Source organism: Pleurodeles waltl, chromosome 1_2 (assembly GCF_031143425.1).
Source record: "Pleurodeles waltl isolate 20211129_DDA chromosome 1_2, aPleWal1.hap1.20221129, whole genome shotgun sequence".
Classification (NCBI taxonomy): domain Eukaryota; kingdom Metazoa; phylum Chordata; class Amphibia; order Caudata; family Salamandridae; genus Pleurodeles; species Pleurodeles waltl.
The window spans coordinates 186,063,491-186,135,579 of NC_090437.1; positions in this window are offsets into that span (position 1 = coordinate 186,063,491).

Consider the following 72,089-nt stretch of genomic DNA (forward strand, 5'->3'; position numbering starts at 1 on the left):
CAGATAAAGATGAGACAAGACAGCGCAAGTAAAAGCATTGCCTATCCAAGGTATATGACCCATTAGCAGGTGCATGTGGAGATCTGAGCTCTGCCTCCTCATAATGTTGAGTTGTAGCTGAGACACCGAGCTGGCACCTTTTTTTGGGATCCCTCAATCACCACTTGGTATTCACCACTTGATTTAAGGAAGATGCGACTACCCGAACTCCATGCATTTCTTGTAAACCTTGCACTTTGTGTATTTCCGCACAATAACTGTTCTTAGGCTTTGTTCTCGTACCATCGTCGCACGGAGATCATTACAACAAGTTTCTGCCGTCAGTGCCAAAGGTTGCTAGTGCTCTGAGCGTCATGCCTGGCACCAGCAGTTGAATCCAAACGGTAACGGAGAACTGGCAGCCAAAATTGGCAATGCTGTCGGGAGAACAAAGACACCGAAAGCAAAATCTAAGACAAAGGGAAAGATGAGCACAAGGGAAAAAATTACCCCTAAATGCAATAAAAAAGATTAGCGACGATTTTTACACAGCTGAGCCCTGACATCACTGTTATAACTGTTTAGGGGCCAGTACTGTTGCCAACGAGATTTGGTGTAAGATCTCATCTCCCCCTATGCGACCCATCCTTGATAAGGTGACCAGGTGTCCCGGATTTACCAGGACAGACCTGTTTTTTCACCTGCTAACCCGGAAGACTTTGGGAAATTTAGCTCCTGCCCCGGTTTTAAGAGAGGGTCGACTTAAAACAGTGGGAGGTGAAATTATATGTTTTCCAAATCAGAGATAGTTAGCTGCTGTTATAAGAAAGCACTTAAGTTAGTAGGCATGGTACTCGCTACAAAAGCTAACATCTTATTATGTTCTTAGTGCCTCTGCTGCAATTCTATGGTGATAAGTGCTTCATTCTGCGCTCAGTTGAAGTAAAAGTGTAGTCCTTTTTCTATTTTTATGTAATGCCCCAGTTTTTTACCTTAAAATTCTGGTCACCCTAATCCTCGAGTATGCGTGAAAGAGCGTCAAGCTCATTGACCACCGGATTTCTCGGTGCATGACGTTGTGCCTGCTGTGGTGGTTAGCCCCACGGAAGTTGAACTCTGTGCCTTTAGCCTGCATGCACGCACAAATAATACGAATGAGCTGGGGAATACAACATTTTCTAGCTTTGCGTTAAGAATTTTAGATTCTATTAAGGACACGGAGGCAAGGATTATGTTTCTCAATCTTTACTACTCAAAAAACAGCAGCCAATAAAAAAACAGTAAACACTTAATGAGGCTTTGAACCCCGCCTCTCATAACCACCAATAGCAGTCCAACATAGTCTATTAACTGGAGAGGCACCATCTGACTTCCTCTTTCTTTGTATACAAGCTATGCCGTTCAGTGCCCATGTCCAGAAACACTCTCCTGACTGGAAAGAAACATCTACCAAAGATTCATTCTTGACAAAACAAAAAACGGATGATCCACCAAAACTTCACCCTTGTTTGGAATCAGATTCTGAAAGAAAAAACAATTATGTGACTCAAGTATATTACAACCGATAATTTCAAGGGTGGGTAAAATGCTTACATCACAATGTAAATGTGCAAATAACATTTTATTTTATTTACTGGGTGGAATAATCCTTGCCTCCGTGTCCCTAATAGAATCTAAAATTCTTAACGCAAAGCTAGAAAAGTTTGTATTCTATGTCAGGACCGGAGGCTCTCATTATGCTGCTTCAAAGCTGATCCACCACCAAATTAGAAACATGCACTACTGGTTTGTAATAAAACAGTTTAAACATGGAGTCACTAGACCAGTCGGCAGCTCTAAGAATACCTTCTAACCTAGAACCCAACAGAAAAGCTTTTGACGCCATGGCACCTCTGGTGGAATGGGCACCATATAAAGACATATCAATGCCTGCTTCTGACATCACCCACCAAACCCAGTGGGCCATAGTAGTCGCTGACACTGGTCTGAAAGGTTTTTGAATGGATATAAAAACAGGACCCAGAGGGTCCGCTCTGCAACTCACAGTGCGTTCTTCATAGACCTTTAAACATGAAACCACACAGAGATTCATATTATGAGGAAAAGCTGGATAATCTACAGAAGTACCAGAGGTATAAAGACATCCCCCTCTGTTATGTTAACATACACATAGACAGATAAACTGAAGATAATATTATCAAAAACAAAAATATAATTTATTTATGCTACGCAAAATGATGTAACACTTTTAATACAAGAGGAAAATTCACAATGAATACAAAATAGACAAAACAAACCCCTAATCAATCAATAACACAATCATGATGGACATGAAGCAGAACACACAATACTAGAAAACAGAATAGATAACACACATAGACTCAGACACATCAAAAAGGTCAGAAGACAGGACAAAAAAGACCAAGAAACAAATAGACAGCTTCACAATAAAACATTATTTACAAAAACCTAAATGTTTACAAATAATGTCAAGATAAATACGTGAGAAAAATAACATACAGTTTATAACTATCTAAACACAATTGTTTTGGTAACTCAAAAGTAAGAAACCAAACTGCTCATAAACTAAAATGTCCATATATTTCACAATATTGTTCCTCTTTAATCCAGTCTGGACTACAGGAACAAATTCGCCAAATTAATTGCATCCAATCTGGTATGTAGAAAAAATTTTGCCGACGCGCGTTTCGGTGGATATACACCGCCAATATATTTGATTAAATAAAATCCACCTTCATCAGGGCGTTTGAAATTCCAAATCTCATAGAATCTCCTTCATAGCAAGTAAATCAGTAACGCAAATGTAAGCCAAATCTTCACTTCATGACTCAATCACTCCACAATGGCCAGGATGGCTTCTTATTCTTCTGTCATGACGTAGATGTTAAAGCTCCGAAGATAAAGATATAAGGATTCTCATAGAATGCTGCCGGGCTTGCCAAAATGTCCAGAAGTAGACATGCATTTTGTACGTTTAGAAATAAGAAACGAAATCCAGAAGGAGAAAACAGTCTTCCTGCTAGATCTAAAGCTTTCACAACGGAAATTCTGCGACATGATATTAAACGTAGCAACATGGTCAATTTTGCCGATAATTGTTTCATAGATAACAAATTACTATCAGGCCAATTGTTCAAAAAGGATATTACAACATTCACATCCACCAATTGTGAATAACGTGGTTTGGGTGGATTCGCCACCCTAATACCTTTAAGCAATTTAATTACCAAGGGATGTTGACCAACAGGTTTATTATTTATCTATGAGTGTCTGGCCGAAATAGCTGATCTAAAGTTATTTACCGACCTATAACACAATCCTGTGTCAGCACATTGAGACAGGAAGTTTATAATGTCTTTGACCTCGGATGCCACGGGATCCACTTCCCTTCTAAGGCACCAACCCACCCACCTTTTCCATGCCAAAGAGTACTTTTGTGGGTGGACGGAGCCCAAGCTTGTCGTATAGAAGAGGAAGCTGAAGACAAAAGGCCTTGCACTTGAGAATGTCTCCCGATATCTTCAAGGCCACAAGAGACAGTTGCCCTGATAGTAGAAGAGGATGAGGTGATCCCACTGGATCCAGAAGGAGCTGAGGAAAGATCGGGAGCTGCAGAGGGAGAGCAATCGAGAGTTCCAGAAGAGATGGGATCCACAGCTGACTCCTCCAAAACGGGGTGATGAGAATTGCCAACGCTGCTTAATGACGCAAGAGTGTTGCTACCCGTGGGATCATGGCAAACGGGGGAAACGCATAATTCATCTGAGTTGACCAATCCTGAAGAAAAGCGTCTGTTGCCAGAGCTAATGGATCTGGTGTCCAGCTGAAAAACTTTGGAATCTGAAAATTGAGACGAGATGCAAATAGGTCCACCTGACAAGGGCCCATCAAAGACATGACCTTCTGAAACAATTAAGAAAGAAGTTTCTAATCGCTGGAATCCTTTAAAAACAGGGAGTTCCAATCTGCCACTAGATTGTCTTTGCCTTGGAGCAATTCCGCTATCACAGATCTGATCTTCAGATCCAGGCAAAGATGCCAGAAGTCACTGGCAATATTCACTAAAAGGCGAGACCTGGTTCCCCCCAAGCGGTTGATGTATCTCACTGCGGACACATTGTCCATTTTCAGGAGAATGCAACAATTGCTCCTGAGTGTGGAGAGAGATCTGATGGCAAACGAACCCGCTAAGAGTTCCAAACAATTGATGTGGAGTCGAAGTTCCTCTGAGGACCAAAGGCCTCCTGTCGAAAAAGGACCACATCTCGGTCTCCAGCCCCAAAGACTTGCATCTGACGCTATCCTCACCTCGGGTGATTCTCCAAAAATGGCTCTGCCGCTCCAAGCCTCCATGTGAGAGAGCCACCACTGGAGTTCCTCTCGGGCTTCTAGTGAGAGGGGAACCAGATGATCGTACGAGAATCCCTGTTGCAGGAAGTGGATTTTTAGTCTCTGCAAGGCCCTGTAATGGAGAGGCCCTGAGAAGACTGCTTGAATCGATAGAGCCAAAAGGCCCACAATCCATGCCAGGGACCTCAAAGATACCATCTGTTTTGATAATGACATTCTGAATTCCCTCTTGATCAGCTTCATTTTTTGAGAAGGAAGTAACAATTGTGCTTTAACTGAATCCACCTGAAAACCTAAGAATTCCATTTGCTGAGACGGAATCATGGAAGATTTCCTGAGATTGATTACAAATCCCAGATCCTGGAGAAGAGAACCCATCCCATGCAAGTGAGTCAGTAACAGGGATTGATCCTGTGCCATGATTATCATGTCGTCTAGATAGATTATCAGGCAAATGCCTTTCCCGCAAAGGTGTACCACCACTGGTTTCAATAGTTTGGTAAACACCCAAGGAGCTGAAGACAGACCAAAGGGGAGTGTCAGATACTAGTACCAACTGTGTCTCCATCGAAATTGAAGAAACCTTCGGTTAGAAGGAGCTATGGGAACCGATAAGTCAGCATCTTTGAGATCCAGACGAACCATCCAGTCTCCGTCTTGAAGAAGATCTTGCAACAGATGGATGCCCTCCATCTTGAAATGGTGGTAAACTACAAACGGGTTGAAATTTCTGAGGTTGAGGACTAACCTCTGCCCGCCCCCTTTCTTTTGCACCAAAAAGACAATGCTGCAAAAAACCCTTGGATGATGGGAAGTTAGGGCAATAGCTTTCTTTGCCAACAAATCCTGAACTTCGCAATCTTTTATGGCTTTGTCTAGTTGGGAAAAAAGGATAGGAGGAGGAAGGGGTTGTTGCCGAAGGATGGCCGAAAGTTCTATGGAGTACCCTTGTACAGTATTCAGAACTCATATGTCTGAAGAAATGGAGGCCCATTTTTGAACAAAATATTTTTGTCTGCCTCCTAAATGGATAGAGGGAAAAGGAAGGTTTATTACCTGCGGGAGCGTTATCAATGGCTCTGTAACCTCTGCCAGCCCCTCGATTGTTGCGGTTGCGTGATCCTCTGTATCTGGAGGGATGGAAGCCTGCTTGAGAAGGGTCTTGGATATAACCCCTGCCTCGTGAAAAATGTCTTCTTGCAGGACCTTGCTGGAAGCCTCAGCTGGACGAGCGTCCTCAAAATCGACCGGCCCTTCCAAAAAGGGGGTTGAACATTCTTTTAAGTGAGGACTGAGATTTGTCTAAAGACGTGAAGGTGTTGACGAATTTTGCAATGTCTTTCACAAATTGGTCTCCAAAAAGTTGCCCCTCAGATAGAGGACCTGATTCAGCAGAGGCCAGATCTGCCAATTGTGGGTTAATGTGCAGTAAGACGGACTTCCTTCGCTCTGATGCTAAAGCACAATTTGCGATCCCCAAAAAACAAAAGTCCACACAGTCAGAACCACTGGATGGATACCTGCCCCAGTCTCCTGAGCCTGGAGAGCCAGTTCCAGAATTTTTTCAAGGGGTCCTGAAACATCTAGCAGCTTGTCCTGACAATCCTTGAGGGTCCTGTCTATTCCTTTTTTCAGATCCTTATTATATTTCTTGAGGAAAGTCACCATAGTATTATCGATCTCAGGGGTGACTGCAGTTTTATGGGGAATATCTGGGCGAGGGCATTCCGATCTCAGTCGGGACCTGACCTATTTTTCAAACCCTTTCCGAATATGCAACAGAATATAATCTGCTACTGCAGGAGCTGGAGCCCAATCTGAAGATCTGGGATGAATAATATCAGAAGGTTCAAAAGTAAAAGGAGAAGGAGTAAAAGAAGAAGAAAGTTTACGCTTCTTGTTGCGTTTTTTAGTTTGGGAGGACTCATGCGAAGAAGAGGAATCAGAATCAGAATCCGCAGGAGGTAAAGATATAGAGGTAGGAGGGTCTGAGACGTTAGCCTAAGTATGCTCAGAATCAGAAGGTAGGGAAATATTGGCCAACATGTTCTTGTGAGGCCACAGTTGTTCAGTAGAAGGGACTTTCGGAGATGAGGTATCTCCAAAAGGAAGAGAAGAGGAAGAAGGACCAGCCAAGTCATCAATTCTTTTAGAGAAGGGTTGTAAGGCTGAGGTAATCACTTTATCCAAGGATTTCTGTATTGAAGAATCAATAACCTGTTCAAAACAGGGGACAAAATAGTAATCTTCATCCTCATATGGATCATACATCTCCAAGCCCTGCTCATAATACTCTTCATCAAACATGATATTGTCACAGCTTTAACCTCACAGAGAGTGTAGAGAACTCTATTGCATCAACTGAAAATTTTCTGCAATTACTACAGCCCCAGCCACTTTTAGTCAAGGGCGTCTGATTATGATAATTGCCAGCTGCACCAGTAACTAATGGCCAAACCAAGAGGTGGCATTGCCAAATCTGATTTTCCTGTCGGCAGAAAGGATGCTTCCCCAACAGGAAAATCCCAGCTTGAATTTCAGAAGAATACTGCAGGGGAAACATGCACCCTGGCGTGCGGCAAAAGAACAAAAGCGTGTGGTAACACTTATGAAATACCAAGTTGAGGGTACACAAAATCGATATAACATTAATAATAGAGTGAAATGGGGAGGCACTTATCTGACTGAAGAGCAGCAAAGAAAGAGGAAGTCAGATGGTGCCTCTCCAATTTATAGACTATGTTGGACTGCTATTGGTGGTTATGAGAGGCGGGATTCAAAGCCTCATTATGGCCCTCATTATGACATTGGCGGTAAGTACCACTTACCGCCATGCTGACTACCGCCAACATACCGCCCCGCAGCAGATTACCGCTACCCATATTATGACCCACACATAGCAATCCATCACTATACAGCCACACACACAAGTCCGCCAGCCCAAAAGTCAGTGATAAACTGGCGGTAGCAAAACCCACACCGTTACGCCAACAGAACTACGCCCACAGCATTATTACCCACAAATCACTGCAGCAGACATTCAATGGTGCGAAACCATTGGCGGTACATACCGCCGCGCTCAAAATACACACAACCTAACAAAACAACACCACATTGGACAATTTGAATAACACACACCTGACACACATACACACACCACACCCACACCACTATAAAACATACACCCACATTACCCACAACCCTTTACGACTACAAACAATTGCCACAAGAGAGATAGCAAAACCACAGACAAGACCACAGCCACACACCACCATCACCTATACACCATCTACGCACCTTACATCACACACCCCAACACAGCACCCCACACACCCTCACCCACACTACTCACACTACACCATGGCACCACAACGACACCCCAGGTTCTCAAAGGAGGAGCTAAGGGTCACAGTGGAGGAAATCATCCGGGTAGAGCCACAGCTATTCGGATCACAGGTGCAGCAGACATCCATTGCTTGGAAAATGGAGCAATGGCGGAGAATTGTGGACAGGGTCAACACCGTAGGACAACACCCCAGAACAAGGTATGACATCAGGAAGAGGTGGAACGAACTACGGGGAAGGTGCGTTCCACAGCAGCAAGACACCAAATAGCTGTACAGAAGACTGGCAGTGGACCCCCACCACCTCCCCCACAACTAACAACATGGGAGGAGCAAGTCTTGGCAATCATGGATCCTGAGGGCCTGGCAGGAGTAGCAGGAGGACTGGACTCTGGTATGTCAAATCTCTATTACTATCACCCCCCTACCTGCATGCCATCACAAACCCCCACCCTTACCCTCACTCCCATGACTTCACCACCTCACACACACCCCACATCACAACCCACCCCTCCCAATACCAAGACCTGCATGTAACACCAATGCACGGACGCCCATCACAGACCTGCATGGACACCCATCACTAAAGCATGCACACTAGAGAGAATCACTTAGCCCACAAAATAACTACTCGCACACGGCAAAGCTGACAGGGCAATAACAACCATACAGGGCAACACACCCATGCACAAGTTAACACACACAGAAACAATAACACTGCATTTACATCCCCACAGGTCCCCCACCCAACGTCACCAGAGAGGAGGTGCCAGCAACATCAAGTCCACCCCCAGAAGAGGCCCACAGTGATGACAGCAGCTCTGGACGCCTGGATCTGGATGACCAACCTGGCCCATCAGGGATCTCCGGACAGTCGGTAACCCTGGCACAGTCCCATACCACCACAGAGCATCCCCCCTCAGGAAACACCAGCACAGTACCCACCCAGCAGGCCCATACCACTGTCCCCAGGACACGTCAATCAGCAGTGTGTCCACCACTACAAGGACCCCAGGCCACCCCACAAACACAGGACAATCAGGGACCTGGGGTCAGTGGCAGTGGGCACACGGTTCAGGGGACAGAGGCACAGGACAACAGGGAAGCAGGGAGGACTGCTGTGTAACAGGGGGAGGACAGGCTCAGGGAACCGACTCTCCAGGAGGCACTCACCAACATCCTGGAAGCATACCACCATTTCCAGGAGACGATGGGCCAGACACTGGACAAGTTGTAGGAGACCCAGCGGCTACAGGAGGGACAGAACCTGGGGATCAGGGAAGACTTGAAGGACATCAACACTACCCTGGTCACCATTGCAAGGGTGCTGGCAGACACGGCCAACACCATGAGGGTGGCAGTGGCACACCACCGGGCCCATGACACTAGCCAAACTGCTGCTAGTGGACAGGAGGCCCGCCACAGGAACAACAGGCCACTAGCACCCCACCCACTGCAGAAGGAGAACCACCCCGCAAACGGTCCCTGCAATCCAGGCAGAAGCCAGAGACTATTGCTAAGACCCCTGCCAGGAAGTAAGACTCTCCTGATTGTCACCCTTGTGCCCCACTCTGTCACCCTGTCCACCTTGAACTGCCATTGCTCCACTTCCTATGCCCCCTTGGACAATGCACCTGTGATACAAATAGACTGGACTCTATCCTGGACATTCCTCCACCATCACCCCAGCCCATTGCACATCCCCCTCTACTTATTAGCACTTAAATAAACACCATTTGAATAAATTCAAGTATGGAGTCTGTCAAACTTTAAACACTTCAATACAACTGTACAGTAATGTATACATAGGAATTACCTGTAGTTGCCTGCAGTCAAAACACCAGGAGTGATAGTGGGGCACAAATATCTGAAAATAGAGATGCCAAAGGGTACCGTAAGTGGCCATAGAAGTGGGAACATCAGCCTGCCAGTGACAATACCAAACACAAAACTGTCAATGTTAAGTGAAATTAGAGTGTCTTACCTGTGTGTCATTGGAAGTATTGTCGTATTATTGCACTTCTGTTGTCCCCATCCTCATTCTCTGCCTCCTCATCTTCACTGTCTACAGGGTCCACTGCTGCCACATGCCCATCTCCTGCCTTATCCTCCTGTCGAAAAGGCACCTGGTGACGTAAGGCAAGGTTGTGAAACATACAGCATGCCACGATGATCTGGCACACCTTCTTCGTGAGTAGTACAGGGATCCACCTTTTAGAACGGAACCTGGCCTTCAGGAGGCTGAATGTCCTTTCTATTATTCTTCTTGTTCGCCCTTGTGCCTCATTGTAACGTTCCTCTGCCCTTGTCCTGGGATTCCTCACAGGGGTCAGTAGCCATGAGAGGTTGGGGTAACCAGAGTCACCTGCAAATATCGAGGGACAACTGTTAGACACACACTAACCCTTAGGGCCCACACCATACCCATACACCAACACCTACAGGGTGGGAACCAGGGCTCACCTATTAGCCACACCTGGTTCCTCTGGAGTTGAGCCATCACATATGGGATGCTGCTATTCCTTGGGATAAAGGCATCATGCACAGACCCAGGATACTTTGCATTGACATGGGAGATGTACTGGTCCACCAAGCACACTATCTGCGCATTCATGGAGTGAAAGCTCTTTCGATTTCTGAACACCTGTTCATTTCTCCGTGGGGGGAAAAATGCAATATGTTTACCATCTATCGCCCCAATAATGTTGGGGATATGTCCCATTCTGTAGAAATCAGCTTTCACTGAGGCCAAATCCTCCACCTGGGGAAAAACAATGGAGCTATGCATGTGTTTAATCAGGGCAGACAACACTCTGGTCAGCACTATTGAGAACATTGGCTGAGACATTCCTGCTGCCAAGTCCACTGTCACTTGGGAGGAGCCACTTGCCAGGGAATGGAGCACTGAGAGCACTTGCACAAGAGGGGGGATCCCGGTGGGCTGACGGATAGCAGATATCAGGTCAGGCTCCAATTGGGCACACAGCTCTGTGACTGTGGCCCTGTCCAGTCTATAGGTGAGAATAATGTGCCTGTCCTCCGTTGTTGCCAAGTCCACCAGGGGCCTGTACAAGGTGGGATGTCTCCATCTCCTACTCATCCATAGGGGTTGCAATTTAGGGGGCAAACTGTGACCAGCTGGTCAGTATTCCATATTTCCAAACACTACACTGCATTGCATGCTGTGACTGTAACAGTATATTTTTGGATAGGCCCAAATGGTGCCTATGTGTATTGTGACACAGTTAGGTGCCATGGCCTGCCCCCCCCTGAAATGGCATCCGCCTGTCCTGTATGGAGGGACATGTGGAAATGAAGGAATTCTGCTGACGTTGTGCGCCGTTACGGGAGGCAGTCGAGAACAGCCATGCAACTCCTCATTGGATACCATTGGGCCTTATGAGTTACAGTGGCCAATGGTGATGTACGCCAGTGGTGATGGAATGCACCGCCGTGGACGTAACCGACCATGGCTCATGTCACTGGGGAAAGGGCCCCTGCCTTCACCACTGCGGAGTTGGAGAGACTGGTGGCTGGGGTCCTACCCCAGTACCGAATGCTGTATGGGCCGACGGACCAACAGGTGAGTACACTGTGAGCACGATGCATGGGGCATGAATGCATGGAGTGCTGTGTGTGAGGGCATTGTATGGGGGGAGTTGGTGGAAGGGCCCTGGGCAGCGTGCTGCATGTATGGTGGGCAATGTCTGTGCGTAAGGGGATGTGAGGGCTATGGTGAGCCATGAGTGTAACAGGCAGGACGGTCTGACTGATACATTTTCCTATGTGTATTTCTCTGCAGGTCAGCCCCCATCAAAAAAAGGGTATATGGCCTGCCATCGCCAAGGACGTATGGACCCTGGGGGTCTACTGCAGGCAGAGCACCCACTGTCAGAAACAGTGGGAGGACCTGAGACGCTGTGCACGGAAGACGGTGGAAGCCCAGCTGGGGATGGCCTCCCAATGAGAAAGAGGTGTCCGTCGAACCCTGATACTCCTGATGGCCCGCATACTGGCGGTGGCCTATCCAGAGCTGGATGGGCGCTTAGGGTATCACAGCAGCCACAAGGGGTTGACTACAGTGCCCCAGTATACTTCTTGCGCATGGTGGGGTGTCATCCGGGTGGGGGATGTGAGCCTGTGGGTGCCCCTAGGCCAGGCCTGGTATTGCAGGGTAGGGCCTATGTTGGGCTGGTTCTGATGTCAACCTCCTCCAACCAAGCTAGTAGGCATCCACTACTGGGCAGGTGTCTGTGGGTCTCAGGTATGCTGCAATTAGCAATAGGTATCCCTGTCCATGGCCATTGCTAGTGCATAGGGCTGTTCCCTGTGTGTGTGTATGTGTGTGTGCTGTGTATGCCAAAGGTGGTGTTGTTGCCGCCATTGACCAAGTGTATCCTTTGTCTCTACCCCCCTTTTTGTTTTGTCACCCTGTCCTTATGTGCATTAGCATCATCTGGCAGAGGAGCAGGAATCACCGGCGACAGGGGGGGCTGCATCCCACAGGACCCAGGAGGCCGAATCCACTGACAGTGAGGGCACCAGTGGGACGGAGGGCGAGGGGAGCACCACCGCTGAGACAGGAGGGGACAGTTCTGACAGTGATACCTCCTCCGATGGAAGCTCCCTGGTGGTGGCGGACACCTCTGTGCCTACCCCAACTAGAGCCACCACCCCCTGTACCAGCACTGCCCGCCCAGCAGCCCTCAGCCTTTTTCCCGTGCCCACTCACCCAGGAGGGTGGGCATCTCCTTCGCCCCAGGCACCTCAGGCCCTGACCCAGTTAGCCCTGCTGCCCTGAGTGAGGAGCCTATTGACCTCCTGTGATCCATCTCTGTTGGGCAGTCAACCATTGAGAATGCCATCCAGGGGCTGGCAGCCCATTTGCAACAAACAAATGCATTCCTGAAGGGCATTCACTCTGGCATGGCGGCCCAACAGAGATCAATCCAGGCTCTGCCTCCTCCCTGATGGCAGCCATTGTCCCTGTTTCTAGCCTCCTCCCTCCAACTTCCTCTACCCAGTCCCATTCCCCTCAACGCCAACCTATCCCAAGTACACAGGCAGACCAGTATGCACCCAGGACAACACACACAAGTGGTTCAGGCAAACACAAGCACCACGCATCATCCCACAGGCACTTACACAAACACCATACAGATGCAGACATACCAACATCCGCTGCCTCCACTGTGTCCCCCTCCTCCTCGTTGTTCACCTCCGTCTCAGTAGCGTTTAGACTCACACTTGCATGCACTACATCCTCATCCACTACCACCATAACGCCTATCACTACACGCCCCTCATTGGCAGTCACCATCCACACTTCCATGCACACGTCCCCGGTGTCCTCTCCCACTGTGTCTATGCCCCCTCCTCCCAAAGTACACAAACGCAAGCATACACCTCACAACAGCATCCAGCTCATGCACCTGCACCCAAACACAGCAGACACCTCCTACAACCACTTCCTCTTCCTCCACTCCCAAACCTTCATCCTCTTCCTGCCCCAATGTCCCTAAGAAGCTTTTCCTCTCCACCGTTGACCTCTTCCCTACCACTCCCCCCGTCCTTCTTGTCGGGCCAGGGTGGTCAGAACCCAGGCGAGCACCTCAGCCACCCAGTCCACGGCCACAGCACTGCAGGTGGGAGAGGATCCCGGGCACCAGGCAGCAACACTGACAGGGTGCCTGCACCAGGTGCATCAAGGAAGGGCAAGGAGGCAGCACCAGCTGCGACAGGGAAGGGTAAGGAGGCACTACCAGCAGCGTCTAGGAAGGGCAAGGAGGAACCACTAGCAGTGTCTAGGAAGGGCAATGTGGCACCACCAGCAGCGTCTAGGAAGGGCAAGGGGGAATCCCCAGCTGCTGACCGGAAGGGCAAGGGGCCTGCACGAGCAGGCAGGAAGGACAGGAAGCCTGTTGCTGGGACTCATTTTGAGTCCCCACCACCAGCCTTGGTGGTTCAGCCATCCAAGGCTGCAGGGGAAGGCCTGAAGCCTCCCCCCACCACTGCCAGCACTGCCACCAGCACCACCACCAGCACTGCCACCAATACCATCACTGGCACCACTGCCAGCAGCAGCAGCCAGGGTGGGCAGCTGTCTGAGGCTGCAGGGGAAGGGCTAGATCCCTCCCCTACCACTTCCAGCACCGCCACCACTGCCAGCAGCAGCCCCAGTGGGCAGCCGTCTGAGGCTGCAGGGGATGGGCTGGAGCCTCCCCCCACCACTGCCAGCACCGCCACCGGCACCACTGCCAGCCCCAGTGGGCAGCCGTCCGAGGCTGCAGGGGATGGGCTGGAGCCTCCCCCCACCACTGCCAGTACTGCCACCGGCACCACTGCCAGCAGCAGCAGCCCCAGTGGGCAGCCGTTCGAGGCTGCAGGGGATGGGCTGGAGCCTCCCACCACCAATGCTAGCATGGACACTAGCTCCGCCACTGCCACCACTGAGCAGCCATCACCGCCGGCGGACAGTGTGTAGTCCTCCGCCATAGGCTGTTGTGCATCCTGGCCCCTGCAAATTCTGTGGGCCTGACACCCAGGTGAGAGACTGTGACGTTGCACTCCCCAAGATCTGCATCACAGGGCACAATGCCCCCTCAAGAACCAGTGGAAGAAGCCATCCACTCACCCCATCCTTCCCAGGATGAAGCACTCTGGGCAAAATGCTCCCTCCAGAACCAGTGGAGAAGCCATCCACTCACCCCATCCTTCCCAGGATGAAGCACTCTGGGCACATGGCCCCCTCCAGAACCAGTGGAGAAGCCATCCACTCACCCCATCTTTCCCAGGATGAAGCACACTGGGCTCAATGCCCCCTCCAGAACCAGTGGAAGAAGCCATACGCTCACCCCATCCTTCCCAGGATGAAGGACACTGGGCACAAGGCCCCCTCCAGAACCAGTGGAGAAGCCATCCACTTGAGAGACTGTGGCCTTGCACTCCCCAGGACCAAGCAGTGGGCAAACCACCCACAAGAGAGACTGGCCTTGCACTCCCCAGGACCAAGCAGTGGGCAAACCACCCGCTAGAGAGACTGAGGCCTTGCACTCCCCAGGACCAAGCAGTGGGCAAACCATCCACTTGAGAGACTGTGGCCTTGCACTCCCCAGGACAGCACACCGGGCATGTAGCCCCCTCCAGGGCCGGTGGTGTTGTACCATCTTCCGGCTGAGGTGCCCCCCCATTCCCCATCCCCCTGAGGTGCCTGTGTATTTTTGACCTGATACCCCTGCAGTATTCTCTCTGTGTTTTTTTTCATTAGTGAGGTGGGGCCTTGGCCTATGTGATGTGGCCCTGTGCGCCACGGACATTGAGGACTGGGCAGTGTCCCTACATTTGCAAATATGTATATACATTTCTATTTTGATGCACTTATTCATGTTCTTTTATCATATTACACTCACTTTCTTTAAATCATTGTGTCCTTGCATTATTCCTGAGAGGTACGGGGTGGATATGTAATGTTACTGCATCTGGTTGTGTGTGTGGTGTTGGGGGTGGGGGTTTTGCATGTTGCGTGTGTGTGTCACTCTCTTTTTCCTCCCCACTGCCTTGTGTGCTAGGCGGCAGCACTCACCGTGGTCGTCTTCGCCAGCGTTGGTGTTCATAATGCAGGAAAAGGTAGACGAGCATGGGAAATATGTGCAGCTCGGGCTCCATCGCGTCGTGGTTGTTTCCTGAGTCTCCAGAGGTGAGTCCTATGACTTCTGTGTTCTGTTTCCGCCGTGCTTAGATGTCTTTGGTACCGCACCAGAAAAGGTGGCGGATAGGCCTGTCCTAATAGTGTGGGCGGTACATTGTTTTCCCCTTGGCTTTTGGCGGTTACTGCAGTGGTGCTTGTTTTTACCGCCGTGGCAGTCGGTGTGTTGAAGTGGCTGTCTGTCTGAGCGGTTTCCACCGTGGTCATAATTCCATTTTTGTTACCGCCGGCCTGTTGGCAGTATTACCGCCACTTTATCACCGACCGACAGGGTTGTAATGAGGGCCTAAGTGTTTACTGTTTTTTTATTTGCTGCTGTTTTTTGAGTAGTAAAGATTGAGAAGCATAATCGGGGCCTCCGGTCCTGACATAGAACTATGTAATTCTTATTGGAGTCACTAAATCCTCTAATGATACTCTGGCGTGGAGCCTCTGTAAGAGAGCAAATATCGAACAGAATTACGGATCATCTGGAGATGCCACTGAAGTAGGAAATGTTAGTTTTGCGATATGGCGCACAAAGCCAGTCATACCCTAAGTTCCTCCTCTCTTTCAAACGAAATGGCTTCAACCGGGGAATGCTGAGCACAGTCAGGGTATATACCCCATCCATCAAGCCCCATTAGCAAATTCGCCCATTGTTAATGACTATAATCACCTGGACGTGCTTGCCCAATTAATGAATGGCAGGATTAATATGTATTATTATGGTTCCGCTGAACACAAATCTAAGAGGTCACCAATTGCTAAACACTCAAAACACATTGATTCACTGATTAATGCTACATCTTATTCGTCAACTAAAATTCGTGACTTCTCAGTACATTGCCTTTTTTACTCACAGCCCACCTCATGGGGTGGACCAGACACTGTCATTTCAAAATTCCTGCAAGCTCTTGAGAGGATTTTGAACTCGGCGCTATCAATGCTAGAGATTATAATACAGGATACAAATCATAACTCAGATTTGCTAACCCTAGTATTGAAAGTTGTAACTATTAAAGCCCCCAGATTAGATGCCACATCCATATTTGCATGGATCCCATGAAATAGACGGAGCATCAGCACAAAGTCTCCCCTTAAATCATAGCACAAAGGCTGGCACAGGGACCAGTGCCTGAAGTGTTGGTGGAATTCACAAAAATTGTAAGAAACCGTCTGACACGACCATCACAAAAATCTCAAGTCCAGAAACTGTTGAAGTCCAAAGACCAATTACTGCAAATACACCTAGCACCAACAATGATAGTCTCAGGAATCCAGTGGTAGTAGGCTTTCCAAATGCAACTAGTTTAATAAGTAAAACAAACAGCATGGAGAGTCCTTCTTGTCTACCACACATTAGGAAGAGGTCTAAAAAAGAAATTAACAAAGGACGGAGAAAGGGAATAGGCCCAAAAGGCATAACAAGTAGCAAGAAGGCCCCAAGAAGTGCACCCCCGCTTCTGGAAGAAAACCAAAAAAGAGGGGGCAAAGGTAAACAAAAGCAAATTAGTCTCAATGCAGTAGTAGTGACTGACGACCAAGTATTTTGCGTAAAGGAACTATTTAAAGAACCAACTGAATATTGTGAAAACACCTAGCTCCTCTAAGACGTCTGCAGGTTGGCGAGCAACCCCTTGATAGCGTCCTATCACATGATTTTCTGCCCATACCCCTCAACCACAAACCATGGTGTGATCCCATCGACAAGGTATTAACTATCTTGAAGGGTACCTCAAACGCTATTCTGTGACTGAAAAATACAATTAGTAGTCATTCTGTGTTTTTCTCTGAGTATACTGGCAGAAAGCATTTGCATCTGCAGTTTACACCGCTGAATTATGGGGATATGGCAAACCCTAGACAAAATGTCTGAAACTACTTATCTCCCCTACAATGCATGGTCATTTTATGTTAAAAGAACGTTGAGTGGGCTGGGTATATTCATTTCTGGACCAATACCGCAACAATTACTTCTGACTCCAGATCCAGGGCTGAGGACTCAATTTTTGCCTCAAAACAGAAATTACGTATTACACATGCAGAAACCTGGCTACTGACAGCTACATTCCTACTAAGCATACCTGGGGCATGGAAGCTTATTTTAACGCAACCCTACCAGAGGCACGTCGCACTTCATACCTCAAAATTTGATTGGGTGTTTTCCCTACTAGATTGTATAGGTCCAAATTTATCATCACAACAACCTAACAGTGAGCTCCGTGATTGCGAGAGTGGAGATGGGGAACATGCCCCAGTATTCTACTTTCGTACCTGGCTCCACAGATAGCAGTGGTGTAACGAAACTTCAGCCCCCCCCTTGCAAAGTACATGAAGGGGGCCCCTCCGAACTCACTCGGGAGCTCTCAGGACAGGGTACGTTGCTGAGGGGGCCCACCCCGCATCTCAGGGGCTGTGGGAGCCTTTGTTGCACCACTGACAGATAGTCGTGTTAGATTCTCTATTGCACTATTGCACCTGGACTTTAATTGTAACCCTGATTTGAGAAATAGGTAAGTGTGTACCTGGCTACTCAATAAGCAAGGACGGGAAATGAGACCCAGGTCGGATATCCACTAACTAAGCTGCAACTTGGACCCCCAATGTGAACCCCAAGTAATCATTAGTGCAGTGCAACATGAGCTGTGTATAGCAACATGATTGTAGCAATTACTGGTTTACACAGAGCTGTGCTAAATGTTATTACCCAAGTAACCTGTGCATTGCTATTGTTAAAATAGCCCTCAACCATAGGGCTCATATAAATATTGCTTCCCTTACAGTTGTCATTTTATTATTGATTTGAAGGGATTGGTTTACATGTGCTTCTAAGACTTAACTGGCCATGCAAAATATTTGCAAATACCAAGAAAGGTCTGGCTTTCTATGTCTTGCAAGAACATTCCATCATTCCATCTCTGCATACATTCTAAATTACTCCCTTTTTACCTGCACGTCTGTGGTGATCTGTGTAAGCATGGAACATTACTATGATGTCGTGGTATTCCGTGTTTTATTGTGACAGTTGGGGCTAGAGAGCTCTATGCCCCTTTTCCCTTGATTTACGCCTGTTTCATGCTCTCTTCATTTCCTGAATAAATTCATCATTAAACCAAAGCTGCTCTGGCCGCATTACTTCAATGGCGATGAGGGTCAAAATGGATCAATAATCTCTGCAAACGGATCGCTTTAAGTTTTTTACCGGACACACGGAAGTTCGGCCTCAGAAGTTCGGCCTCCACAAATCTTTCATCGGTGTTTACGTGAGCCATTTGATTACGCTTTAAGGTGCACAGAGCGTGTAGGCGGCGTGGTTTGTTGTCCAGTGCCGCAAAGATTTTAACTTTAGTGCTGACAGGAGTCATTGAGCACATTCGCTCGTGCGACAGCACGAGCACTACCGGCTTCACGCGGCGTCATGTGACGGCACGAGCACAACCGGCTTCATGTGGCGTTTGTGGTTTCATGAGACTGCTTCTTCTCGCGCATCTGCACGAGCATGCGTAGTTTACATTTCTACATTGTACACACGTCTCTATACAAGCGCGTGTGAGTTTATTCTGTTTTTTTTTTTTTTTAAAGAAAGAAGAAGACAAAAACTTACCTGATATAGGCGATCACTCAGACAGATCGTCGTTGTTCTTCGGATCCTTCATTTAAAAAAAAATGTTTTGTAATAAACATAGAAAAGGGTCTCAGTTCTTAACCCTACCATTGCAATAGAAGAAGGACTCTTACATGTTGTTCAATATTTATTTTTCAGCCATCTTTCAGTTGGTGATTTCGCTTGTACATCTAAAAGAAATAAATAAGAAACAATACTATACATAATTATTATTATTTTTGGAACATTTAAAAAGGATAAGTAATAATAAGAAGCAATATAAGAAGTAATACTAACATATATATTTTTTTTAAACAATATTTTATTGTCATTTTATTTTAATACATTATTAATACAATTATAACTTGTACAATAGTCCACATTAATTATTACCAACAGCTATTGTACTGTTCCAATCTGTGGATAGTACTTGAATGAGCGAATTCGTGGTCTATGCAGTTTCTCAATAGATATTCATAATAACTATTTACATGATGGTGGTTAATTGAGGTGAATGCTCCTAGTAGGGTGGGTTAAGGACTAGTCAGTTGGGACTGGGGTTCTCTTGTTAAGTTTAAACTCAACTGTCTACTCAGGGGTTATTGGCCGTGTGTGTGTGTACCTGGGCTGGCTCCTGATCAGAGTTATATAGTGTCGCTCACTCCCATGTGGCTGCTGCCCTCCTTGGCTATCCTACGTTCTGTGCTAGGTCCACCAATCTTCCCCTTCTGTTCGTAGTGCGTGTTTATGTGTTCTGGTCTATCTAACTACACTTGGCCAGATGGTGTCTCGGCTACTCTCCTTGTGTTTCCTCGTCGCTATCTCGAGATTCCCATCCTCTTAATATTTCCTACCATAAAGGGGCAGTGGGTTTCTGGCGCAGTCCCCTCAATTCTTCGCGCTCCAAGACCTGGAGTTCCGCTCTGGCCCATTTCGTGACTTCACGTCGCCAGACTTCTAATGGAGCGAGCTAGAAGCTTTCCAGTTTAGTGTTATTTGTCTCCTGTAGAGTGCCAGTGCCAGGTCCAGAAATCTGGTAGTTACTACACCCAGCGCCAATCCCGAATGCAGTCCCAACAAGCACAGCGATGGGGTCTGCGGCAGTTTGACACCCAGTGATTTCTCAAGTTCGCCCAATATCTGCTCCCCGGCCCGCCGGATATCCGGGCAATGCCATAGCATATGTTCCAGGTCTGCATCTAGTTTGTTGCATCTGGGGCATGTTCTGGGGTCTCCCCCATAAATGATGTTTAGTCTATGCGGTGTGAGATATGTTGTGTGCAAATAATTAAATTGTATATATCTTAGACGTGTGTTCCTAGTTACTGTCCTAGGGTATGTCATTGCTTTCTTCCACTCAGCCTCTGTCAGAGTATTACCCAGTGCCCTTTCCCATCTCTCACGAAGGGCTTGGAGGGGAGTCAGAGAGCACTCATTTTGGGCCCTGTACAGTTTTGCGACCAGGTGGGTATCCTCACCCATAGTCAGGAGGATATGTATGATATTGTGTGTCTCTGGTTCTGCATTGATCGTTCCCCAGCTTATTTTAATACGGTGAGTCAGATGTTGGTAGGTTAAGAACTGCCCAGTCGGTATTTGGTTTCTTTCGACCAGATCCGTGAATTATCTCAGTATTCCTCCCTGAAAGAAGTCTCCAAGAGTTCCAACCCCTTTACTCGCCCATATACCTAGTCCACTGCAAGTCCTCGATCCGTCCAATGGGTCAAGCACCAGCCACTGTAACGGAAGGGCCGGGGAATATGGTGTACCTATTCCCGTTCTGCGTGAGCATCTCTTCCAGCATTCTAATGCTGTTTTCAGTAATGTACTCTCTACTTTGCACTTCACTGTTCGAGCTAGCATGAACACCAGCATCTGATTTCCGCCACTCCCCCGCCAGCGGTGAGCTCCTCCGTGCATCCTCTCCCCGCCAGCCATCCGGCCACCCACTGCAACTGACAGGCCAAATAATAGGATTCAAAGTCTGGCACCCCGAGGCCCCCCACAATCACCGGCCTACAGAGGACAGGGAGCGAGGCGCGTCTGAGGCCTCCATCCCATATAAGCTCTCTGAGTAGGGTGTTTAACTTGTGGAACCAAGTTGAGGGAATCACTACTGGCAGATTAGTAAAGAAATACAGGAGGCGTGGGAGCATTATCATTTTTGATAGGGATATCCTAGCTGAAATGGTCAGTTTCAGAGATCTCCAAAATCCCACTGAGGAGCGGAGTGCTCGGACTGCCTTACCTATGTTACCCTCACGTAAGTCTCTTAGGTCGTGGAACACCTGGATGCCCAGATATTTAAAGGTGCGTGGGGCCCACACAACGTCTGGAGGACACGTCGATGGGCGTACTCCGCCTGATTCCATTGGGAAGACAAAGGTCTTACTTCTATTTAATCGGAGCCCTGACATTATCTAGCGCCTCTAATGCCCAGGGCAGGCCTGTCTCGCCCTCCCTCAAATATATTAGGACATCATCTGCGTAAAGTGAGATAATATTTTCAGTTTGTCCTAGCATTATACCCTTGCCCAAGCCGACTGAGCGGAACTGGGCGGCCAGGGGCTCAATAGCCAGGGTGAACAACAGAGGGGACAGCGGACATCCCTGTGTAGTGCCCCAGTAAATCCTCAGTAAGCTTATGGCCAATCGGATCCTTCAACGTATCCCTATTATATGCCTCCGAGACCGATTTTCCGGTCTTCACTCTCGCAAGGGGGGATGCATATAATAGGTCCACCCAGCGCACCCAGTTGGTTCCCAGCCTCATTCTGAGCATCACTGTCCGTAGGAAATCCCATCTTAGGGAGTCAAATGCCTTCTCGAAGTCTATTGCCAGCAGGGTTGCACCCGGGGGCTTCTCAGTGTGTGGCATGTGTAAAATGGAGAACAGGCGCCTCAGATTTAGGGATGCGTTCTGTGCTGGAATAAAACCATTTTGATCCTGGTGAATCAGATTAGGGATACGTTGAAGGATCCGATTGGCCATAAGCTTACTGAGGATTTTAAAGTCACAATTTAGCATTGACAATGGGCGGAAGTCAGTCACCGATAGTTCGCCTGTGTCTCGCTTAGGGAGGGGGGTTACCAGTGCCTCCCTCATAGAGCCGGGAAGTATACCCCCATTGGAATGCCTCTGTGAATGTTTCTACCAGTCTGGGAGCTAGCAGTGAAGAGTACTTTTTATAGAAGTCCATCGGCAGCCCATCAGTACCTGGGGTTTTCCTAGGTGCGTGGTGAGTCCTCCCCTTCATGTCACGCACATTTACTATAGGTGCCCCTTCGCTACCTGGTCTCACCAGCCAGGCCAGCATTCTCCCAGATCTACCCTCTTCTGCTTGTACCGAGGCCCAGTATCTTCGTGCACTATGTAATCTTAATTGTTCTTCAATTCGGGAATGCGAGGACCTAGCTTCTTTTAATCTGTCTTCCTCTGTTTCTGTATCGTTACTGTTCCTTTCCACTTCATGGATGGTCTTTTCTAGCTTAACCAGCTCCCTCTCTAGTGTGCGCTGGATTCCAGCCGTCTGGCTCATGCATTGGCCTCTCACTGCTACATTGAGGGTTTCCCATTCTATGCCCCTAGATGTTGCTGATCTGGCATTAAGGGTAACATGATCTGTTATATGGGAGCGGAGTGACTCTCTGTATGACTGGTCCTCCAGGGCAGACGGACGTAATCTCCACAACGGAATGGGGGGCCTATCCTCAGTTGCCTTCGATACCAGTAATAAGGGGTTATGATCGGACAGGGTGCAACCTAGGTATTCCGTGTGAGTTACATTTTGTGTAGCCTGTGCAGAACATAGTGTGTAGGCGGTGTAAGCTAGAATAGTATGAGTAGTCCCTGTCTGTCGGGTGTTGGGCACGGCAAGCGTCTATCAGTCCCCAACTCAGCATCCAATCTCTGGAATGGCTGGCTATTTTATGTGTTATCGCCCCCTTAAGTGGCGGGGTGGAGCGGTCCATGTCCACATCTACCACACTGTTGAAATCTCCTCCGATGAATAATTCCTCCCCGTTTCTACGTTTAAGATGTCTAGACAATTGCTGTAAAAAGGGGATTTGGTCCTGATTGGGGGCGTAAATGCTGCATAGGGTAGTTGGTATACCGTGTAGGAGGCCCCCCAACATCACAAACCTACCTTCGTGGTCAATTTTGGTGGATGTAACCTCAAAAGGAACCCCCGCTCTTATCCACATTAATGCTCCCCTGGCGTAGGCTGAGTATTTAGTAGCGAAGATCTGACCCCTCCATCTGCGCTTCAATTTATCAATCTCATTAGCTGTGAGGTGGGTTTCTTGCAGCAGGCCGACATGTACCCCCCTCCGTTTCAAGTACAAGAGTACACGATGTCTCTTAGAGGGCGAACCCAGTCCCCTGACGTTCCAGGTCAAGAATGAATAACTAGCCATGTCGGTGTGTGGTGAACCGCATTGTTCCCCCCTTCCTTCCCGTGCCTTAGTTCCCTACCCTCCTCGTTAAGTTTAATGTCAGTAAATTGTAACCTCAGTGCCACCATCAAAGAACTAAATTGTAAGCCCCAACGCCCCAACCCCAGGGCACCTCTCAAACTGTAGGTTGCCCAGTTAACATTGCAACAGTGCAGTAATAACAACAAGTCAGTTTGAGTTCTCGCCATTCCGATTGAATGGCCGAGAAACCGGTTGAGGGGGTGGCTGCGAGGTCGTCGAGGCCTCTTCAATAAAGTATTGTTATCCTCCAGTGCCAGTCGGGAAGACACTTATGCACGTTCATTCGATGTTTGGGGAGTCACTCTAGGGGCGTCGCCAGGGTAGCTGGAGCCTCTTTCTGAAGAGACCGATGCCGCGTCCGAGTCTTTTGCACTATTGACCTGCGAGGGCGCACTCCCGCACACCGAGGCCACCGCATCCAGGGCCTCTATCTTCGCTGACTCTCTCTGGGCCCTGGTTGGCCCCGCGGGCAGCCGATCCCTATTGCGCTGTCTCTTCTTACCTCTGCGGGTGGCTCGTCCGGGCTGTTCGTGGCAGCCCGCCGTCAGGCCCCTCGACTCCAACCATTCCCATGCTTCCACTGGCGATTGTAGAAACATCGCTTTGCCATCCAGGACCACTCGTAGTTTGGCCGGGAAGAGGAGTGAGTACTGGATCCCCTCCTCGCGGAGGGCTTTTTTCCACAGACAAGAACGAGGCACGTTTCAACTGGACTTCCAAGGTGAAGTCTGGGAATAGCGTCACCGTGCTGTTTTCAACTTCAAACGGCCTGCTTCTCTGGCTCTACGGAGCAGACAGTCCCTGTCCCTATAACGCATTAACTTCGCCACCACCACCCGCGGTGGCCTCCCCGGCGCCAAAGGTCTCGAGGGGACTCGGTGTGCTCTCTCCAGGGAGAAAAAGGCCGTAAGGTGATCTGGCACCATGACTGTGCGTAGCCATCCTTCGAGGAATTCCACCATGTCGGAACCTTCCACTCCCTCCGGAAGGCCCACCACCCGAATGTTGTTCCTGCGGTTCCTGCCTTCTGCATCTTCCACGCGGCGTTTGAGGCGGTGTACCCGGTCTGTCAACTGTAGAACTGAGGCTGCAAGGTTTTCGTGCTTCGGATTGAGCTCTGCTATGTCTGTCTCTGTAGCTTTTACTCTGCCTGCCAGTTTGGTGTGGTCTGCCCTCAGCAACCCTAGCTCCACTGCCACTTGGTTAATGTCTTGTCGTAAAGTTATTTTTGTGTCTTCAATGGCCCCCAGGATCTTCTCCAGGGTTGCCTGGACCGTTGGTTGCGCGAAGTCCCCCATGGTCTCTTTCTGTTGTGTACTTATAGGATTACAATGCAATGTCTTGCTTCTGGTCTTACCCTTGGAAGACATTCAGGACTCGTGTTGCTGTGGGTTAGATGTAGAACAGGGTGGTGACCCACTCACCGGTTGGGGATGGGTGTATTCATTCCCCTGTCGGACCCAATTGGACTGATCTGCGGCCCTCAGGACCGGTTGCCAGAATGTGCAAGTCTGGTTCCAATCAAGTTGTCTCGGAGAGGTGGGACCTCACGGCCCAGGCCAGCAGGGCCTTCCAGCAGCGGTACCACATCTGTGCTCGTTCGCGGCGCCCCTCATCATGCCTCCTCTCCCTGCGGCACTCGTATTGGACCCTGCCAGTCGAGTCGCCGCTCCCCCGGGAGCCACCAGAGGAGTTCCACGTCTCATCTGCAGCTAGCAGCACGCAGCCTCAGTCTCACTCGGAGTCACTCACTGGTGCTCGGCTGTCCTCACCTCTGCCCAACTCTGCTCATGCTTCGTAACTCCGGTCCGGCCCAGCCAGAGCCCTCCCGGTGGGCTTTCCTCTGCCGATCTCAGCAGCTGGGTTGTCGCCCCCCCGGGAGCAATCCGGGGAGATCCACGCCTTTGCCGCAGCAAGCAGCACGTAGCCTCAGCCTCACCTAGAGGCACTCACTGGAATCCAGCTCTCCGCATCTCTGCCCAACTATGCTTGTGCTTCGTAACTCTGGTCCGGACCAGCCTGGGCATTCCTGGCCGGCTCCCCTCCACCGGTCTCGGCAGCCGGGTCGTCGATCCCCCGGAGGCAACCAGGGGAGTTCCACGCCGCAGCACGTAGCCTCAGCCTCACCTGGAGTCACTCACCGGCGTCCAGCTCTCCTCACCTCTGCCCAACGCTGCTCGTGCTTCGTAACTCTGGTCCGGCCCAGCCGGGGCCTTCCTGGCCGGCTTCCCTCCACCGGTCTCGGCGGCCGGGTCGTCGCTCCCCCGGAAGGCAACCAGGGGAGTTCCACGCCGCAGCAAGCAGCACGTAGCCTCAGCCTCACCTGGAGTCACTCACCGACGTCCAGCTCTCCTCACCTCTGCCCAACGCTGCTCGTGCTTCGTAACTCTGGTCCAGCCCAGCCGGGGCCTTCCTGGCCGGCTTCCCTCCACCGGTCTCGGCGGCCGGGTCGTTGCTCCCCCGGTAACCAGAGGAGTTCCCCGCCCCAGCCGCATCAAGCAGCACATAGCCTCAGCCTTAGCTGCACCCTGGGTCACTCACTGTCGCCCGGCTCTCCTCCTCTCTGCCCAGCGCTGCTCGCGCTTCGTAACCCCGGACCGGCCTAGTCCGGGCCCACACGCTCGCCGGGTCCAGGTCACCCGGATTCGTCACTGCAGTTCTTCCATTCGGCCCGGTGGTCTCGGCGGCCAGCCCGGCTCTGCACTTTCAAGATCGTATCCCCGGCTCCGGGAAGATGCTGAGTTTTATTGGATCCCACTGGCCTCCCTCCGCAGGTCTCGGCAGCTGAGTCTTCGCTCCCCCGGGAGCAGCCAAGGGAGCCCCGCGTCTCATCCGCAGCAAGCAGCACATAGCCTAAGTCTTACCCGGGGTCATCCACCTGGATCCGGCTCTCCTCGCCTCTGCCCAACACTGCTCACGCTTCGTAACCCTGGCCCGGCCCAGCTCGGGATCACACTCGCGCTGGGTCCCGGTCATCTGGGTTCGTCTTGCGGCTCTTCCTCTCGACCCGGTGGTCCCAACTGCCGACCCGGCTCCGCAGCTTCAGGATCGCACTCTTGGCACCCTGGAGGATGTTGATTTACTCAGGATTAATTAAGGCCTCGACGGAGCTCTGATACTAAGCTTCCGCCATGTTGGCCAGATCAGCCACGCCCCCCCCCCCCAATACAAACATATAAAAAACAAAATATGCTAAATGTTTTACCACCAGCACCTTTTCTACAAGATCCTGGTGATTCACCCCTTAAATGGCAATTGTGGCAATGCTCGTTTAAGGCATACCTTGGTGCTATAGATGGCCACAAATTTAGGCCGGAAAGAAAAAAAAGTATATTGCATTATCATTTGGGAGTTAAAGGCCAGAACATTTTTGATCACCTACCAGCTTATGAATTGGCTGAAGAGGAGTAGCTGGATGAGTTTGAAATGCCCATTGCACAGCTAGATAAATATTTTATCAAAACTAAGAACATTGTAGTACACCGTTACAAGTTTTTTACAAGATCACAAAGCTCCAGTGAAAGCATTGACTCTTTCATTACTGTATTGAAGGTGTTAGCAGCTAAGTGCGAATTCGAGAACTTCACATCGCAACTCATCAGAGATCAGTTAATTACCAGATGTCATTCAAAAAGGATCCAAGAGAAAATATTAACTTGCAAGGATCCTTCGTTAGACAAAGCTATTGACATTGCCAAAAGCATTGAGTGTTCGATGGAAGACGCCAAACAACTGGAAGCATCTATGTCCAATACAACTATCTCTGCAACAACTATTAATGTGCAGAATAGCAACAACAAGAAACAAGATTATTTTGAGAAAAAGCTGGACAATACTTCAGTCAAGAATAAGTTTAATCAGAGATCAATTTGTTATAGATGTGGTTCTTCCATGCATGTGTCATCTTTTAAGAACTGTCCGGCAATCCATCAACAGTGTAGAAATTGCAACAAAACTGGGCATTTTGCGAGAGTGTGCAGGAGCGCCAGAAAGAACAACATTTGCTGTGTGTTGAGTGATGAAGCTGAGAGTGTTGTGGGAGAACGAATGAACGAGTATGTCTTAGTTGTCAAGGATGTTACCGGTATCAACAAGGTTATCATTGATCCGGATGTTGATGTAATTAATGAGGGGACTAAAATTAAATTATTAGTAGATACAGGGGCCCGATTAACCATAATAGCACAAGACAAGTACAAGGAAAGTTGGGCCTCCAAGATTCTTTATCCTCCAGATGTGGCCACAGTTGCGTTTGAAGGCAGCAAGATTGACTTATTAGGTTATTTTTGGGCATCATTGACTATCTTGGATAAGACATTGCAAGTTAAAATTTATGTTGCCAAGAAAGGTATCAATGTTTTAGGGCTGCTTCATCAAGCAGAATTCAATCTTACCATCAAGCCAGGTCGAGATAAACCTGTTGTAATAGAAAAAGAAAATTCGAGTTCTATCAAAGTTGCTTCTAGTCAGGTACACGATTGGCAACAGGAATTAAAAAAATTATTTTGTGAACGGTTAGGTAAAATCACCAATTACGCACATAGGATAAAACTCAAGTATGATGCTGTTCCTGTCAAACATAAACTAAGAAATGTTCCTCTGAGTGTCAGATCTGAATTGTCCGATCTGTTAAAAGAAATGTGTCATCAAAGGGGTAATCGAAAAAGTTGAAGCAACATTATGGTTATCTCCTATAGTTTTGGCCAAGAAAAAAACTGGTGATTTAAGAATGTGCGTGGACTTGAGGAGTGTAAATGAGGCAATATGGGTGGACAGTTATCCTCTGCCCAGAATTGATGATTTAGGGCCAGATGTAGGAAAGGATTTGCGACTCGCAAACGGTGAAAAACGCCGTTTGCGAGGCGCAAAAGCCTCTCCGCGATGCAGAAGTGCATTTTGCGAGTCGGATCCGACTCGCAAAATGCATTTCCGACTCGCAAATAGGAAGGGGTGTTCCCTTCCTATTTGCGACTCGCAACACTATGCAATTTCATTTGCGACCGCGAAAGCGGTCGCAAATGAAATCGCAGTTACCATCCACTTGAAGTGGATGGTAACACAGTCGCAAACGGGAAGGGGTCCCTATGGGACCCCTTCCCCTTTGTGAATGTACACAAAAACAATTTTTCAGAGCAGGTAGTGGTCCTATGGACCAATGCCTGCTCTGAAAAATACCGAAACAAAAGGTTTCGGTTTTTTTTCTAATGCAGCTCGTTTTCCTTTAAGGAAAACGGGCTGCAGATAGAAAAAAAATAACTGCTTTATTAAAAAACAGTCACGGACATGGTGGTCTGCTGTCTCCAGCAGGCCACCATCCCAGTGAGTGCCCATACTCGCAATGGGGTCGCAAACTGCGACCCACCTCATTAATATTAATGAGGTGGGTCTTTGCGACCCCATTGCGAGTTGCAGAAGGTGTCTGAGACACCTTTCTGCAAAGCAAATTGCGACTTGCAATTTGCGAGTCGCACGGACTCGCAAATTGTAAGTCGCAATTTTCAACCTTCCTACATCTCGCCCTTAATTACTAAGTAGGAATATATTCCTGGTGGGAAAAATAGGAGGGCAGACTGTTTATCTAGATTACCCGTGGAAGATAGTGAGGAACAGGAATGGGAAACAGAAATAGAAGAATGTTTTGTTGCTTGCGTAACTGAAAATGACATGCCTTTAGATGAAAAGGAATGGACAAAGGCGGTGTTGAATGACAAAATATTGTGTGAAGTAATGCGCATGGTCAGAGTAGGCTGGCCTAAGGAAAAGTGTTTATCTTCAGAGCTACAACCATTTTGGAAGATATCTGACGAACTGTCTATTGAAGGTGATAAATTAGTTAGAGGGAAGAAACTTGTTCCACCTTTATGTTTGAGGGGGAATTTGATTACCCCATCACATGATGGTCATCTGGGGCCCACGATTACTAAAAGAAGATTAAGTTCTGATTTTTGGTGGCCAGGGATGGACAAAGAAATTGATGATTTTGTAAGAAACTGTACGAGATGTTACACCAGTGATAAGGTGTTAATTACTGAAGGTGTGACTCGTGCATTTGTTCCGTCTCCCGCGAGAGCTTGGCAAAAACTGGGGTTGGATTTTCTTGGCCCTTATCACATTTTGCCTCCTGATATGAGATAGTTTGTGGTTATAATTGACCATCTATCCAGATGGGTAGAAGTTGAACCGGTAAGGTTTTCCACCACTCAAGTTGTGATCAACTGTCTTAAAAAAATCTTTAGTCGTGAAGGTTTCCCTGAGCAAATTTTAACTGACAATGGGTTCAGTTTGTATCATCAGAGATGCTCCAATTCTTGAGTAAATGTGGTATCAAGCACATAAGAACTCCACTTTATCATCCACAAAGTAATGGCATGGTAGAGCGATTTAATCGCGTTTCAGTAGACTGTATTCAAGCTTCTTACAGGAATCACTCATCAGTAGATCTAGCTATAAAGGAGCTAGTATAGTCTTATCGAACCACACCTCATGTTGCCACAGGGAAAACTCCTTTTGAGCTGATGAGAGGGAGATTAGCTTCTACGGAAATATGTCCTTTTTGGATGGTAAAGTTGTTCCATGAAGGTAGTGACCTAAAAGAGGCCTGGGAAGCTGCAGAACACAATGCCAATTTGAGTGGTTTACAGAGGTTAGACGAGAATAACAAAATTAAGGAGTTGCAAGTGGGTGGCTGGGTAAGAGTAAAGAATCCAGTATTAGTTAAAAAGGGTCTATCCAAATTCAAAGACTCGCAACAAATTTGTGAAATACGTAAGAATGTGGTGAGGCTATCTGATGGGAGTTGGTGGAGTACTTCACGTATTGCATTGGATCCGGCTGCTTGGAAACAGGTTGAGAATATAAAACAGCTTGAGAATACACATTTCAGCAAAATAAGTAGTCCAGGTAGTGGATGTTATAAAAATAGAACAAGTACCAGAATTTGTCACAAACCAAAGAAATTTCAAGATTTTGTTACATATTAGTAATATGAGTATGAAATATATATATGTTTTTCAGCACACATGTTGTGTCACTCAACATATGTGGGCTATAGCAAGTTACAGTAATGTTGTAGTAGGTTCTGGTTATGATGTTGTTTTATTTCAGTCTTTAAAAAACAAAAAGGGGAAATAATGTGGTGATCTGTGTAAGCATGGAACATCATGACATCATTACCATGATGTCGTGGTATTCCGTGTTTTATTGTGACAGTTGGGGCTAGAGAGCTCTGTGCCCCTTTTCCCTGGATGCACACCTGTTTTATGCTCTCTTCGTTTCCTGAATAAATTCATCATTAAACCAATGCTGCTCTGGCCGCATTACTTCAACTTCTCTTGAATTTATAGATCAAATCTGTTTATTAAGTTTTCAGTTTTAGAACATCGTACATATATATGTACTACATCACTATATTGCGAACAGGCACAACGTTAGCATATTACATGCGAAACAATGAAAAAAACAAGAAAAAAGATAATACAGTTAGCACAACTATGTTTCCCCACTGCTGGTTGGATATACATTAATCAAACGATCTCAGGCTCTAATACCATGTGTTGCAAATCCAGATTTACCCTCTCTTCGAAGGTGACCTCCCAGGCAATCAATTCAAGTTAAGAACCCTCAGATAGGGTTCTAGCTACTAGCTACTAGATTTATCATGATTCCAAGCATGGATCCTGTTAGGGGTGTAATACCAGTAGGAGGCTACCTTGTAAGCTGTCTCTGCACCTGCTGCGTTGTAAGCTGTGTGATGCACCCTATAAAAAACACTCTCCCACTCATCCTCAGATAGTTCCCTCTCAAGCTCCTTCCCCCTCTCAATTGACCCCTAGTTTTGATTGGACGGGTCTCTACCCGCAGGAGGGCATAGAGTTCTGAGACCACGCGCTTGTCGTCCTTTTTCCTTAGAATCAATTTTTCAAATGGGGTTAACGTCCTGTCGATTAATATCCTATTGGCCGGAAGCAGTGCCCAGTGTCTTAATTGGTAGCACATCATTCTATCGGCCTCAGTCAGGCCATATTGCTCCCTCAATCGATCAAAGGGGATAACCCCATGCTCGTCGAATAAATATCCTACCCTTTTGCATCCCCCCTCATACCACCGACGCAATGCCTCCGGCTGTATGCCCGGGCCAAAATCAGGGTTCGCGCCCAGTGGAGTCAGTGGGGACGGGAAAGTCATCAAGCCTGCCCTGCCGGCCACCCGATCCCACACTCTCATCGTAACCTCCGTGATCGGGGATATATACAGCCCCTGCGCCCTATGACGGTGCCTAAGCCAGGGTTCCTTTCATATGTGAGAACCCGCCACTGCTTGATCCATGAAAACACCAATGCTTCTCCGAAGCTGGCCGGCTCCATTCCAAAAGAAAGCGCAGCTGTGCTGCCTAAAAGTATCGAAGGAGGCAGGGGACCGCCAGCCCCCCCTCACTCTTAGGACGGTACAGAGCCTGCCGTGATATCCGCACCGCCTTCCCTTCCCAAATAAATTTTAAGACCGCTGATTGTAGGGATGCTATCGTTCTCGGGGGCGGTTCCAACGGGAGCACCTGGAACAGATAAAGTATACGCTGAAGAATGGTCATCTTCACCGCCACAACCCTGCCCAGCCAAGAAAGTTTAAGCCTCCCCATGACTCCAAGTCGCGCTGCACCTCCCGCGTTAATTTCGAATAGTTTAACCTTACCGTACTGGCAACCGTGGCGCCCAGCTCAATCCCCAGATATGGGAACCCTGAGGAGGTCCATGTAAAATGGAAACGGGCCCTCAAGTCCCTTTCATGCTCCGCAGGGATAAACCTGCCCAGGGCCTGCGATTTAAGCATGTTCATACGGAACCCCGAAACCCGCCCAAATTCCTCAATAACACCCATTAGTGTCAGCAGTGAGTTAATGGGCTCCGCCAAAGTAAAAATAACATCGTCCGCCTATAGCGAGATGAGGTGTTCATCCCCCCCGAACCTCATGCCCTTGATCAGAGGATTGTCCCGGAGCCTCTGTGCCAGTGGCTCCATGTAAAGCGCAAACAAGAGGGGCGAAAGAGGGCACCCCTGCCTGGTGCCTCTTTGGACGGCGAATGGCAAAGAAAGAGTCCCATTAACCCGGACCGCTGCCCGAGGTTGTTGATAAATGCATCGAATCCATGTTAGAAAACCTGAACCCAGTCCATAGCGTTCGAGCACCCTGAACAGGTATGGCCAGTGGATCCTATCAAAGGCTTTCTCAGCGTCAACTGACAGGAAGAGCGCTGCTTTACGGGAACGCTCCGTTTTATCCAAGAGATGGAGCAATCGCTTGGTATTATCGCTGCACTGCCTTTGAAGTATAAATCCCGATTGGTCGGGGTCCACAAGCCCCGGCATATAATAGTTGAGATGGTGTGCCAAAATACCAGTAAACAGTTTGGCATCAATATTCAGAAGGGAGATCGGCCTATACGAAGCGCATTCCCCGGGATCCTTCCCCGGTTTCGGAATAACTACGATAGTGGCGTCTAACATACTAGGCGAAAGCACACCCGTCTGCCGAAAAGAGTTAAAAAGTCGCACAAGGACGGGAACAAGTTCTGCACAGAAGGATTTTTAGAAAAGCGCAGAAAAGCCGTCAGGGCCAGGTGACTTCCCGATGTGCAAGCGAGCAATCGCAGATATAACCTCCTCAGCCCTTATAGGATGATCTAGCGAGGCAGAGTCCGTCGCCGACATAGGTGTGATTGCTATGCCCTCTAAGAAGGATACTGGGGCTACGTCACCGGGCTTCTCAGCCATGTACAGTCTTCGATAGAATTCCGCAAAAGCCTGCGCTATTTGGTCGCTCGTACGTGCCTCCGCCCCAGAAGGGGATCGTACCATTTTTATCAAAGACGCTGCACGCTGTGCTCTCAACCTATGCGCCAGTAGCTTGCCGGCCTTATTGCTTCCTACATAATACTTTTGTTTGAGTCGGACTACCGCATACTCTGCCCTATCCCAGTCCAACCGCCTCAGCTACTTCCAGACCCTCTCTAGCTCTCGCCATATTCTGGGAGCGCCGGTGCGTTTATGTGAGCGCTCTAACACCCTCACCCGCTGCTCCAGGTCCCCCCGGAGTCGAGTCCTCGCCTTGTTATCCCTAGAAGAAAGCGACATCATCTCACCCCTCAGGACAGCCTTCAGTGCCTCCCACAATGTTGCAATGCTTGTTGTCCCGTTGTCATTAAAGCTAAGGTAATCTATTATTGCCCTTCGAATCGCCTCAACCGTTTCGCCATTCTGAAGCATTGAGTCTCTAAATCGCCATCCTGATGGACCAACCCTTTCCATGTCTGTGTGAATCCCGACTGTTATCGGAGTATGATCCGACAAGGCCCGCGGCTCAATCGCCGGGTCTGTAACTCTAGGGAGAAGCTCCTGGGATGCCAGAAAAAGGTCTAGTCTAGCGTATGTTTTGGTTGCCAGTGAGTAGAAGGAGTAGTGCCTCAACGTGGGGTGTGCCCTCCTCCACACATCCACCAGCCCACACTCCTTAAGCCACTGCCGCCCAGCATCCGACAAGGACCCAGTCTGACCATACCGTTGACCTGAGCGATCCAGATCCCCATCCATCACCAAATTAAAATCACCTCCCAGCAATATGGCACCATCCGGGGACTGCAAAATCGGTGTCAAAGACTGTTTCAAGAAGGCCTCCTGACGGGAATTGGGTGCATATAGGGAAGCGATCGTGAGAGTGAAACCCCCCAATCGGATCCGCAAGGACAAGAGCCTCCCCGGAACCTCATGCAATTTGGATATGAATTCCCCGGGGAATGTGCGTGAAAAAAGTATTGCCACCCCTGCATGCTTTGACGGCAGGGAGGACCAAAACTGCCTGGGAAACCACTTGGAACGCATACGGAAGGTATCTTTAAGGACAAGGTGCGTCTCTTGCAGGAGGCATACATGACTCCCGGATCTCTCTAAAGCTGAGAGAATAGCTAGCCTCTCAGTAGGGTTATTTAACCCCCTAACATTTAAGCTTATACATTTGATAGTCATAGCCTAGACTGAAAAAAGCAAGCCGGGGAGACAAGAGCACAGCCTAGGACTACCTTTCACAGTATCATCTAGACCGCCTAGTGCAAGCAGGCCTGGGGATGCCTTCTCAGAAGACCAGCATCGCGGGGGAAACCAACAGCAAAAAAACAAACAGCACAACAGGTGCATGTGAGACAAAAGTCCTCGATCGTCCATCCTCGCGAGGTAAAATCTCCACGGGGCAGTAAATTCCGTACTGTCAGTAACTCGATCCATTGCCCCCGCCGCTCGACCCTCTGCAAACTTCAACATACTATGACAACTGTGGTTCGCAGTAATCCCGGGAGCCCCCGGACGCCCAGACTAGGCCGACGTGCCGGCCGGCCGCCACGCTGCTCAAAGCGGCTTCTCTCTCCGATCTCAACTCCAAGGCCATTGGGCGTTGCAACTTCCTCTTCTTCTCTCTTCTCTGCCACCGAGGAGGGCCCCCCGCCGATAGAGCTGCCACCTCACTCGCCTCCCGGCCTGAGTCCTCAAGGCCCAGGACGCGGCCAGCCTCCGCAACTGATTTCACCTGCCGAAGCTGATCCTCCCAGCGGAAGACCAGGCGAAACGGGTGGCCCCAGGAATAGGACACATTGTGTGTCCTCAAGTGATCCGTGATCGGCCTGAACTCTCTCCGTCTCTGCAAAGTCTGCACTGATAGATCCTGGAAGAGCTGGAGTTCATGCCCTTGAAAGAAGACAGACAGGAGGTTACGGGCCCGCTGTAGAATCTTTTCTTTGAGGACAAAATTGTGGAGACAGGCTAAAATGTCTGGGGGGCGGTCTCCAGTGGCCCCCGCGCACCCAGCACTATGCACCCGGTCCAAGACTACCTCCTGTGTCTCTTCGGTATCAAGCAGGGAGCGAAACAAATCCATCACGTAGCCCCCAATGTCCCCTTTTTCGGCACCCACCGGGGCCCCCGGATACAGATATTTTGTCTCCTCTAGCGATTTTCCAAGTCCTCAACCGCCATCTGGAGGAGGTCCTGTTGTTCTCTGAGGCGGACTACCTCCTGTTGCAGGCCCGCAACCTCTTCGCCACGAGGGATCTCACTATATTCTAGCTGCGATACCCGTTCACCCAGGGAGGCGACTTCTCCTCGTATCTCCTTTACCTCCCGTGAGATGTCCCTTCGCAGTTCCTGTATGTCCCCTCGGAGCGACTCAAACAGGGAGGTCAGAAAAACCCTTCGTCACTGAAGAACTCTCCTCTGGCTCCGTCTCAATTCGACTTTCCAAGGCCCTCGTCTCAGGTAAGTCCTCCATCATAGGCCCCGGCGTAGAACATGTCCCACACTGAGCGCTCGCGTTTGGGCTTCGATGTTGCCATGGCGCGCCGGACTGATCTCAACTCACCAGCTCAACTCCGTGGGACCACCAAGATCACTTTACCAAAGCCGGTCTGTGTGCACCACTCCCTTCGAGACGACGCCAGGGCACAGCTTCCAGCCGCCACCAGGCACTATGGCCCTCTCCTTTCGCCCAGGCACAGAACTGCAGGCCAGCCCAGGCAAAATTTCAGGTGTTGGGGTGTACAACCCAAAAGTTCGGGAACTAGATCCCCGCCATCCACCAGCTCCCGCGCCTCACCAATCTCACTCCAGGGCGCCCAATAGTTAAGTCTCCGCTGGTCACCGCCAGTCTAGAGGGACTCCAGAAACCCCTTTCGCCGCTCAGGCGCCACAAGCATCCAGCGCCAGGCCCCACAGTACATTCCGGTCATCAGGGGGCCCCAAGAGGGCTCCCAGGCTCTCAAACCCCAGAGCCCCGGCTCCAAGGGGCCCCAGGGGGAAGGCCCGTCTCGCTGCTCAGGCAGCGCTCCACGCCGCGCCGCGGCCGCGCCCAGACTGTCGGGCCGAGCCTCGCTCCTCCCACCGACGCGGCACAACCCGGCTCCGACCGGCACCGCCGCGCCCGGGACAACCGGGGAAAGCCGCACAACACGGAGAAAGCCTCCAGGCCTCCCCCAGGCTGGCCACAGGTCGCTTCTTCGGGCCGAGGCGGCGGAGCGCAATAAGGACCGTCTTAGTGCTCTGCCATCTTGACCACGCCCCCTTCTCTTGAATTTGTTGCTCTAAAAATCCATTAACCTTGCATATTTTCCACAGGTCTAAGTAGAATTTGCTGTTTGCTAAATCTGTAGATGCTGAATCTGGGAATCAGGATTTGGGAATCCTGAATACAAACTCAGCTTTTTTTCACATCTGTGCAACATTGAATGTGCAAATTATTTTGTGAATCGGGCTCTGTGTGTGAACATCAATACTTTAAGGTCAGAATTAAACACAATATTTATAAATTGATGTTTCTGAATTGGAACAGGTGTGGCAAACTATTAAATGCATGTGCAACTGAGGAGTTTATGTATTTTTTAAAGTACTGAAGTGAAATCAGGGGCTTTTATCAAGATGATATAAATTATTAGTCTAATTTTGAATCTTGTGTTCTGGGATGGAAGAAAGTATTATTCTAATGCAATCGGACCTAAAATTCATCTTCAGCATCCATTTTAGGACACCCTCATTCCTCACTCCTCATCCCTACTTCTCATCCCTGCTTCTCATCCATCATCCCTATTTCTCACCCATCATATATCATCCCTACTTCTCATCCATCATCCCTGCTTCTCATCCATCATACATCATCCCTACTTCTCATCCATCATCCCAGCTTCTCATCCATCATCCCTACTTCTCATCTATCATACATCATCCCTACTTCTCATCCATCATCCCTACTTCTCATCCATCATACATCATCCCTACTTCTCATCCATTGTCACTGCTTTTCTTTCATCATTCCTACTTCTCATCCATCATCCCTAGTTCTCATCCATCATCCCAATTTCTCATCCATTTCACATCATCCCTACCGCTCATCCATCCATCATCCCTGCTTCTCATCCATCATACATCATCCCTACTTCTCATCCATCATCCCAGCTTCTCATCCATCATCCCTACTTCTCATCTATCATACATCATCCCTACTTCTCATCCATCATCCCTACTTCTCTTCCATCATCCTTACTTCTAATCCCTGCATATCATCCCTGCTTCTCATCCATCATCCCTACTTCTCATCCATCAAACATCATTCCTACTTCTCTTCCATCATCCCTGCTTCTCATCCATCATACATCATCCCTACTTCTCATCCATTGTCACTGCTTTTCTTTCATCATTCCTACTTCTCATCCATCATCCCTAGTTCTCATCCATCATCCCAACTTCTCATCCATTTCACATCATCCCTACCGCTCATCCATCATCCCTACTTCTCATCCATCATCCCTGCTTCTCTTCCATCATCCGTACTTCTCATCCATCATACATCATTCCTACTTCTCATCCATCATCCCTGCTTCTCTTCCATCATCCTAATTCTCATCCCGCATCCCTGCTTCTCGTCCATTATACATCATCCCTTCTTCTCATCCATCATCCCTGCTTCTCTTCCATCATCCCTACTTCTCATCCCTCATCCCTGCTTCTCATCCCTAATCCCTGCTTCTCTTCCATCATCCCCACTCCTCTTCCATCATTCCTACTTCTCATCCCTGCTTCTTATCCCTACTTCTCATTCATCTTCATAATTCCTACTTCTCATGCCTCAGCCATCATCCCTACTCCCCATCCTCATCCCTAATCCTCATGCCTCATCCCTCAGTCATACCAACACATTTTCTCTTTTGTGAAACACCCCTTCACACTCATTGGTTACCTTAAAAATGGGAGACCTTGTTATAAGTGATGTAGGATTTTAATTAATTCTTCGGAATGCAACTCTATTAAGCAAATATCATTGCAAGCACTCGTTTCCCCATTATATCAATTACACAGTGGTTGTAAAATGGCCAGGGAAGCAAGAATGCACTATTGGTGAAGAGCCCAATGAGGTTGGGCTTGCTGTTGGCATGTTCATATTGGATCCAGCTTTGATAATTAGTTAGGCTACATTAACAAGAATGTGATCTTGTTTCTTTGAGAGTGAATAACTCAGGAAACTACTGTTGCAAACAAGACATTGTTTAAACCTTTGTAATAACTAAAGGTGTGTGAAATTCATGCAATTTGCTTTTAGGTAAGTATGTGATTTTTTTGAGAAAGTATGCTGTAATGCCAAATGTAAATCCATTATTTAGTGCTATATTTTATCATAACATGGGTTCTCCTGTAAATTTTTGACAAGGTGTAATATTTTGTGGTAAAACAATAGTGTGAAAAACACATACAGCAGTGCTTAATTTGATCGAGTGGTTTCCGGTGCTCTGCACCTGCACTTAACTGTCAACACTTGCACTTATGACTGTCTGCCACCTGGTTGCACTGCTGGTCTAAATCAGAGATCAGCACAAGAACAGATGTTTATTAATTCAATATACATTAAAAACGATTAATACTTGCTGCCCAAGTCATTCTTATAGTTTGGGGGCCTGGAGTAGTCTGAATTGTCACACCTGTAGGGTGCAATGGTTAGTAGTTGTGTTGGTTCTGTCATTGGTGCCGCTGGCCGGGAAAATGGGTGGTACAAACTGCAGTGGTCTCCTGACGAGGGCCCTGGCACATTTTTACACATTAGGCACTGATGGGCCATGAGCAAGCGTTCACATTCTGAGTGTGCCAGTTGTTCCTGTGGGTTTGCTGGGAAAGGCATGTAAATACATGATCTAGCATATTGGCACAATATCAGGAATTTGTTGCAACAAGCAAATTACACCAAAGTTTTTTAAATTTCACCTGGGCTTAGTCATAAATTCCAAAGTGTAGGGTTGGGTAAGAACAATTCAATAGTATTACTTGAAAATAGATATACAGTGGAAATGCCAAATTAAAAATGTGTTTCTCTGAATCTATGAAAAATACTTTATATTATTAAGCACCCGAATCAGGGAGAAATGCAAATTACATATCAAGGGAAGTCCTATCCTACTAGAAATAAATCCACTATGTTCGAGGGGTTGTTTCCTAATTAATAAATGTGCACTCACCAGTGTTCACAAGTAATATATGGATGAAGAAGGTAAACGGTTGCTTTTGCACCATGATAATAGGGTGGATTGCAGCGTTCTTGAAGAATATGCATAGTTTATACCTCTTTGGTCATTCTGAAAACACAGACACATACTTACATGTATGTGGATGGCTTACAATGTGGGGGTATGGACTTTACCACTGTGATAGATTTGGAATCAACAACACATCTACAGCATCTGTGAGCAACCTGAATGTGCAGCGTAAATGACATACGTATATCAAAATGATTGATCATCATAATTGTGGTGCTGCTTACACAGGCAGCTGTGGAGTACCTTCTACTGCACCCCACATTGAGTGGTATGCGTACTAGTACAGACCATCTGGTAGCCCAAAACATGGGGTTTCCTTTCTTTTACCTTGAAGCACCTTGAACACACTCACTGCTCAGCTGCATCTTCCAGTGATCCGTTAGTGCAATAAGATGCACATTCACAAAGTATAGAGTAACTTTGCAAGTCACATGCTTGCACTTAAGATTGTAAAGCGGTAAAGGTATGTACAGATTGTGCTGCTTCCAGTGTTATGCTTTAAGTGGACCACATTTTATGCAGCCCTGGCAAAAATGTTCAAACCAGTCCCACCACATTCTTTTCTTTCTTTCCTGTGCCTTTCTTCCACTTTCTCTCTCGCTCTCTTTCTCTATTTGTCTTTCTCTCTCTTTCTTTCTGTAGGAGGCTGGCCTGGTTTGTAGTGGGTACCTTGAGTACTTACACCTTATACCAGGTCCAGTTATGCTTTATTAGTGAAGTAGTAGTGTTCTAGCAGCTTAGGCTGATAGAGGTAGCTATAGCAGAGCAGCTTAGCCTGAACTCGGAGACATGCAAAGCTCCTGCAATACCACTTATAGCTACACAGTACTTATACACAAGTTAAGACAATACTCAGTGTTACCAAAATCAAAGGTATTTATTTGGGTGACACAGTACCAATAATATCTTAGAGACAATACTCCTTCTGGAGGTAAGTATTATACGCAATATATACACTAGACACCAACATTAGACAAGTAATTAGTCATAGAACAGTGCAAACAATAGGAAATGCAATGGAATGCAATAGGAAAAAATAGGTCTGGGGCAACACAAACCATATACTAAGAAAGTGGAATGTGAATCACAAATTCCCCCTTAGACAAGTGTAGTGTCTGCAGAATCGCTGGGAGAGTAAGAATACAATAAAGGTAAGTAAATTACCCCACCCCAGAGCCAAGAAAAGCAGGAGTAAAGTACTGCAAGTATCCTTAGGACACACTACAAGTTGTGATATGGATTATTGCATTAACCAACCAAGTCTGCAAACAACAACTGCTGGATTCATGAACACCTTCAAAGGAAGGGGACCAAGTCCAGAAGTTGAAAGACGTTGCAGGAAGGGGCAGCAGCCCCTGCCAACCCAGAAGAGGGTGCAAAAGAAGAGTCCACAGTTAGTTAAAGACTGTAGGAATGCACCCTAGGAAGATGCCAGTGGGTTCCTGCATGATGCAAAAAATGTCCCACGACATGAAGATGGATGCAGATATGATTTCATGTTGGAAGTCGTCAACAAGCCTTGGTTACTACAAATATGCGTTTTGAGTGAAAATGGTGCTGGCTGGACCCAGGAGGGACCTGGGGGCCTTGACTCTGTGTGAGGAGGAAGAGGGGTCTCTCAGATCTTCAGAGAGCCCTCAGGACGCCAGCCAGCACCCACAGGAGTCCCAGGATACAGGGACAAAGGAGGTGTAAATTGCAGTTGGTGCAGCACAACAAAGGAAGGTCCCACACTGCCGGAGAACAACTCAGCAAGTTGAGCATCGCAGGATGGAGTGCTGGGGACCTGGGCCAGGCTGTGCACAAAGGAATTTTTCAAACAGTGCACAGAGGCCTCAGGGTGTGAAAAAGACACGTTACACAGGGGTACCATCGCTCTCAGGGAAGGCAAGGTCTTACCTCCTCCAAATTGCATCAGCAGGACCTCAGGACAGTCTATGTCGATGGGGTCCACCCTCTGTGTCCTTAGGACCATGCTTATCATTGTGAGAGGAGTCCAAGTGTACCAGTTGTCTTCTTAGAAGGTGCCTGTGTGAGCAGGGGAGTGACTCAGTCAACCCACAGGAGATTTCTTTGGTCCTTCTGGTGCAGGATGAAGACAGGGAGTCCTCAGAGCGTGCACACCATGGAAACTGTTGCAGTTGTTGGCTGGAGCTGAGGTTGCAGAGGAAAAGTATCCCTTGTGGATACTTTGTTGCTGTTACAGCGGTTCCTGGAGAAGCCTGCAGTTGATCCGAGGTCAGAGGATGAAGTTGTAGTTGCAGAGGATTCCTGAAGGAAACTTGCAAGCAAAATCTGAAGAGAACCCACAGGAGAGACCCTAAATAGCCCTAAGAGGGGGATTGGCTACCTTATCAGGTATGGACCTATCAGGAGGAGTCTCTGACGTCACCTGCTAGCACTGGCCACTCAGAGCCCCCCAGAGTGCCCTCACACCTTGCAAAGCAAGATGGCTGAAGTCTGGGACACACTGGAGGAGCTTTGGGCACCACCCTTAGGGTGGTGATGGACAGGGGAGTGGTCACTCCCCTTTCCTTTGTCCGGTTTCATGCCAGAGCAGGGGACCAGGGGTCCCTGAACTGGTGTAGACTGGTTTATGCAAGGAGGGCACCATCTGTGCCCTTCAAAGCATTTCCAGAGGCTGGGGGAGGCTACCCCTCCCCAGCCGGTAACACCTATTTCCAAAGGGAGAGGGTGTAACACCCTGCTGTCAGAGAAAATGTTTTGTTCTGCCTTACTGGGACTGAGCTGCTGAGATCCCAGAAGGGCAGAACCCTGACTGTGAGGTAACAGCTGTAGCTGCAGTGCAAGCCTCAGAGAGCTGGTTTGGCTGTACTGGGGGTCCATGGTGGATGCATGGAATTGGCTCCCTAATACCAGATTTGGAATGGGGGGACAATTCCATGATTTTAGACATGTTACATGGCCATATTCGGAGTTACCAATGTGAAGCTACATATAGGTATTGACCTATATGTAGTGCATACTCCACTGGACCGACCATCACTGCGTCCACTTTTCCTTCAAGAGAAACACCGAACACCACCGCATCCCTCTCCCGCCTCACCGCCGCTGGAGAAAAGTCACCGAAGACCAACTAACCAGCTCCCTCACCAAAAACCCTCCACTCGACTCCTCCGATCCAAGCGCCGCCGCCACCAACCTCCATCAATGGATCCTCGACTGCGCCAACACCTTAGCTCCACTCATGAAACCCACCATCAACCAAGGAAAGAAAAAACCAGCCTGGTTCACGGAAGAACTGACCACCTCCAAACGCACCTGCCAGAAGCTCAAGAAGAAATGGATCCTCGAGCGCACACCCGACAACCTCGCCACCCTCACGCCAACCGTGATCACCACCAACGGATCCGACTCGCCAAGCGCGCTCACTTCACTGAACTCCTCAACAACAACGCCCACGATTGCAAAGAACTCTTCAGCATCGTGAAGGAACTCTCCAACCCGAACGCCAACATCAACGACGTCCCACCCTCCCAGAAACTCTGCGACGACCTCTCCACCTTCTTCCACCAGAAAATCGCAGCCATTCACGACAGCTTCAACACCGCACCTCCGCCAGTCCCCACCCCTGACGACTCCGCCCACGCCCGCCGCCTCACCACCTGTACCCAAGTGGACGACGCCGAAACCCTAACAACCATGAATTCCATCCACTCAGGCTCTCCCACGGACCCATGCCCACATCACGTTTTCAACAAAGCCAACGCCACCATCGCCCCCAAACTCCGCAAGATCATCAACCTCTCCTTCAACACAGCCACCTTTCCGAACAGCTGGAAGCACGCAGAAATCCAACCCCTCCTCAAGAAACCCAAGGCTGACCCCAACGATCTCAAAAACTTCCGACCGATCTCTCTCCTCCCCTTCCCAGCGAAAGTCATCGAGAAGATCGTCAACACCCAGCTCGCCCACTACCTAGAAGACAACTCCATCCTAGACCCCTCCCAATCTGGATTCAGACGAAACCACAGCACCGAGACCGCACTCCTCGCCGCCACTGATGACATCAGACAACAAATGGACAACGGCGAAACCTCAGCCCTCATCCTCCTCGACCTATCAGCCGCTTTCGACACAGTCTGCCACCGCACCCTACTGACCCGCCTCCACGAAGCCGGCATCCAAGACAAAGCCCTCAACTGGATCTCATCCTTCCTCTCCGACAGAACCCAGAGAGTCCGGCTCTCCCCTTTCCGCTCCAAAGCCACCAACCTCATCTGCGGCGTCCCCCAAGGCTCCTCTCTCAGCCCAACGTTGTTCAACGTCTACATGGCCCCCCTCGCAAAAGTGGCCCGTCAACACAACCTCAGCATCATCTCCTACGCCGACGACACCCAGCTCGTCCTCTCCCTGACCAAAGACCCTCTCACCGCCAAAACCAACCTCCACGAGGGACTAAAAGCCATCACCGAGTGGATGAACAACAGCTGATTGAAGCTCAACTCCGACAAGACGGAAGTCCTCATCCTCGGACGCACCCCCTCGGCCTGGAACGACTCCTGGTGGCCCACTGCCCTCGGACCACCACCCACCCCAGCCAACCACGCAAGAAACCTCGGATTCATCCTCGACTCCGCTCTCACCATGTCCAAACAGGTCAACGCCGTCTCCTCTTCCTGTTTCATCACCCTCCGAATGCTCCGTAGAATCTTCAAGTGGATTCCAACAGGAACTAGAAAGACGGTAACCCAATCCCTCGTCAGTAGCAGACTTGACTACGGCAACGCACTCTACACAGGCATCCCAACAAAAGACATCAAACGACTCCAGCGCATCCAGAACGCATCCGCCCGCCTGATCCTCGACATACCCCGCCGATGCCACATCTCCCCGCACCTGAAGGACCTCCACTGGCTCCCCGTGGAAAAAAGGATCACCTTCAAACTCCTCACCCACGCTCACAGGGCTCTACACGACACCGGGCCCACCTACCTCAACAACAGACTCAGCTTCTACGTCCCCCCACGTCAACTCCGTTCTGCCCACCTCGCCCTCGCCATCGTCCCCCGAATCCATCGCAAGACCTCTGGTGGCAGATCCTTCTCCTTCCTCGCCGCCAAGACCTGGAACTCTCTCCCCACCTCGCTACGTCAGACCCAGGACCTCCTCACCTTCAGGAGACTCCTCAAGACTTGGCTCTACGAACGCTAGCAGCACCTCTCCTCCCCCCCCCCCCCCCCCCCAGCGCCTCGAAACCCTGACGGGTACATAGTGCGCTTTATAAATGTTATGATTGATTGATAACGTCCCCGCACTCACAAAGTCCCAGGAAATGGCCCCGAACTATATGGGGGCACCGTTGGTAGGGCAAGGGTGCCCTCACACTTAGTAACTTTGCCCCTAACCTTCAGCAAGTGAAGGTTAGTCATATAGGTGACTTATAAGTTACTTAAGTGCAGTGAAAATGGCTGTGAAATAACGTGTGCGTTATTTCACGCAGGTTGCAATGGCAGGCCTGTGCAAGGATTTGTCTGAGCTCCCTATGGGTGGCAAAAGAAATGCTGTTGCCCATATGGATCTCCTGGAACCCCAATGCAAAGGTACCATATACTAGGGACTTATAAGGAGGGTCCAGAGTGCCAATGGAAATTGGTAAATGTAGCCACTGGCCTACACTGACAAATTTAAAAGCAGAGAGAGCATAAGCACTGAGGTTCTGATTAGCAGAGCCTCAGTGACACAGCCAAGCACTATACACATACACACACATTAGGCCATAAACTATGAGCACTGGGGTCCTGGCTAGCAGGATCCCGGTGAGACAGGCAAAAACAAACTGACATAGAGGTAAAAATGGGGGTAACATGCCAAGGAAGATGGTACTTTCCTACACTTTCTTCGCCAGATGAGCCCGATGTTATAAACATCAGGGAACCTGCAACAAAGGCAGTGGCTGTTGACTTTTAAAAACTGGCTGCCAAAGGCACCAGTCCTCTGGAGAAATGTCTGTTGGAATAAATGGATTTTAGCCCCTGGTTCTCTGCTAATGGTGATGGAAAGAAAATACTCCTTGATGCTAACATAGGATTTGATAATTGGAACAATTTGAGGCTGATTTTTCTCAACCTTTCAATGTGGCCGATTGGTAGCAATTTATCAAAAGCCTAGACTAAAGTCTGTGAGGCCGATGCTGAAAGGTTATTTATGTGTGTAGGTAGGGCCTACAAAAGCAAATGGTCATTTAATTTTTACAAGCTCAAACACGTTTTCCTATTCACGAAAGTCGGCTCTGGACACGTAAAAGGGTTTGCTGTGTGAGAAAATCTACTTGTCTAGAGGGAGTGAGCATGCCAGTGAGAGAACCAAGCCTTCGGTGTACACTGACTCAACGTACACATTTAATGGTGTTCACAAACCAAGTCCAACCCCGTGTCTCCGTGAAAAAGGTTCGAGATTTACCTCTGTCAAAGGTCAAAGTAAATCCCTTTCCCTGGTAGCAAAAGGAAGGAACTGGTAAAGCTCTCAAAATGAATGGGGTTATTGAAGGAGTATCTTCACCGGAAAAAAATACATCCCCGTGGAGAAAAAAAAGTTGCAAAGTGCATTTGCGTCGACACTGCCGATTTTCTAACATATTTTTTTGCATGAAGAAATCGAATTCGCAAACGTTTTCCAGATGTATGCTTGGAAACCTGAGAATGTCACAGGTTTCCAGGCTTACGTTTGACAATGTTTGTAAATATGTAGCTTTCCATCTTTTCCAATGGACGATTTAGACCTGTGGGTGCAGATTTATGGATAATTAGCTTTTGTGACTCAGGCCTTGTGTACAGAGGTGGCAGGGCAGGGACCGGTCACTTCAGAATATGGCTCCACCGCATAGGGAATCTCTGACTCCACATCTGCTATGATGCTTGGGCTATTGCTCATCGTTTTCTAGTTCTTTTTTCTCAATCTTTAGTTTTGTAACTTTAAGACGCATTGGGACCCTAGATGCAGTCCATCTGTGGCTAAAGTCTAGCTTTTTGCAGATATATAAAAGTTAAAACTGCTCATCTGTAGAAATGCCTATATTTTATTGCAACAGATTAGAAGTTGTGTTATGGATGGTCCAGTATGTCCAGCCAGCAGATCTACCAGTCTCAAGATTTCATGGTAGATTCGTCTTAGCGATCAAATACTGCTCCTTCTCATTGAAGGGTTCTTTAGATGTGAAAGTGATAGTCATTTTCCAACGGAAGGAAGAGGTTGAATGGAAAAATGTATAATCGAGGTCTTGTTAAGTACATTTTTGTGTCATCTTAAGTGAATGCGGTCACATTAAAGACAAGTGGATTTCTGAATGTAGGAAAATGACTTGCAGATGACAATATTCTACAGACCCCAAACTATCTATGACTTAGCAACCTGTAAAAGACCAGGCCAATGCCTAATAGAAGTGCAGGAGCGAGAATAAATTTATCAGAAGAGTGCAGGATGTTATAGCCAGCCTCTGGCAAGTTATGTATCCTAAATGGCACAACTATTATATAGGCATGAATCCCAAGAAAAGGGTGGGTAGTCCTGTGTAATCCTTCTCACAATGGACCTGGCTGTACAATTATACCACTCAATGGCATGACTAAACCCCTGTCCGGAGTGGGAAGGTGAATAAAACACCACCAAACTTTGAGAAGGTCTAGGGAACTGGACAAAAAATCACATGGCGCTGCGTTCCCCATTGCGGTTTAAACTATGCTTACAGCTTTGTCATAATCAGTGGCGTAGCGTGGGGGGTGCAGAGGGGGCAACATCTCGAGTGCTAAAATCCACGGGTTAGGGGGCGCAAATTACTTGCCCCGGGTTAGGGGGCGCAAATTACTTGCCTTGCCCCGGATGCTGACAACCCACGCTACGCCACTGGTCATAATTACCATAATTACTCACTGTTTGCAAATTATATTGGTCTGGTATGGCTTCGTCATCGGTGGCTGCTGGGCGTAGTTTTTACTGGAAGGGTGACACAAACAGCGACCCCATAGCACATTTTGCAGCTCTTTTAACTCGATTGAAAACAATTCACTTTTCTATTTTTTTCAAGGCTAGTAGCCACAAACTACACAAAAAATACACATTGGAAAAAGGCCTCCCAATATGATCGGAATACTGCTGCGTGTGGCCTAACAGTCATTTCCATCATTTGAAAGTATCTTTCTGAAAAGGACCAATTATTTTTATTTCTGTTATTGTTTTTATGTATGACGCTACTGTACACCGACTTACCGCCAGGCGTGTTTTGCACGTGCTATTACCATTTAAGAACTAAATAACAGGTCTCCTCATATAGTCATTCTAAGCCTATGAGCAGAACTGGTGTGACTTGCACGAAGCAATGGATTTCACACTTACCCAGCAGGCTTCCATTTTATTCTCCTTCCTGGATAACAAAGGCATTAGAGGCATGGGAGCTAAGACGCAATACGTATCAAGTCTGACAGGATAGAGGCTGACAGTTAATTGGCGCCCATTTTCTTTCCTCCTCATTTTCTGATTATTATCTGATTTCCACACTGGGGATGCTCAAGCATTTTTTAGGCTATTATAAGACCCAAGCTACATTCCATGTTTCTCTGAAACAAGAATACAGGGCGCATCTATATTTCATATAAACAAAGCAACGAAATAATTTCAGGGGCTTGTTTCTGCCTGGATTTCCCAGCGTTTTATGCATGAGTTAAGCCTTGGCGGCACTTTTGGTCCGGAAATAATTACAGAGCCTTAGCGTGTACCAGCTGTGGCACCGAATTTTCAGTTTTTGCCTAATTGCCTGGCACATAAACGTGGTAGGAAACTGTCGGTTGATCTACATTTGACTTCTGAATTTGAATTGCAATTTTTATAGAGGAACGAGTGTAGCAAGACCAGCTCGTGGATATGTACAAGCACGTGCGCGTCTGGTTTGTTTTGGGGCACAGGACATTGTGCTATTAACTATGGGCTTTACTAATAGTTCTATTGTATCATTTTTTTCTCAGCTTAATGTTGTCAATTTTGTGTGCTACTCTTTTTTTATATATATTTTCGGTCTATTTTGCGAGTCTAGTTTTGATTTACCATATCAAAAATTAGCACATTTAGGCTAATGGTGGTAGTTATTAAAGCTGTGCTGCCTCCAAAATAATATAGACCATATCATATTCCTTCCATCTCCATCTTGGTGGGCACTTTGTATTGTGCGCCATGTAATTTATGAATATATATGTGCATATAATTAGAATTAAGCACACATATGCTTGTATGCAGATAGTTGGCTTCGGAAGCTATCCCATTCATGTATAAAATATGAATGCACGTGCAATCTCACGAACATTCCTTCTCTTCACTCCCCCTCCCCCCCCCCCCCTTGCCTCTCGTCTTCCTCTGCTAACCTTCTTCCTGCAAAGGTTTTGCTCTTTTTCAATACTTGTACTAAAAGGTTCCTTTTTAAACCAGGCCATTTGTCCGCCATTGTTTGGGCTCAAAACAGTGGTAAAAGAGCCGGCCGCTGATCCCCGGCGCCGTGAATGGAAGCCCCTCTCCGGACAATTGGCAGAGGATCCTAGAAGCATCCCCTGGAGGATTCCTTAACCTTTCAATCTGGAGGGCACAAAGCCAGGCTGTTTAATGAACTTTCTGATGTGTGCTGATAAGCGGATCTGTTTCTTTATTTCCTCCAAAAGTGATTTCCGCCACTGTCCCTCAAGACCATAATCTTAAAAATAAAATGTGACAAATAGATTACAAAAAAGGAGACCGGCGCGGAAGACGTTATCTGTCTGGTAAAATGATGGCACAAAATTAAAATTGGTAATCAGAACAGTGGCTGGGACCGCATGTATGTTTTTTTATTGCTCTGGTATTTTGAAGAGACTTATTCTCCAGTCTGCTTGGGTGATGACTCCATGCCGGTGCACTCTCCCGGCAGGCTTCTGCTAACCCTGCCACCCTGCCTTCGCTGGAAAAAAAATGAGTTGTGTTATCTGAATGGCTGCAGACACATATGCAAACCCCTTCCTTACTGCTTGGGCAGGCAAGGTCGATAGCATTACAAGGTATTTGTGGCAGTGCTTGTTTCAGTTTTCAGAGCTGCCAGTTTCCAGCCAGATTTGAATTACAAAAGAAGAAGCTGGCATGAAAATTGAAAGGGTTTATCGGCTAGTCTGGAGCCTCATAGCACCCTGCTTACTTATGCAGTCCATCTGCACCAAGGAATGTTGAAAAAGAAAATAGGCCTTACATGTGGGGCCTTAAAGACACTGATAGTGTTAAGATGCTGAAATCAAATACAGACACCTAGAATATCTCTGCCGAAACTGATTTAACTTAATGTGGCGCATTACCGCCAGAAGCATTTATGTCGGCTGTCATGAATGGTGTGCAATTGTGCCGCAGTACAGGTAGTCTCAGAGGATTAAAATTGAAGCCTCCACTAAGTCACTTTAAAATTCAAATGGAGACAAGATAACTGCCCGCAGAGCTGCTCAGGGAAACCGCTGAAGTTTATTGCACCGCCCAGTTTGAATTATATATTTGCATTCCATGTAAAATTAGTCATGGTCTGATAGTCATAAGCCACCACTTTTTGAAGAAAATGGGGTGGCTTTTTAAGCCGTGAAGATTTTGGAGCGCCTAATTTACATTTTTTTTAAAGTGAATTCCCACAAACCCAACTGTATGGCAGGGGATCCTAGTCATCTCACAGCAAATTATGACTCAGAGGCTATATCCAAAATAATTTTTCAGCCATTCTGTTAGCAAAATGCCAGTTAATTTCATCATGTATTCTCGCCAGCCTAAACAATTCTAAACAATTGGTGTCTCGATTAAGGTTAGATTAACCCTCTGGCATCAGTCTTTACTCTATGACAGTAAATGGAAAACTGCAACGTTCTAATCAACTTCTTTACCACTGCAGTCTAACTGATCGGAACCCAGTGGTTCAAATTAACATGTTTTTGCTCATATGGTCAATGCCTCTCGCGTGTCCTGTTATCCTCATTCAACCCCAGACATTGCATTACTTGTCCTAAATTCTCAGCAAAAGTCTCATCTGCAGTAGTACAACTTAATACAAAATATGAGAATTTGGTTACTCTTTCACTTTCACTTAAACACATCTTTCATTGAGGTATTTATTTATTTAGAGCTTACAACTTCTGAAGTCTCCCACTACTAAAAATGCACACCGAGGAGAACAATGTTGATTTTTTTCTGGATTTCCATTTCTGGTTAAGGTGGTTGATAATATTAAGTTCAGCTTATCCATCTCTTCTTTAGATCTGCTAAAACTGATTGTATCAAATCCTAATTCATTTATGGTCATGCGTCCCAACTTTTCCTCAAAGGTTTTAATTTCCTTTCCTTATTTCCTATTTTTTAATGTACATTAGGAATCCTCACACATTAGCCTTAAAGCCTCCCACTTATCAATGTATTCATAAAGCCATACATTCCAGTACTTATGCTGCAATCAGTATTTATATAGTCTTCCTCAAGGTGACCTTCTTCCAAGATTTTCCACCAAAATATTCACATATAGGGTCAAGACAGTATCGAAAGGGCCACCTTTTTCAAAAGCCTCTCTAACCTAGTTGTGTTAATTATGAGGCAACAAAACTAAAATAATAGGTCATTTTTGCTGAAGGTGTAGATGTTACCAGCAATCAAAGTCACAGCCTTTAATGTTCAGATTATAAAATAACTTTTAAAATTGGATTTTCAGTAGAAATTATTTTCCAAACATTCTGAAGCACGTTCAGAATCCTTTGAATCAGTTAGATGACACACGGACCGCCATATGCTGTCACCTCTAAGGGACTCGCCATTGGTCCAGTTTTGTATGTGTATTAATGCTCCCATTCATTCTTCCTTTATTTTAGGGAAACTGTCTAGATCATCATTAAGACACCTGGTTACAAATCTCAAGTCTCCAACAGTTGGAGTATTAGCCATTTCCAATGATAACAGCTTGTCAAATTTACAATCCAACAAATAGTTTAGCATTTTACTTGGAAACATTCACATCTACTGTTCGTTGTCAGGGTGGAATAAAGAGGTTCACACATTACACAGCATGATAACATCAGGAGCTTCAACAAGAGAGCTCTGGCAACTGGGCTGTATGAAGATGACACATAGGGCCAGATGTATCAAAGGGTTTTACCCATTCTGTGTCTATGGGAAAATGTGTTCGTACATATGGCCCATAATGCGGATACATCTGCTGTAGATGAATAACATTTGTCCCGTTTTTTACAGGCTGGTTATGACACCACTGCACACTTGTAAAAGAATATAAAACATTTCAACTCACTCAAGTGAAAAAAAACTGTGTACCCTTTCACCTTATCGATGCACCATTATCCCACACAGCTTCTGAAGGAAGGCAACAGCCATTTCGTGCCTCTGTGCAAGACTGGGACATTATGACTACAATGTTTTCTTTTCAATAAACAGTTACAAGAGAGCAATGACACAATTTTCATATTACTTTCTACCATCAGTGTCTGTGATAAGAAAATGAACAACAGTAGTCCATCTCGATATAGTGCATTTCTACTTTTGTATAAATCCTTTACCAATTCATTAGAAATTGTGCGCTTTTCCATAATTTCAATATGAGTTGGCACCAACATAAGACTAATATGCCAACAGGTCTAAATCAAAATGTCTGCCTATGTTTACCCAGTTGTGGTATGCATGATCCTTTGGGAACAAGATCAAATCCCCGAAGCTGGTTGCAGACTCTGCTGCCTGCTACCCCACCTCAATAACCAAAGGCAACTCGAGGGCAGGGTTATCAGACAGGGTAAAGGGTCATGCAATAAGACGAGAAAGGGTGAACTTCAGTTGTATTGTTCAGAGCATCAGCAGTCCAGCTTGTGCCTGCCAACTCCCGTCATTCACCGGCGCTGTGTGGTTTGTGTTGATTTGTCCTATTGCGGGTGTAAACTGATGTCAGAAATAACGTTTTTATCAAAGCAGGTCTAGAGTGTGGTCTTCCCCAAACACTCTCTTGTCCTTATCTCAACATTCCCGCTTTTCCGCCTGCAAGTGACCTCAGAGATTCTGTCAAGTTGCGCTGCTATGGGCACCGCCTTGGGAAAAAAACAGTACAATCAATGTGGCAACCTGGACTGTTTCACCTTAATGTGTTACACCTTCTCCCAGTAACATATATGCCTGTCCTGTTTTCAGGGAGGTTGGTATGACTAATCACTCTTGGTATCTTCAGTTCACAAATTAAAAAATATTTCTAAATTCATGTACAGTCTTGCAAAATATAAGTTCACAACCACCAAGTTATTTTGAGTTCTTTCAAGACAATAACATAATGCTCCAGTTCAAGCTGTTGATCTAAAACTTTTCTCTTCTCTTGCATGTTATTTGAATCTCATTGAGGAGTGAGTCAGAAAAGAGCTGCTTTTGTTCAGAACAAGTAAGAATAACAGGCAGTAAGTAAACATGCAGGCATGGCTTGTATAGCCCGCCACGCCCAATATGGCCTCCGCTGTTCGACATTACGAAATCTCGCAGGTGCATGGTCAGAGCTTCCTGCACTTTTGAGCAAGCATGCTCAACTAGTTATTGACCCTCTGAAAGTGGCAGCACCTTCTACTTGAATAATACTTGTAATGCTCTCATGACCAATGGTAACAGGGTATGTACACTGGTTCCAAGAAAAGCTTTAAGTGTTGGAAGATGTCTGTATCCAGGGTATTCCAGACAGAGGGGACAAAGAAATGTGTAGAACCCAGCACAGACCTAACAAATGAATATATGAGTGAGAGAGGAATGCTAACCCCGGCACACCAGAACTTCTGCAAGCCTTGACAGGCTGTGGCCAGGGACTTTCGAAAGCAAAGGTGTTCACTTCCAGGCATGCAATATAATCCTATCTCTTTCCAGGAGAACAGACAGAAAAGAGCTGTTCGTCCCATACTTACTCTTTTACCCTTCTACCTCCCTCCCAATATGGGATGAGCTGAGGTGCACAGCTGGCAGACACCATAGAGTTTTCTTGGTGATGAAGTAGGGCATATTCAGGGAAAGGGAGACAAAGAAGTCAAAGCAAGAATAAGCCCCAGCTAGAGGGACTCCTGCCCATCATGCTACTCCTGCTGCTGCTGGGAGGACGCAGCTCCCCAGCTCCCAGCTCTTGGTTCTTGGCCCCCAGCCTCATGGTCCCAACCCTGACTCCGGACAGGCTGAGGTCTCCAGAAGCAGCAAAACAAATCTAGTAGCAATCAATCCACTGCTCACAACCTATTCCCTTTGTTTGTAAGCCAAAGGACAAGACCCTTCCCGGCTAAGGTTGAAGAAAGCATCTCTCACAGTGTACACCTTATCTTCGCCTCAAATAGAAGGCCTAGTGCCTGCTGATTTAAATGTTCCATCAGGTTCCCTTTGCAGTGGGCGATGCCAATCAGTAAGACGATCAGGCTCACGTCCAGAAGCCGCCGGATCAAGAGCCCCCGGTAGTGGGCAATGTCAATCAGTAAGACAATCCGGCTCACGTCCATAAGCTGCAAGATCAAGAGCCCCCAATGGCAGCTGTCCCACTGACCAACCTGGGTCCCCGTCGTGGTCAACAGCAAACCAGTCCAGGCCATGAACGACAATGTTTGAGTGACTATTACAAAGATCCAGAGACTTTCGACCCACCAGTTTGATCTGGCTCATATTCTTGAGCCTGTCCTGGCTGGCTCACAGGAGTGGGTCCCTCAGGCAACCTTGCTCATGCCTTCCATTGCTCAGGTGGCCCAGGACTTGTCCACAACACATGGACTTCTACAGCAAGTAACCTCACAACTTTTTGGTGCCAAGTTGCTGTTTACCCTGGAACACCCCTCGCAAGACCCAAATTATATTTTAAACAGAGGAAATATTCGAAAGTTACTGAAGGCTGTTTCCCAGCTGAGTCACCTGGAGTCACAAGACATCATATCAACTGAATTCCTGCCGTCCAAGGGTTCTCAGATCTCAGAAGCTACACTGGTAACCTTTGCCGTGCACAATTAACCGTAGCCCGCTCTGAGATATTCAATGCATGGGGCATTAAGATTAGTCCTTCAAAAGCCATCGGTTACCCAGTGGTCTTGGCAAAACCTCAGGCTCCCTCAGCGCCACCCGGGAACGAGCCTTAGTCAATCTTGAGAAATGCCCTTGGTTGTACTCCTACAACCACTGGTGAACATGCAGTGGCTACTTATGCCCCATCAAGAAACAAATGGAACTGGCTGCCATCAGCCTTATCTTGTAAGTACCACGACTGAATCAACCCTATGATGCCCTAGTGCTCCTAGTCACTATCGCTATCCCTGTGCTCTTGGAACATCAATGGCCTTGTGCAGAAATTATAGTCCATAGCTTTCTTAAATGGCTTCGACATCATTGCCTTGCAAGAAACATGGGCCAAGCGCAGTTGCTCAGTACCGGGATTCATCGAGCACGAGAAACCAGCCTGGAGAGAGCACAAGCATGACAGATCGAAATGCAGTCTGTTCCTATATAACTCTGAAAAACTGCAAGGGAATACTGATTCAATAAAATTTAAAGAGAATTGGCTGCAAGGAATCATAATCAGCACGTGGAGACAACAGCGATCACTCTTGCTGATAAACATCTATGTCAATCCTAGTGCAAGGAAGAAGAGGTTAAAATTTAGCCATCTAATTTTGATGTTGTGCGATCTTGCCAGGGGTTATCCTCTATAATATCAGACTGCGTGTTAACAGGGGATTTCAATACAAACCTCTTTCAAGATCAGTATGAGATCCTTAATGGATCTCTCTTAGGAGGCCACATAACATCATTGAACAATCTAGGCAGAGGAGCTGCCCACGGCATCCGTTAGGGGAATTCCTGGTCCTACAACTTAAATGCATGGGCCTTAAAGTACTGAATGGCCTGTTCAATCAGAACACTCCACCAAACTGGTTACGAACTGATGGAAAATCATGCTTCTACCTTTATTACAGCTTATTTTACACTGAAATGTGATCTTCAGTAGAAAGCTACTGCATTGTCCAGCGTACAGAGTTGGACCACCGTCTCCAGACCATCAGAATAAATTCCAACCTACACTCCCATGCCTCAGCTGGCATCACGTGCAAAAGCCATCTTAAATGGAGTGACACCATCAGCAGCAGCATCAAGGCTGAATGTATAAAACCTACCATAGAAGCGGCCCTGGGCGACGTATCTTCATTAATTGAGTGGCCAAATCTGCCTCCATGCCAAATTTCCACGAATATCCCAGTCATGCAATTTCACCAAACCAATGACCATCTCAATTTTGACTCAGTGTCTAAAGAAAGTCCACAATAAGGCCTTGAGGGGTGTTCTAAAGCACCATGGGAAGAAATAGCTAATCCTTGCCTTTAAGTCATTGCAGAACATTTTCAGGCAGGCAGTTTATGTAGAGAAGCTAAGGTGTCAACGTCACTTTTGAGCTATTCTCCTATGTGAGAGTAAGAAAGTTAACTCCAGGAACTTCTAGGTCTCAGTGAATAGAGAAATAAATGGAGTCAGTAGGCTTGGCTGTGCTAACATTACTGGACCAGAATGGGCATTTTTTCTCTCTAGGCAATTTATGTCAAGAGGGGATGCAGACTGTATATTGAAGGGGGGTCCTCCCAGCTCTAGCACAATCAACATTCGAGCCTTGCCTAAAGTTCAGGACCATTTGCCCTCCAATCCTGCTGACTCGCCTCCTGGGTGAGCTGGTTGGAACATGTAATGTTGAAGGCCAGGATGGATGGGGCCCCAGGCTCTCTTTAAACAGGACATTCCCTTTAGGATTGGTACACTACCCTCACTCTTCAACTATTCCTGAATCATGATGTGGGGCAATAAAACATCCCATCTATAAAAGGGACTCCAGGTCAGAACTGAGCAATTATAGATTAATTGCCTTTCTTGACAATGAAGCAGAATTCTATGCCACCTTACCCTTTAAGGACTGATAGCTGTGGGTGGAGTCCAAGGGGCTCATTCCAAAGAACCAGACAGGTTTCATGGCAAAATCTGGTACATTAACCAACCCGTTAGCTGTATCAGTCTTAGTGGACAAAGCAACCTCCACGCACTCCCTGCTGCACTGCTGTTTTGTGGATTTCAAGTTGGCATTTGTGCACATACCATGGGGGGCATTCTGGTATAAACTAATGAAATGGACCAATCCCCCAAAGTTTTGGAGCCCATAATTCATCTGCACACCAACACTTGGATCCACATCAAATTAGGTGATAGTGCTTATGTGTCCAGAAAAAGTTCAACCATGTGGGTTGTAAAGCAGGGCTGTGTGTTAGCCCCCCTTCTTTTTAATCTGTTCATCGCCAAACTGTCACTATCCCTTGATGCAATTAACAGTTATCCTCCTAAAATAGGGGGTGAATGAATCAGTGACCTGTTATACTCCAACAATGTCGCTCTTTTTAGTCACATGAGAGTTGGGTTGGAGCGCTTGATAAATTAGCTGCATGTCTGTACAAGTATTAACAAGCTAGAATTCAATCTAACCATGCATTTGCAATGCAATGAGACTCGCTTCTGTTCAACTTAGAGCTATTAGCATAGTAAAGTCCTAACCAGACTTTTCTTGCCCCATAAATTGAAAATGAAAAGTAATACAGTTTTACATAGGTGAGCTGATTTAAAGCGCCACAACATGAGCATGAACGTGAAGGAGCACACAAAAGGAAACAGAAGTTTGCTTGCAGTCAAACGAACCAGCAGTTACGCAATTATCTATGTAACAGGTTCGATGTCATGCAAAACGCTCCACTACTGCATTGCGAGATCATGCTGAGTAGGAAATAAAAAGAAAAAGTAGTCCAGAAGCCATGCGGAAAACATGGAGCCTCATATGTTTTCAGTAGTTTACTGGTCCTGTTGAGGGAGGGTTAAACACCAGAAAAGGGATGACGTATGCATGCCTTTCACAAATGAAATCATGTGAATTTTAAAAGGCAAGCTCACGAACCAACGAAAATGATGGGTGCAACATGGGCGTGGTTAAAAGCACACAGAGAGATTATAACAGGGGCCAGAGCACTTGCGTACTCGATCCTAAAAAGGCTACAGTAGTAACATTTGGAAGAAAATCATATCAGGGAGGTGGATGGTTTTATAATGGCAACAGGATCAGAGGAGACAAATCGTGGAAGTATTTCGATGGAAGAGGTTCCTTTATAAGACAGAGAAAGGAAGTTGAAATTAAGGCCCTGGCTCTCCAGGTTATTCTATCCAAACTATCAAACTTTCTGCTGGGGCCAAGTCGTTCCCCTCACCTGAGAGCAAACATTTCACCCTCATTGTCCTATGCCAGCTAAATAATCCTGGGCAAAGGCAGTAGCATGCTAAATACATTGATTATAAGGATTTACAAATGTGTTCTCTGTCTGCTGAAGCCTTCTTCTGCAGCTCAGATCAGGCTGGAATTAGGCCTCAGAGACCAGTGACCAGTTAGATCTGGTGCCTTTCTCTACCTGTGTCACAAAATAAGGGCAGCCAGGGGTGGCAGCTTAGAGGCTTCATTATGGACTGAAATCAATATCAGCAGTCCAAGGCAAATGCAACATTGATTCCTCGAAGTCTGCCAGCATCTCTTGGAGGCAAATGATCTTTGGGCTAAAAACTTGAGTCAATTTGCCTTCAAATGTGGCATCACAAATGTGTTTGCCTTTGGTCTTATCATTCCAACGGGGCCACCTTAGCCAAGTGTAAGTATGTCTGGGCAGTTATCAGCACCTATCAGCCAGCAGCTTCTTCATTTTACCTTCTCTGTATGGATTCTAACCAAATGAATATAAGATTCATAGCTCTCATGCTTGGAGAGTGTCTGTTCTTAAAACATCGCGTTCGTTGGCAACGACTGACAGAAGGAACTACCTGTAGAAGCTGTGTCCAGAGCGAGGAATCACTTCAACACGTTGTTTGCCTCGGCCCAGCCCTGTTGGATGAGCATAGAAACAAAGTCAGAAGACAATGGAACAATCTTTGAGTCTGTTCATTTCAGTAGGTTACTGCTGCTCGTAATCCAGATCACATCTCTTTAAATATAGCACTGGCTAAAGGTGTCCACCTTACTGTTAACATGTTTAGCTGCTCAAGGGAATCCTCCGGGAGGCATGCTCTTCCCCCTTGCACTCTCATCAGGCTTGGGTTAGCTGGGAGGGCTCTTTGGCACGTTTGGTCATTGGTATGCTCCTCCTTTTTCGAAGCCTGATGTGTCCAATAACATGAATCCTTCCCCAGTCATCAATACGCCTACTTTATGAGCAAGTGCCCTTTTTTTGCTTTGAATGAAGTGAATTTACAATCCCTCCCTTGCTGCTATGTTCAGTTTCTGCCATTGATATTGTAAGAAAGTAGCCTCTTTCTAGCATGGTTACCCCTACTTTTGGCCTATTTGTGAGTGTGTATCAGTGTGTTTTTACTGTCTCACTGGGATCCTGCTAACCAGGACCACAGTGCTCACAGTTAAAACCCTATTTGTCAGTGTGTTTTGCCTGTCTCACTGGGATCCTGCTAGCCAGGACCCCAGTGCTCACAGTTTGTGGCCTATGTGTGTGTTGTCAGTAGTGCTTAACTGTGTAACTGACATTCTGCTAAACAGAACTCCAGTGCTTATGCTCTCTCCACTTTCAAATTACTCACTATAGTTTAGTGACTGACATTCTAATTCCAATTGGCACACTGGACCCCCCTTATAAGTCCCTAGTATATGGTACCTAAGTATCAAGGGCATTGGGGTTCCAGGAGATCCATATGTGCTGCAGCATTTCTTTTGCCACCCATAATGAGCTCAGACAAACCTTTCTTCAGGACTGCCACTGCAGCCTGAGTGAAATAGTGCCCACACTATTTCACAGCCATTTTCACTGCACTTAAATAACTCATAAGCCACCTATATGTCTAACCTTCATTTAATGAAGGCTAGGTGCAAAGTTACTAAGTGTAAGGGGACCCTTGCACTAGCAAAGGTGCCCCCACGTGGTCCAAGGCCCATTCCCCGGACTTCATGAGTGCAGGGATACCATTACATGCGTGCAGTACATATAGGTCAATACCTATATGTAGCTTCACAATGGTTACTCCGGATATGGTCATGTGAGGTGCCTAAGATCATGGAATTGTCGTCCTTTTCCAAATCTAGTATTGGGGGGCCAATCCCATACATCCTGGGGGCTCCACCATGGACCCCAGTACTGCCATACCAGCTCTCTGAGGTTTGCACTGCAGCTCCAGCTGCTGCCACCTCACAGACAGGTTTCTGCCCTCCTGGGGTCTGAGCAGCTCAGTCCCAGGAAGGCAGAACAATGCATTTCCTTGGGGAGGAGGGTGTTACACCCTCTCCCTTTGGAAACAGGTGTTACTGGCTTGGGAGAGGTAGCCTCCCAGAGCCTCTGGAAATGCTTTGAAGGCCACAGATGGTGCCCTCCTTGCATAAGCCAGCCTACACCAGTTCTGGTGCCTGCTCTGGAGTGAAACTGGACAAAGGAAAGGGGAGTGACCACTCCCCTGTCCATCACCACCCCAGGTGTGGTGCCCAGAGCTCCTGCAGTGTATCCCTGGCATTAGCCATCTTGGATTAGAATGTGGGGACACTCTGGAGATCTCTGAGTGGCCAGTGCCAGCAGGTGATGTCAGAGATCCCTCCTGATAGGTGCATACCTGGGTAGGTAGCCAATCCCCCTCTCAGGGCTATTTAGGGTCTCTCCTGTGGGTGTCTCTTCAGATTCAGCTTGCAAGACTCCTCCAGGAATCCTTTGCATCTCTGCTTCAGCTTCTGACTGTCGGATCAAGCGCAGACTGCTCCAGGAAGTGCTATAACTGCAACAAACTATCCAGGACAACTCCTGTGACCTGCAATTTCAGCTCCAGCCAGCATTTGCAACAGTTTTCACGGTGAGCACGCTCTGAGGACTCCCTGTCTTCACCCTGCAACAGAAGAACTGAAGGAATCTCCTGTGGAGTGATGGAGTCACTTCCCTGCTCCTGCAGGCACCTTCTGTACAACGACCGGCTCTCTGGGACTCCTCTCCTGATGAGGAGCGTGTTCCCTGGAACACAAGTGGTGGACCAACATGACCCAGACTGTCCTGCGGTCCAGCTGGCCAAGTTTTGTGGAGGTTAGAGCTTGCCTTCCCGGTTTGCAACAGTACCCCTGTGCACAGCGACATCTCCAGCTCCTTGAGCTTCTGTGAACTTCTTTCATGCACAGTGTAGCCCAGGTCCGCAGCACTCCATCCTGCGACACACAACTCGCTGAGTTGTTCTCCTGCAGTGTGGAACCTCCTTTTGTTGTGCTGTACCAACCGCACTTTGCATCTTCTTGTCCCAGTGTCCTGGGACTCCTGTGGGTGCTGCCTGGTCATCTGTGTGCTGTCTCCAGTGTTGGGAGCCCCCTCTGCCTCCTCAGTCCGAGTTGAGCCCTCCAGGTCCCTCCTGGGTCCAGGCAGTGCCATTTTGATGCAAATCGTGACCTTGCTTGAACCAAGGCTTGTTGGACGAATCCAGCGACGAAAACAGCCTGCATCCAACATCTCGACGTGTGACATCTCCTGCACCATCCAGGAACCTGTAGCCATCTCCTTTGGTGCTCTTCTGCAGACTTCTAACCGGAGAATCCTCTTTTGCACCATCTTCTAGGTTGGCATGGGGTCCTATCCTTCTTGGAATCTTCTGCGACTTCTAGACTTGGTTTTCTCTCTTCACAGGTCTTCAGGTCCAGGAATCCACCATTTGATGATTACAGTCTTGCTTGGTTCTTGCAATAACTCTTATCACGACTTGTAGTGTGTCCCGAGTAAACTGGCAGTACTTTACTCCTACTTTCCTGGGCTCTGGGGTGGGGTATTTTACTAACTTCGGTGTTCTCTTCCACTCCCAGCATCCCTCTACACACTACACTTGCCTAGGTGTAAATTTGTGATTCACATTCCACTTTCTTAGTATATGGTTTGTGTTGCCCCAGGCCTATTGCATTCTATTATATTTTCTACTATTTGCACTATTCTATGACTATTTGCTTACCTGATTTTTGTCTCTAGTGTATATATTGTGTATAATACTTACCTTCAGAAGGAGTATTGCCTCTAAGATATTTTTGGCCTTGTGTCACTAAAATAAAGTACCTTTATTTTTGGTGACACTGAGTATTGTTGTTTATTGTGTATAAGTACTGTGTAACTATAGTGGTATTGCAGCAGCTTTGCATGTCTCCTAGTTTAGCCTTGGCTGCTCTGCTACAGCTACCCCTAGACAGCCTAAGCTGCTAGAACACTACTACATTTCATTAATAAGGGATAACTGGACCTGTATAAGGTGTAAGTACCTTAGGTACCCACTACAAACCAGGCCAGCCTCCTACAGATATGAGGTATTTTCTTTCTTGTTGAAAGCTGCGAGTTTGTTTCTCTCATTCGATGGCAATCCATCATTTATGTGTTGATTTTTTGTGTTTCTTAAGGTGTGTCGAGGACATCTGTGCTACATAACTTTGTGAAACTACAGCTTTTATTGTTCTAACTGTAGACAATTACCCGCCCCTACGCTATCACCCACGATATGTTGATGATTTTTGTGTGATGTATCTTGTTAGAGTGCACTATTAATTTGCTGTTGCTATCCGGTTTTTCACAAACACTTTGTCAGTTCCTGGTCCTATATTGTCGCCTGTACTGTGTTAATAATTTTGTGTGAAGTTTCTTGTTAGATTGTGTTCCTAATTTAACCAATTGCTGCTTCTATCCAGTTATACACTAGCACTTTGTCGATGACCGAGACGCCCCCTTGCCATCCTCTGAAGTCGTTCCACGTGCTTGAAAGGCATATATAGTACCACAGCGGCCGATTGATGCTGATATTGCTGTTTATCTGGATTCTGCACTGGTACTTTTGTTCATTGTGTATGTCTAGTTTTAGGACCTAACAGTTTAATCGTTTTCTTTTTTTTCTTGTGTTCCTGTCTTTTGAATTATTTCATAACTGTAACGGTTTTAATGAACCGCATACAATAAATAAATACACATCCTGACTCCTGCCCACACGATATGCCAACAGATGTATACAATAGTGGCTTTGACTCACTAACGAGGATCGGAAGTCCTTTCCAGAGGAAGGTGTAGTTGATCTAGCATGCCTAAATAATCTATGAAAATTTTTTAAACCACCCAAAAGTAAAGTAGATGCTAATCAATGAACAGTGCTTCCTGGTAGGAGGAAACCAACAAACACAAACAGAAGTCTCAGATACGAGGCATAAAAGAGACCCATAAGAGACCCAAATAAAATATTACCTATACAAGGGAAAGGGTAATGACTAGACACTTATTGCTCTTCCTCCTTCTTATTTGATTCCCCAAATCACACCTGAAAAGTCAAAACCACTGGAAGACAAGGATTAAGACCAGTTAGATGTCTTGAGTTTCCCCATGGCTGTAGGTGATTACGGAGGTGCACCCATGGTAATACTCGGAAACAGAGCAGCACCAATAATACAACCAGTGAGAGAGGTACTGGCAAATGACGGGCAGGAAAGTGAGGCAGATGGCACACGTGGCATTGTGACAGGCAGCAAATATCAAGAAGACAATGCAATTTGCATGAAATCAAAGACAATGCCATAACTTCATTCACCACTTCTAGAACTCGTTCTCACTTTGGACCCTACCAACCCGATGCAAAGTATTTGGCCTGGAGTCCTGCAAAACCCAACTAGTGGGGTAATCTATGGCACAACATTGGCAGAAGTGGTGTCTATAGAGAAGATAGCCAGCATGCCCCATTCAACCCATCTGATGCCCTCCTTCCTTTCCAAGAGTCCCCAGGCCGAGAGTAGAAGACCAAGTTACCGTGCCCTTTGGTCCCAAGCAAACCTCGTTAACATTAGGAAACAGTTTCCTAATAATGGTATAAATCCTATGAAATTTCGAGAAAAGATACAAACTGTTTTTGAAAGCTACAAAGCCCACTGGGCAGATGTAAATAAATTGTTGTGCCTTGTTATGCAAAGTGAAGTAGGAGATCATTTGGTGGAAATTATTAACTGCCCTCAACGGGCACCTGGTGATGCATCAATGCATCTGCTCTCGTGGCTTGAAATGAGGCATTGTAAACACAATAATGGAGCTTAGTCTCGTCAAATCTAACTGGATTCATATATCTAATTGTAAACAGAATAAAGAAGAATCTTCCTTGATTCACCCATGGGTTTCACACCAGATTTCACCACAAACTGCATGTAGGTGGAAAACACAATAAATAGAAAACATTGATTCGTTTAAAAAAAAATGAAATAATTGTGGTTAAGAAAAAAACCTAGTTTGGACTCAGACCAGATGCAAATCTCTCTTGTCCCTGACCCCATCGGAACATGCCAGCCAGAACTGCCAGGCCAGGTCCTCCCTGGACTAGAATCAAGCATCCTGGGTACCAATTTCGGGGTATCACCACTTAACAGCTAGGCTAGCTTGAATCCAGAGGTATAGTGAGCAGGGGACCCACATCTGAACATACCCTTCCCACATAGGGCAACAAATGCAAAAAAAAACAGATGGTGGATGGAATGCTGAACAAATCAAACATTCACCCCAGTCAAGGATCTGGGTTAAATCCATATTTTTGTATGCCTGCCATGCCATTTCAGTTTCGACCCAGCCATATGCAAATCAGTCTTGATCATGCTCCTCATGGGTACAGTCTAGCCCGTTCTGGCAGGTCAGGTCCTCCCGGGACCATAATCAAGCATCCTGGAATTAGTTTTGGGGCATCACCCCTCAATATCCAGGCTAGCTTGAATCCTGAGGCATAGCGAGCATGGGACCCACGTCTTGGCATACCCTTTCCACGTAGGGGAACAAATGCAAAAAGTGCAGTTGATGGACAGAATGCTTAACAAATCAAACATTCATCTCCAGTCAAAGTACTGCCAGGCTAGCTTGAATCCAGTGGCACAGTGAGCCAGGGAACCCCTGGGCAGCAGGGTCAAGACTGATTTGCATATGGCTGGGTCCAAACTGGATTCAACCCAGATCTTTGACTGGGGTGAATGTTTGATTTGACCAACATCCTGTCCATCGGGGTGTGGCCAGGCGCTGGCTAAGATGACCGACATGTAGCGGAGCTCCGTGCCACTTTGAACTAAATCCCCCAAATATCCTGCCATCGATCCACATCATCTGTGCAGAATGAATGCCTGCGGCGAGTCCAGGAGCCGGGCGGCGCTGTGGGAGCTGCACTTGATCGAGCACCTGTGATGGGCCTGGAGGCCGGGAGGCGGCGTGTGGCCGAGGTGGGCCCGACACTGACCGGTCATGGTGGCAGAGGACGGTGCGCCTGGCTGGGACTCCTGGAAGTGAGTCCCGACAGCACTGGAGGCAGAGGTGCGGCAAGTCCGGGAGCCGGATGGCGCTGTGAGCACTGTGCTCAATCGGGTGCCCGCAAGAGCTGGAGGTGGTGCGCGGCCGAGGTGGACCTGACACTGACTGGCCACGGTGACAGAGGACGGGGCGCTAGGCTGGGGCCCCAGGAAGTGAGTCCAGTTGGCCGCAGGGACCAGGGAGGCTGCGGCGGTGAATTGCTGGCCCCTGTTTTTTGGATTGTGAAGTGGCTGCGGGGGGCCTACGATCGGCGCTGGCCAGACAAACAGGTGGCAGGAGGAACGGGCCGGCCAGCCGGCGGGAGAACTGCCTCATCAGAGGGGGGTTTGGAGGTTGGTGAGGGGGAAAGGAGTGTTGTGACCTAGACTGGACAGTGGTTTGTTCCCCCCTCCCTACATTCAGCACTTTTCTGAAGCGGACCTTGCGGTGTGAGGAGGAGGACGGGTCTGGGCTGGCCCACTGCCCCGACAAAGAGATAATTTGGTGGGGGGTGGTGTGACCCACCACCCCACGCCTGCACTGCAAACCGCACGGGACCCATGGCCTGGGAGGGCCTGAGCGGCCTGCTGAGGGGGACACATCTAGTATGGTGAGGACCAAAAGCCAGCCGCAGCAGCAGACCAACAAGATGGACCACTTTGTGGTGTCAAGACTGCAAGGAGATCCTGGGGTCGCAGGAGGTGACTTGGGGACGAGAGGACGTGGGACGGAGCAGGTCCCCCTGTGCGAGCCCTCACTGAGAGAGATTATGGCAGCAATCCATGACCTGAAGGGATCTGTGGAGCCCCGGTTGGACGCAGTGGCGGTGGATTTGGGCCTTCTTGGGCTGACCTTCAAAAAGTCTCCGACAAAGGTCTCAACAGCGGAGACAGATGTAGCCCGTATGCAGCCTACCTCCAAGGCACTGGAGGAGCAAGTGCGCTTTCTCACGGCGGAACATGGGCGCATGGCGGCACGCCTGGAGGACCAGGAGGGATGAGCACGGAGGAACAATATCAGGGTCGTAAGAGTGCCGGAAAGAGCCGAGGGCCCAAGTGTTGAACTTTTTGTGGAAACCCTGATTACTGACCAACTGTGTCCCAACGGACTATCCTCGTTCTTCACGGTGGGGCGGGTGCACAGGGCTCCGGTCCCGCCTCCGCATTCGGGGGCCCCCCAAGGAACATCATTGCACGCATTTTTAATTTCAGAGATCGTGATGCTATCCTCCAGGCTGCCCGCTCCAGGGGGGACCTACAATAAGAGAATGCCACTGTTTGCTTCTTCCCAGACTTTACAATACAGGCCCACCGTCAACACCAGAGTTTTATGGAAGCCAAGAGGGCTCTGCAGGACCATGAACTTAAGTATATGATGCTCTTCCCAGCACAGCTGAGGGTCATTGCGGATGATAAGACCTGGCACTTTGTCGCACCAGAGGAGGCCTGAGATTGGCTCAAGGGATCGAAAGCCGTGGGCTGCCCCCATATCCGGAAGGAGAGGGGAGGGCCCACTGGCAGGAAGAAGGAGGGCTCACAGACGGGGCGACAGGAGCTGGGACCGAGACAGACGGACATGCCTGCCCCATAGTGATGAAGGTGCTGGTGACTCAGCTAGTGCCTGCCGTGATTCGGCAGGAGACACAACAGATGATGCATAATATGGAGCAATGGGGGATTGCTTTGAAATAACTATATATATCCCACACGGTGGAGGTCATGCTTGGTGGCGCTGGTCCACCCACACAAGAGTTTTTCATGTTTCAGGCGACAGGCACTCTGCAGTTTGGGGGGGTGGGCAGTTCAGAGCCTGCTAAGCAGGGTTGAAGGGTGGGGGGAGTCTTCGTAGGGGAATGTTATTTTGCAGTTCATGGTTGAACCTTATTCCTAAGCCATTGCATAATATTGCGATGCTATGGGACGTTGTTTGGGGTGCGGGACACACATGCGGAACTGCAGAATTGGAGATGAGTAAATGGCAGGCTTGAAAGGGCGTTCCCTTAGGGTCATGACATGGAATGTTAATGGGCTTGGGAGTCATATTGAATGGACCATAGTCCTCCAGTTTTTGCACAGACATAGCCCCAATCTTGTTTTATTACAGGAAATACACCTAAAAGGGATTTACTATAGAGCATTGGACAGGTTTGGGTAACAATTGATTGCTCATGCGGGCTACACAGCAGGATCCCGGGGTGTGGGTATTCTTCTTAAAAAATCAATACCATTCATCCGAACATGCACCTGATAGGATGCGCTGGGATGATACGTTGCAGTCGTGGGGTCTGGGAGGGGCACATTCTTAACATTTGCTCCGTCTACGCCACACCGTGACTTTAGGGGTCCACCTTGGCGGACCTAGGGGCGCTGTTACTTGACTTCCAAATGGGACTTTTGGTTCTGGGAGGGGATATGACCTGGTGATTGATCCAGGGCGTGATAGAGTCACAGTTGCATGGATGCCGGAAGCTTCCACGATGCTGAGATCCTTTCTGGACTTACTCACTCTGGTGGATGTGTGGAGGGAGTATAATCCAGGATAGAGGCAGTTCACCTTCTCCTTGGCCCCCACCATTGTGGACCAGCGAAGCTGGATCATTTGCTCATGGCCAGGGACCATGTGGCTAGGTTCCAGGAGGCTATGCACTATCTGATATCTGATCATTCCACTGTGGGGTTCATGGTGCTGGGCTCCTCACAAGCGTATTTTTAGCCGCCCCAGCTGGATCCTTGGTATCTGCGAGACAAATCCTTTGCCGACAAGGTAAGGGAGGGGGTGGCCCAGTACTTTGAGGAGAATTTGGGTTCAGTAGACTCTGCAGCCATCCTATGGGAAGCTTTTAAAACGGTCCTTAGGGGTCAGGTACAGACCATGATTGGGGTAAGATGAAGGAACAACATTTGCAGGTAACGGAAGTGGAGCAAGAAATCGTAGCTCTGGAAGCCCGCTCTCAGACAGAGGGAGGGGTGGGGGGTGGGCTCTCACACCAGTTACGACTCAAACGATCTGAGTTGCGTGCTCTGGCCGAGCAACATGCCAGGGCCTATGCTTTAGCATCTCAACGCCGGGTATACGATGTGGGGGACAAAGCCAACAGGCATGGTTAGATAAGCAGGACCAGGAGCGCTCTTGGATCAGGGTGATACTGACTGAGGAAGGAGCCGCATGTGAGTCTAGCGAGTCCATAGCATAGGCATTTGTTGCCTATTACGAGGAGATTTACACCTCGATGTCTAAAAGGAGGACTGCTTGGAACTCCTGCGGGATATCCAGTTACTGGTGCTCTTGGAGTCAGAGAGAAGGGACCTTAAAGCTGAGCTTACGGAGGAGGAGGTTGTGGATGCGTTGATGGGTCTCCAGTCGGGCAAGGCGGCAGGGCCCAACGGACTCCGGTTGAATTGTTTAAGTGTCTGGGCAGTAAAGTGATGAAGCATATGCTGTCCATGTTCAAGGAGGCGCGGGATGTGGGATGGCTGCCGCTGGATTGGCGGACCAGGACAGTTGTGGTGGTTCCAAAGAAAGGTAGACCCAAAGAGAGATGCGCCTCCTACAGGCCCATCTCCCTACTAAATACAGAGGTTAAGGTCCTGGCAAAGGTCTTGGCGACTAGGCTGAGCGTAATTGTTACTAAACTGGTGGATGCAGACCACTCAGGCTTCATGCCCTCCAGGTCTACGCGTCTGAACTTGCGGCGACTGTACGGTGTCTTACATATGACGGAAGGCCAGAGCAGGGGACAGGTGGCGCTTCTATCCCTAGATGCCTGGATGTCCTTCGACAGTGTGGAATGGCCCTATATTTTCACTGTGCTCCAAAGATTTGGGGTTGGCCCGCGATTTGTGTTGTAGATTAGATTGCTATATCGGGATCCAGTGGCCTGGGTGAGGGCCATGCTGCGTTGTCGCGGCCCTTTTCCCTTCACAGGGGCACCCAGCAGGGGTGTCTGCTTTCTCCCATCCTATTTGCCCTGGCACTTGAGCCACTGGCAGCATGGATTCGGCAGGATTCACTGATCTGGGGCATAGACTCGGGTGCAACATGGGAGGAATGTGTCTCCCTATATGCAGATGATGTCCTGCTGTACGTCACACAGTCCAGACCGTCCATTGACAGAATAATGCAAATCTTTGCTATCTTTGAGGACTATTCCAGATACCGGATTAACTGGGAGAAGTCGCTGGTCATCCCGTTGCCGGGGGCCCCGCCCGCCCTCCCCCAAGGTTGTGGTGTGCCGATCTGTGTAGCGGGCTTCAAGTACCTGGGGATATATGTTACTGGGGATGTGGCCCACTGGAGGACGCTGCCCCTTTCCCTGATGGGCCGAACTGCGCTCTGCAAAATGATGACACTGCCCTACCTCCTGTAAGTTTTCCAGAACATTCCCTACGAGATACCGGCAGAGATGTTCCGGAGGCTAGACCGGGAGATCAAGCTATTATTATGGGACAGTGGCTGCTCCTGTGTGGCACTTTCAAAACTGAAGCTTGGAGTGTATGAGGGCAGGTTGGCTATTCCAGATCACCTTTGATATTATTGGGCGACTCAGATGGTTAACATTAATGATTGGGCATTCATGGACCAGGAGGACCCGGCCTTCCGGGTGGACAGGCAGATGCTGCGGGGGGTATGAGCCCGCCCTCTATACTCGTGGGAGTTTGCAGTCGCTTCCGGCTCACACCGCAAGCAATGTTGGTGAAGGCCTGGCATGACAATACACATTATCTGGGCTGGGGCTCCACCCTGACAGTGCAGACCCCCCCTCTAGTGCAGTGATTTGTTGAAGGACTTCGAGACCCTGGGTGGATTCTGTAAATGGTCACTGGTGGGGATCGCTCACCTGGGAGATGTATGGTGGGGTCAGGCACTTGTGACGTTTGGAGTCCTGCAGCAGGAATATGCAATGGTGGGAGCGGAACGGTTCAGGTACCTGTAGCTGCGGCATGCTATGAGTCAATATGTTCCAAAACACGAGCAGTTGCCGAGGCATCTCCTCTGGAGGGCCGACTCCTGATGGAGCCCCTAGAATCGAAGTCCATATCCTTGCTCTACAAGAAACTACTGAATAACTCGCCAGATCCGATGGCGGCCCTACGGGAAAAATGGGAGTTGGATTTGGGTACACTCTCTGATGAGAACTGGGGGGTGGCGAGGCAGGGTCCCAGGGTGGTGGCGATCAAGGCACAGTTCAGACTGATCCAGCTTCGGATTCTTCACAAGGCATACTATTCAAGGGTAGTGATACAAAAGATGGGTCGAACTCAGAGTGTGCAGAGGTGTAGCGCTGCGGGCTGGAGGGCACCTTCTTTCACATTCTATGGACTAGCTCCAGGGTGCAGACTTATTGGCAGGGGGTGGCCAGGGAGGCAGCCCGGGTCCTTGGTAAGACGATCCCACTGGATCCCAGGCTGCAGCTCTTAAATATAGCAGGAGAGGAACACTGGACAAGGCAGCAGGCAACATGGTTGGAAATAGCAGCGATAGTTGCCAAGTGTAATATAGCGTGGTTGTGGGGCACAGAGTCCCCGCCTAGTCTTCAGGAGTGGAGGTCAGACCTCGACTGGAGCCGCAGTGCGGAAAAAGTAATTTATGACAGCAGATGGTGCCTGGGGAAATGGAACAATATCTAGGATGGGTGGAGGGGCCTACAGGGGAAGGGATTGATTCTTCTGCTTGCTCTGTACTGGCGGGTGGAGGTTAGATGGTGGTCGTAGAGTTGTTATGTACTAAATGGGGGATGTCTGCTTATGATGACAATTCGATATTGCATTGTTTTGTACTCCCACTCCGTGTTGTTGTCAAAAGATGGGTTCTCAATAGTTGCATGTTACAGGAAAAAGCTATTCAAAGAAGGGTATCCTGTAATGAGCTAAGGAGCGGGACAGGGACAAAACTGAAAAGTAAAAAACTACACCCACCTCCTACATAGGTTCTAAAACTAGAATCCTTAAATAGGTATAATTAACATTGAGCAATAGGATGTGTATGTTTATAAACAATAGTAAACATATACATATTAATTGATTATCACGATTTTATTATTGATCACCAATCACTATATTTAAGTCAGTACCATAAATGGACAAAATATAAAAACTCTCTCTCAAACATGTTTCATACCCACATGCACCACTCACATTCATCAATAAAAAACAAATGAATAGATAGTTGGCTTAGAAAATATTGTTGTCAAAGCGTTCCCCAAAGGAAACTACTATCACCTATAATATAATGTATTACATAAGATAACTTTAATAAAGCAATTTATCATTCAATGTCCCAGATATAGACCACATCCTGAGGTAGCCACTTTTTATATCCCACAGATAAGGCTGGATATGCCCATCATAGATGATTCAGGTTAACACTTACACACATCATCTTTGTCGCTCTTTCTGGAGCACTCCGTTATTAGCTTTTATTACAAGTTTTTCTGTCTAAAATACCTATTTTCCACTTCATACCTAACTGGGATGTCCAACGAGGCCTTAATATCTTTGAGATTAATGACCCACTGCCCTTCAGGATCTTAATATTTGTCTTAAGGAGCCCTCTTCCGTCTTTAGGAGACAAGCCCGATAGTTTAGGATCTGCTGTTTGCATTCAAATAATATATTAATAAGGCCCTATTCCAACCTCAGAGCACTATTCACAGATACTCTGGGCAGGCCAAGCCATTTTTTCCAAGTATTGGTTTTCACACTCTGTAACCTACTTTACATGAATAACTTCACCGCCATATAATAGTAGGTTAACTTTTTTGCACTGTAGGTTTCTCTCAGAACTTCAATAGATTTATGTCCCAAAGCAAGATCCAACCTATGTAAAGCACCTGCAGTGGCTTTAGTGTGAGCTTCCTCACACTCTATATGTGGCTTAAAATTTTAAGTTATATCTGAAAAGAAGCCATAAATATTTGTATTCTTTGACCACCTCTGCTTGGCACCATTTAATCACCACTTATATATAATGGGCTGCATCCTTCCTTTTGAGAAGGCCATAACTTTTGTTTTACCTGTGTTTATTTTCAGATTGTTGGCCCTACAATAATGAGCAAAAATATTTGGTTGCCTCTGAAAGCCAATCGGTGTAAGGACAGCACAGTGTTATCTGCATAAAACAATACTGAAATGGTCTCAGCTCCACGTTTAGGAGGAAAGGACCAAACCT